Raw genomic sequence first — 72,089 nt, 5'->3', positions numbered from 1 at the left:
GAAACTGACAACTAACAGAATAAGAATTTAATTTGTCTACCCTTTCTCTCTCTTTTCTCATTTCATCTTCATTTTTCCTCATTTTACTCTCCTCTTTTTCTCCAGAGGGAAATATATATAATATATTACATATCAGGGCTGTCATATAATTAAAAATAAATAAATTAATATCACACTCATTGCATTGCTTGCTAATAGGAAAGAGTGATTGGTGGCTGATAACTAGCTGTACAGGATTCAATTCCATTTTTCACATCACCATTCACAGTGATAAATCTGAGTTGTTCCAGGCCTTTTACTGTATATACTGGTATATGTAAAGGTTTTATATTATGGCATTTCTCCCACACACACACATAAACTCTCTACAAACTCACATGAAAAGTGTTGTGTGTTGCCTCATGATCCAGCAAAACACAACAGCATCCACTTATCAGAAAATGATGCAGTATTTGTGTTGGTGTGAGTCAGTCACCTAATGTCATATGGGATCATATAATTCAATCTTTAGTCTTATTGCAGTTTTAACAACTGCCTTGGGCCATTTTTTATGGTCTCACAACAACCTGACCTCTGTACATTCACTTGCATGGCTCTCCCCCTTTGAAATACTGTGATGCTCATCAGTGCTTGATTTGTGGACATATCACCCAGCACTAATGGGTGATTATGTAATTGTTGCTACATGCCATGTATCATCATGCAATTAAAAGAAGTCTTATTAACTGACTGGAATTGGTAATTACTGAAATGGTGTAAGCCCAATTTTACTCTTCACCATTCAAAACATCAGGCATTTCATGTCTTCCCCTAGGCTCCAAACGGTCTATAATTAATTCTGAGTGAATAGGTAAATAGTATTAGACAGTACACTTAAGCCTGTCTGTTAGAGGCTTCTGATACTGCTCTGCTGTGTAGTGATATGTTTTAATGCTGTTTTGAAACAGTGTGCTGAGTTGTACACATATAACTTATCAGCACTCACTAATGTCTTCACACTTTCACAGATTGTGTGAATCACTGCTGCTGCACTTTTTGGACTGATACATCCCATTAGCACTTTCACTAACAGATACTGCTCTCTTTCCCTCTGGTTCAGTAGATGTATAAGCCTTTGTAGGAATGATGTGTAATCACACTGTGAAAAATATACGGGTTTCTGAATGGATTTCCATGAAACATGGAAAGGTAGAAATAAATAAGCATTGGAGTTGGACACGTAAGTTTCTGTTCCGACAACAACTTTTTCTTTCTTTTCTTATTCTCGTCATGCAGGAAGCATGTAAAAATGGGGATAAACATGAGTAAAAACAAAAAGCATGAAATGGGATGCTCTGGAGCAGCAAGGCATACATCTAATTACACTATGCCCAATGCCAAGTGTGGGTTAGAGGTGTTTGCAACCTGCAGATGTGAGTTTTAGTTACCAAAATTTGTTTTGAGGGCAGATAAAAAAAATATTGGTTATGTCTCTGAACCAAACAAATTGTAGTGGATGTGGGGCAGAACAGGCGAGACCAAAAAAAAAAAAAGATGAGAAAATTGGAGCAAACTTTGACAAAAGGTCAGCATTTGTTTCATTTTTATTTGTATTATTTGCTTTTAGTTAACAGCAATTTCGTAACATTTCACAGACAAATATAAATGATTAATTAGCCTTAAAAAATTAACATGTTAAATTTCCACATGCATTACAGCATTACAATTGACAGATTAAATATATACTCTCTTTCCCCACACTCTCCCTCCTCATCCTGCTGCTCTTAGGCCTCTGGCTGGTAGAGCGAGTGATAACTTTTAACAAGCAGTTTGGGAATCTATCGCCTTGGATGAATTAATGTTGATGTGCACCAATTGATCAAAGCAAGACCTGTTGGGTATTATATCTAAGTATCTTTCTCTCTCTCTCTCTCTGTCTCTCTCTCTCTCTCTCTCTCTCTCTCTCTCTCTGATATTCATTTTATTGCTAATAGGGAAGAGTGATTGGTGGCTGAGAAATAGCTGTACAGGATTCAATTCCATTTTTCACATCACCATTCATTTCCACAGTGATAAATCTGAGATGTTCCAGGTCCTTTACTGTATATAATGGTATAAGTCAAGGTTTTATATTATTGGCATTTCTCCCACACACACTCATAAACTCTATAAAGTCATATAAACCATGCAGTGTGTTGCCTCATTTGAGAGCTTAGCTAGCTGTAGCAAATGTAGCTAATTGTAATGACAATGAAATAATACATAAATGTTAACTGTTAGCTAGGTTTGCTACTTGGTTACATGCAATCCCATGCTAGGCACCCATATATTTGGGATTGAGTTATTTGAGTTTAGCCCATACCATATTACATAGTATGGGTCTTGTTTGGGGAGTGCTGCTTTTTATAAGGCTGCATAGAGAGAAATGTTGCTCTTGGATCAGGAGAATTCTGTTTTCTTGTAGAATATCATGTTTACTTAACCATTCTTTTAATGACCATTTTACTACTTAATGCTGCTCTTAAAGCATAAATGTACTGTGTAGTGTATGATTAGTGCTACTCTAAGGGCAGGGCAAATTAACTCTATTACTGCTTCAAGGGTAGGACAAATGTACTGTATTGTGTAGACCAGCCCTAAGGGCAGGAGGATTGTAGCTACTGTATAGTGTAGTACTGCTCTGAGGGTAGCTGTAATGTAGCTATATTTTAGTGTTGTACTGCTTTCAGGGCAGGTGAAATGTAGCTACACTCTAGTGTAGTACTGCTCTAAGGAAAGGAGAAGTTTTGCTAGAGTATAGTGTACTAATGCTCTTAAGATAGGAGGAATGTTTAGCTACTGAACAGTGTTGTTGTGCTCTGAGGGCAAGAAAAATTGAGTATATTAGTACATGTAGACTTCATGGAAAATATTTTGAGCTGTGGTTACACAGTGCATTCAGCTTATAGCTTATAAGCATAGGGGAGATAAAGGTGAGAATATGCACAGCCTGTCAGAGATATTCAAACACATATGTACTTCTCATTGCTGTCCACAAATCAAACCATAGATTCTCAATTCTATAACATGAAAATATTTTAGATAACATTTATTGGTTAGAATACATGGCATATAAATGTTTAAGGTTGCTGTCACAATGATACCTTTCATGCAAAACATACCTTTATTATATTAACATAGTTATTTGTACCAATAACCCGGAAGAATTCATCTTAAATTTGGATGCACACACTTTTTCCAGAGATTAATCTTTCTCATAGTAAACATGAAATAAGCAGTCTCAGTGTTCTCTGCTCCTTGATCCACACCGACTCATGGCAGAAAAGAAAGAAAAAAATCTGAAGTTGATGGGACAATATATTTTTCTCAATAGAGCTTGAAAAATAGTGGCATTGTTTTTCTTGTTGGCAGCATTCAAGTACATAAAATGTATCAATTAAATATATTCTCATTCAACCTAAATATACATTATCTATCACAAAGTTTCTAAGCTGTTAATAAAATACTACCCTGCTTGAAAAGCCATTAATGGCCCCAATTTTTCTTATATCCAGTAGGAAGAAAGCCAACTTTGTTTTCAGTACTACTCCATACATCATTTATCATCTACATTCTAAGAGTTTTTAAAAATACATTGAACTTGATGTGAAGTTCTACTATGTTAAAAAGCACATCTAGGTTTTTGAACCTGTATCACAACACAAGAGAATTGCAGTATAATATTTTAATTAATTTTAATTCCAAAATAATGCAGAATGTCTGGATTTTACTGATGTTGAATGAAATTGAATCAGACCCGAATGTAATAATACCATGCCAGAAAGGTGCACACACAAATAAATAACCAAGGACTGGTTTTATCACACACAACTGGTTTATTTAATGTAATATCAAATAATGCATATTGATTATATATATGATATAATCTGTTTTTGGACTGGTGTTTGGTGTTTAGCACCCGGAGGAAACCCACATGGACACAGGGAGAACACACCAAACTCCTCACAGGCAGTCATCCAGAGCAGGAATCGAACCCACAACCTCCAGGTCCCTGGAGCTGTGTGACTGTGACACTACATGCTACAAATTCAGAACATATCCTAAATAATTATTTGTATGATAAAATTACCCCAAACCATCATTATCCCCATGAAAATCAAGACTCTTAAATATTTCATAATTTGATCAATTAGGATACAGCTAACTGTCATGTTGTACGTATGACTGACCAAAGTCACAATTGCAATACTGCCACCTACATTTACATTTGCAAATGCCTTCTTAGACTTTTTTCCCCAAATCAAAAGAAAATAAGTTTGAATTATAATTTTAGATCTCCCTGCAAATGCAAATATTCATGTAGTCTCGCCTTTCCAGAATCTCTAGGGAGAGTCTAGTATCTTTCACTATTTAACATGGTCAAGAACCACCTACTACTTCAGGAAAAGGTATTTGATTGACATGCAAAAGGACCAATCACAAGTCTGTTCTTTTGGCATTACCTGTAGAAGGAGACAGTTTTTATGATTTACATCAGACCAGTAGCAGAGACAAAACAAAACAATACACAGAAGTGCATATACACCGATGTAAAGAGATCCGTTCATAATGCAACTGGCAGAATCCTGACAGTGAGTCTAGATTAGACTCTATATGTGGGCAGTGCGTCTGTAGTGGAGACTAACTTTGATGTAAAATATATGTATAACATCTCTTGAAAATGCCTAGCCTTGTTACTTATTAAATAATTATGATACATATAAATGAAATGGTAAAATGACCAAATAAAATATTTGCATAAATTGCATGCAAAATTATTTTTGAATTATTTAAAATATACATAAAATAAAAAATATTATATTTAAAACAGTTCTGCAGTTTTCTAAGATCTCAGTGACTCGGGAAATATTAATTTTACAATTTGATTGTTTTGAGACAGTTATCATAATATCTGTCATTTAATTTTATAACTTACAGGTTAGATTGACATTCTGCATGCTACATCAGAAAGTATTTATTCGATATACAACATTTTGACACAATGGGTCAACCCATTGGTTATGAGTTCCATCAGGAAAAATTGCTGCAGAAGCATGTGATCTATTTGTTCTGTTCTTGGGGATGTTGTATACAAAAGTCTTTCGTTTAGACAATTTAAAGACACTGATTGCAATATTGGCTATTGTGAACGCAGCATATTAACAATCAATCAATAAATCAAAATCAAAATTTATTTCTACAGTGCTTTTTACAACTGATGTCAGAAATCAGCTTTACAGAATTGGTATTAGAACATTGTTTTTTTTTTTTAAATACCATGCAACAATTATCATAAAATGACAAAACAGCAGGAGAAAGTTTGATTTTAGAGTTACAAATGATATATTACACAAAAAAGCTTTAAAAGATTTGGTATAATTATACATGTGTTCATTTACATTTAAGGTATCCAGTACCCTGGGGGTACCATAATAACATGTGTTCATTTACATTTAAGGTATTCAGTATCCTGGGGGTACCATAATAAAGAAATATATAAATCTTATTTATGTAGTTTAACATAGAAAGTGGCTTATAAATGGATTTTGTAATTTAATTTAGGACTTTTATTTTTTTCACAGCTTATCTCTAGTTATGGAGTCTTGTTCTACTCATCTACAGTTCTATCATAACTCTTACTTAGCAACCAACAATACAGCTGAGAAGCTCTATGGAACTATTTAAGTTTATACATCTTTCTTAGTTGGTTACGGGGGCATTACTCTTGCCCAGTTTCTGTTTCCCAAAACACAGAACGGCTTGTGTTACGCGCTTTCTATCAGTAAAAGACACATATATATACACATTTGTTTAAATTCTTAATGAGCCATCTAGACATAAACAATTTACCAGTTTCACCTTAAACCACTGTAAAAAATTTCTGACAGTTAGAGATTTCATTTTGATGTTAATGTTAACTTGAGTTACAACATCAACCAAAGTTAAAAACTTGGAAACTACGAACCACACGGGGGTGCGTGAAGATTGAGGAGTTGTTAATGGACTAACATCAACTGTTTTCTTGTAAGCACATGCGTGACTGTAGAAATGTGTGGGTCTAGTCACTTTGTTTCATTTTAACGAGAAACAAGATGTAGCATGCAAAAAAAAATTCATTCTAGCAATACAAACTCGCTGCTCATTCCACATTAAATAATACCATGCTCAGTTCCACCTTAATATTTCTATAATTTTGTTTAGTGCCCCCCCAAACCCAAACTTAAAATAGCACTTGCTTCTGTAATATGAATTTGGCAACGAGTCTGACAAGGTTGGTCTTCTTTCAGCCTTTGTTAAGGCCCCTGTTCAAATATAAAGCTGCTCCAATCATCAGCTTCACTGGCCTCCGATTCACTGTCAGAGTCTGGTTTATAAAGTTAGTTTTTACCAGCTTTGGGTTTGAGGTCAGTAACAAGAGCACAACAGATAACAATGATGGCTAATTACAGTTATCAAAGCAGCTAGTATCTGAGAATTAGTCAACACATATATATATATATATATATATACCATCCTTAGCAGTGTTACTACTACTGTGTAGTATGTAAAGCTCCGTAGTGTATTGTTCGGGATACAGCCTCATTTTATTAATGTTAATCAAATGATGTTCCACATTATTATAAATGCAACATTTTACTGCCTTATCCACATAGGAATCTACGACAGAGTTTTAGGGCCACTTCATTTAAAAAAATAGGACTCATTCATTAATTATCTGTAACCACTTATCCAGTTCAGGGTCGCGGTGGGTCCAGAGCCTACCTGGAATCATTGGGATCAAGGCAGGAATACACCCTGGAGGGGGCGCCAGTCATTCACAGGGCAACACAGAAACACATTCACACACCCTCACACCTATGGACACTTTTGAGTTGCCAATCCACCTACCATCGTGTGTTTTTGGACTGTGGGAGGACACGTGGAGAACACACCAACTCCTCACAGACAGTCACCCGGAGCAGGAATCAAACTCACAACCTCCAGGCCCCTGGAGCTGTGTGACTGCGACACTACCTGCTGCGCCACCATGCCGCCCCAAAATAGGAATCAGCTTATATCCATCCATCCATTATCTGTAACCGCTTATCCAATTTAGGGTCGCTGGGGGTCCAGAGCCTACCTGGAATCATCGGGCGCAAGGCGGGAATACACCCTAGAGGGGACGCCAGTCCTTCACAGGGCAACACAGACACACACACATTCACCAATCCACCTGCAACGTGTGTTTTTGGACTGTGGGAGGAAACCGGAGCACCCCGGAGGAAACCCACGCGGACACGGGGAGAACACACCAACTCCTCACAGACAGTCACCCGGAGCGGGAATCGAACCCACAACCTCCAGGCCCCTGGAGCTGTGTGACTGCGACACTACCTGCTGCGCCCGGAATCAGCTTATAGTTATCTAATATTTTGAGTATGGGGTGAGCTTTGACTCAGCAAAAATGTCTACCCCAATATCACCCCAATAGCACCTGCCTTTGCTCATTTTTGCACAGATTGAAAAGTGAGAAACTGAAGCACAGTTTAAGGACAATTTTCTGTATTTTTGAACATTGATGTTAATGTATCTGGTGTTATAATGTTAAGATATTTATTTAGAGATAGAATTTGATGTTACTTAAAAAAAATTAGAAAATTGTAAACTTGCATGTGTATTTTGATAAAGATGTTTGTAAAAAGTACGCATCACGTTCACAACATAAGCTGATATTAAAAGCTCTGTCACCAACTTTTTTTTTTTCCATATCACTGCATATACCGTATCACTGCATATACCATATCACTGCATATACCATGTGCCAGTGTAACTGACAAGTTAGGAGAGTGTACTGCATAATAACACAGAGGCAATGGAGAATTAACAGGGAAACAGTGCAACCAGGTGGCAGGAACCGCTCATCTTTGGCAAATGCAAATAATGGTGTTGCACAAACTCTTTTTGTTCCTATTGAACTATTCTGTCCAAAGACAATTCTATTCATTTGACCAACCAATTGATATGATTCAGTCATGGAAATAAGAAATACTTTTTCATTTGTTTTATTTATACTCCCATCAATTTACCTTGAACGTTCAACCTTAGAATAAGCTAAGCTTCATGCAAGGTCATGTGACTTCTTCAACAATTTTATAAACGTATAAACGGGAGACTTTGAATGGTAAACTTCGACCCCTTCACCTCTGTAAATCACAGATCAGATGTACAATTGTACAAACGACCTCAGCCCAAATGATTCACAAGCAGTAGATCACACTGAAATAAAAAAGAGCTGTATTTTAAATGACAAATGTAGTAGAGATAGCCATTACAACGATTAGGTTAATGAACTCAGAGCACTGGAGTATTGTCCCCAGGACGGTGAGAACAGCCCAGTCCACCCATTGCCTTGAAAAGTTCTGCTGCTAAAATTCTGAAGGGATTTTAATTGAAGCATAATAAAATTAGGAGAAAGGATTTTAAAGTGATTTACTATTTCAATCCCTTCTTCTCCCAGTGCTTGTATCAACCAAAACACTTTCCACAGTGCAAGGAACATGGCTGTTGTCTAAGGGCATTAAATTTAGGAGGAATATAAAAAAACGAAGCCTCTAAGTTTCTGGATATTAAACAGGCAAGCATTAACAAAGTACTCAATCATTATTTTGGGTAACATGGTGTGTATGAAGGTAATATAAGTAAACCACATGTCCACAATTTTTAACAAATACCTTTCTTCTGTTCTCCTTTAGGAAGGCTTTAGACAAAGTGTTGGAATGTTTCTGTAAATTCTGATGGCATTCAGGTATGAGAACATTGAGGTCAGGTAGCCATCTTAGATGACTATTTCTGGAAAACAAACTCGAGCCCAACTAATCCCAGTAGCACTGAATAGTGCTCCATTTCAAAGAAAGCAGTTTCACAGCCCAAACCTGAGCAGCTTTATACCCTTATTGGCACTGGACATGCTTCAAAGTATGCCATTTCATAGTTTTTTAAATACAAATTATATCAACATTTCAGGACACAAATGTGCACAATTGAAAATATGCATTCAGAATGAGTTCACCATTCCGTGACGTCTAGAAAAAGTAGAAAAGTTTATAACAAAGCTGTCTAAGAACGCAATAAAAAAATAAAAAAAGATCTAGCATTTTGGAGTCTGTACCTCACTCTTACCCACTTATCTGGAAATGTTACATATAAAAATGTGGCATCACATATGAATGAATGAACACATGAATTGTACCAAACAAGTGTTTTTCTTGCTGAAATCTGAAAAAAGAAAAATCCCACAATAGGTCATTATATAGGTTCCCTATAAGTCACAGTTATTTTGTGTATGATTATGGCCACATTCATATAAAAAAAAAAAACACACGACATAAAGGAATCCATAAGAAACCTATAAAATAATGTGCAAACCTTATATGTAACCTATATGTGATAACAAATGATTTTAATATGAAACATGTTTGTAGCTTGTTCCTAATTAAAACACTACACTGATTTTAGATCATTATTATAAAACATGTATATGATCTACAAACTGGATTCCAAAAAAGTTGGGACACTAAACAAATTGTGAATAAAAACTGAAGGCAATGATGTGGAGGTGCCAACATCTAATATTTTCAGAATAGAAGACAAAATTACAGATCAAAAGTTTAAACTGAGAACGTATCATTTTAAGGGAAAAATATGTTGTTTCAAAATTTCATGGCGTCAACAAATCCCAATAAAGTTGGGACAAGGCCATTTTTTACCACTGTGTGGCATCCCCCCTTCTTACAACACTCAGACATCTGAGGACAGAGGAGACCAGTTTCCCAAGTTTAGAAAAAGGAATGCTCTCCCATTCATGTCTAATACAGGCCTCTAACTGTTCAATCGTCTTGGGCCTTCTTTTTCACACCTTCCTCTTTATGATGCTCCAAATGTTCTCTGTAGGTGAAAAATCTGGACTGCAGGCTGCCATTTCAGTCCCCGGATCCTTCTCCTACGTAGCCATGATGTTGTGATTGCGGCAGAATGTGGTCTGGCATTATCTTGTTGAAAAATGCAGGGTCTTCCCTGAAAGAGATGACGTCTAGATGGGAGCATATGTTGTTCTAGAACCTGAACATAGTTCTCTGCATTAATGGTGGCTTTCCAGACATGCAAGCTGTCCATGCCACAAGCACTCATGCAACCCCATATCATCAGTGATGCAGGCTTCTGAACGGAGCGTCGATAACAACTTGGGTTATCCTTGTCCTCTCTGGTCCGGATGACATGGCGTCGCAGTGTTCCATAAAGAACTTCAAATCGTGACTCATCTGACCACAGAACAGTCTTCCATTTTGCCACACTCCATTTTAAAAGACCCCTGGCCCAGTGCAAACATCTGAGCTTGTGGAGCTTGCTTAGAAATGGCTTCCTCTTTGCACTGTAGAATTTCAGCTGGCAACGGCGGATGGCACGGTGGATTGGGTTCACTGACAATGCTTGCTGGAAGTATTCCTGAGCCCATTCTGTTATTTCCTTGACAGTGGCATTCCTGTTTGAGGTGCAGTGACGTTTAAGGGTCCGGAGATCACGAGCATCCAGTAGAGTTTTACGGTTTTGACCCTTACGCACAGCAATTGTTCCAGATTCTCTGAATCTTCTGATGATGTTATGCACAATTGATGATGATAACTTAAAAGTCTTTGCTATTTTACTGGGTAACACCATTCTGGTATTGCTGCACTATCTTTCTGCGCAACAATGGTGGAATTTGTGATCCTCTTACCATCTTGGCTTCAGGGAGACACTGATACTCTGAGAAACTCTTTTTATACCCAACCATGTTGTCAATTGACCTAATTAGTGTTAATTGGTCTTCCAGCTGTTCGTTATATGTTCAATTTCCTTTTTCCAGCCACTTATTGCTACTTGTCCCAACTTTTTTGGGATTTGTTGACACTGTGAAATGAATTGACACTGTGAAATGTTGACACTGTGAAATGTTTTGAATCAACATATTTTTCCTTTAAAATGTTACATTTACTCAGATTAAACTTTTGATCTGTCATCTATGTTCTATTACGAATAAAATATTGACATTTGCCATCTCCACATCATTGCATTCAGTTTTTATTCACAAATATTCACAAAAAAAGTTTAGTGTCCCAACTTTTTTGGAATCCGGTTTGTAATTTTCCATATGGGCTTAAAGATTCATGTTACATACAAGAAATGTGAAAAGCCATAGCAGATTCTTTTTGGGCAAACATGATTAAAGAAAATAAGCCACAATCACTGGGTTAACGATGAACAGTTTGACTTTGTCTTCCAAAGATCAACGAAAGCAATAGATGAGGTTTGGTTTACTATGGTGGATAGACAGTGCACATTGCATTAGGCTGCTTTGAGCTGTAATTTTCTCCAGGCCCTATGGATGAGAAGGCAGTGTTAATCCGCACTGCAGTGAAAAGACTGCTGCTGGGTGTCTCTTATGAAAAGTGAGAAACGTGTTTAGTGATCTGTCAGTCATGCTCTGTGCTAAGAAATCCTTGCTCAGAGTCATGACAACACAAACAGTACACACAAAAAGGATTGAAAATTTGATTTGGAAAAGTGAATATACTAAAGTAGTGTTATACAGACCTAAATAGGTAAGAAGACTAAAATGTACAGATAGTGAACACACTTTAATTGAGGAAACACAATAGTTCAAAAAGGTTTGTTTTTACACTAGTGTGCAAAATCCAGGGACCACCCTTCACTATTTAAAAAAAAAAAGTGGGTTAGGCAGAAGGTTATTGGAAAATATAAAAAAACAACAACCTAGTTGAGAAGTTTGATTTTTACACAATGGTGCTAAACTCTGGTTCACCTATACTTTCTCCTCTGATCAACTGAACTGTACTTTTGTTTGCATTTCTTTTTATTGTGTACAATAGTATTTTTTTGTGTGCATCAATATTTGCAATTGTTTGCATCTATTTTTGTATGCATCATTTTTTTGGTGTGCAACATAATTTTTTGTGTGCATCTCTTTTTTTTTGCACATTTCTTTTTTGTTTGCAACAGTGTTGTTTTGTGTGTGTGCATCTCTTTATGTGCGCATCAGTAATTCTTTGTGCACGTCTTTTTTATATTGTAGTGGATGTTGGTCATACACCCCGATACATATATATATAATTTTATAATTTGTTTTATAGCCTTGACCTTATTCAAACTCCTCCAACCTCTGATATTTGACTTAATGATATTAATTAAGATTTATAATTGGTTTAAGCAATTAAAACATTAATAATTAGTTTGAGAATGAATAATAATCATGCTAAATGAGTTCTTCAGGATTTTCAGAAATTCTAATGAATAAATTGCAAACACTGTGACTTCAAATAATGAGAGTTTTATTAATAAAAAGAAGATATTTAGTTAACATAGCACAACCTTGTAATCTCACGGTGTCCGGCAGGGGGAACTGATTCATGCTTAAAGGTGAGCTAGGCACTGCTGTCTTGTGATTAAATTGTTGCTAACTAAGGTTAATAAATGGTAAATTATAAAGAGGGTTTGTTTAGACATCAGCTACTGAAAAGGTGTTAAATACGCTAGCTTACTCGTTCGCCGTTTCACCGAGCCGTCGCGTCCTGTTGTTTAATCTCCGTGTCCCGGGGTGTTCTCGTCGTTCCCACGTGGTGAGAAGCAGGCCCGCTTATGGAGGATCTCTTTACAGTCGATTTGAAGACCCTCGATTCCGAGCTGAGCTGCGTCGATCGAGATTTCCCTTCTTCGGTTTTTCACAGGCGTGGCTGGTTTTCCACCGTAGTGGAAAGGCTTTTTCAGAGTATTAGCTAGTCTCGTTGTTCAGCTTTCCAGGATTGATGTCTTCAGGAATCAGCTTATAACGTTAATATATCTGTTATCGATTACTCAAACGGTTGATACCTTACTTTGGCCACAAATAAGTTTCACCCGCCTTGATCACTCGTGAGATCACACTTCGATAGGTAATAAACATAAACAAGATTAAAAGAAAAGAAAGATATTCAAATTACTCGACGTATTAGTAAAACTTCATACTCTTAGCTAATTTCGAGACGTCTCTCGTAAGCTTTTCTGAAGTCTCTGAGAGGGTTCCTTTGTTTCGTTGTCGGCGTGGAAGAGACAGCGTTTCTTTGTTGTTTAAGGTTTCTCGGATCTCCTCGTGGTCCTCTCCTTTTTTAGTGGTCCGTTACTTTGTAGAGTCCTCGCGACTCTTCAAACTTCGAACTCATTGTCTGTCTTGCTGTTTGGCCTTTTCAAGGCTGGCGCGGTCACGCCCTAATGGGAGGCGTCCTCTTTCTGATTGGACGCGAGTCCAGACTCACGTGACTCTCGTGAGGGAGAGAGAGAGAGTAGGAGGAGGGGGTTTTGACTCTGTGATTCATACATAAGGAATATGAGTTTCTCGTATCAAAATTCTTATACCTGTTATCAACCTATAACAATGAGTACATTGGACTATTAATATCAGACATTTACATAAGGTCCCATCTTGAGTACATTGTTCACGTCCAATTCGTGATGATACGCTGAAAAATAAAACATTAATCCATTTTCTCTCATTCAGAGACAAAACTGATCTTTGTAATAGAAACAATCGGCATTATACATCATTTCATTAGAAGGTAGGCATTCATCTGAGGGTACAGAAAGTGACATTCATACGTTCGTTTATACACAAATAACTCAGAGATCGACTATTTTCGCTATTGTCTTGCGGCGACTCCGAGCGAGGTGTAGTTCCGCCAGTGTCCATTTGGTGTCGTTGTTAATCCGTGTTTCGGTTGGTGATTCACGGGAGTTCACTCGAGGTCACTTTGGTTTGAACATCTGTTGATCCCCGTGAAAGATAAGGATTAGACATTTAGGTGCCATTGTCATAAAAACGGGCCGTAAAAGCTCTCTTCTTTGTTTGAGGTTCCTGTCTCTTTAAGTTAGTTATCTCGACAGTTCCTGTTAGTTAAAAGAGAGAAGGGGGGTGTTGGGGCCATGTGTTACTTAAAAGGGTTCTTTTGATGTCTTAGATTGGGTGTGTGTGTGGGGGCTGCTATGTTGCAGACGAAAAGTCTTCTGCAGACTGGAAAAGTTTTAATTCAAAACTTTTCATTTCTTGATTGTCCGATATTCATATTTGGCTCATACTCCACTACAATATGCATCACTTCTTTGTACGCATCAGTGTTTTTGTGCATTTCTGTTTGTTGTATCACCGCGACCCTGAATTGGATAAGTGGTTACAGATAATGAATGAATGAATGAATGTTTTTTTGTATGCATCCCTTTTTTGTGTGCCTCAGTGCAGTGGTCTCTGACTTTTGAATAGCAAAATATATCAAAGCCTACACAACTGCAGTGCACTAAGGGTGCATCTCAGGGCACTAACACATTTAAATGCACCTCAGCTGACCACTTCAACTCGCAGACAGGATTGTCTTTCACACAACAAGTACATAACAGGCTTAAGAGCTCAGAACTGCTTTAAAACTCTTGATTCCCTCATCTTATCCATGTGAGTCTCACGTCAGCCCATTCAGACACACACTGGCTTTCAACAATCCATCCAAGAGCCTCACACCAAATAGATGGTGATAACAAAGAGTGGAGATTTGAGTGAAACTGGCACATGAACCCTGACAATGAGCCACTGCCTTTCTTCTGTGTTCTGGCAGTTTTACCAATTTAATGCCTGTAGATACAGTTTGAATTCTTAATTGCCCACTGGTTGCCATGGCGATATACATAGAGAAGTCAATGGAAAGGCAAATACGACCAAAAGGTCCACATTTGTTTTTATTTTATTCAATTTTTTTTTAAATGGTCCAATACTTATAAAACAATAATTGATTCTTTAGTTACAATTATAATCTTACATTAAGTACTTTTGAAAATCTACTATTTTTTTAACCTATCAAATGCAAAGCTCAGTATTTTAGTTAGTCACTCAGTATCTCCCATAAAACTAATACACGGCACGGTGGCTTAGTGGTCATCTGGGTGGAGTTTCCATGTTCTCCCTGTGTCTGCGTGGGTGTCCTCCCACAGTCCAAAAACATGGAGTGTAGGTGAATTGGCTTCTGTCTAATAACTGTCCTGGTGTGTGAGTGAATGAATGTGAGCCCAGAAATGGATTGGCACTCTGTCCTGGGTGAAACCCTAGTGCCCGATGCAGTCCTCCAGGTGGACGGTCGTTCCTGGTCGAGAGTACGCTGTGCGCGTTTGGCTGCCGCTTCTCACCAGTGTGTGTGAGGATTGAGTGTTCTGAGCAGTGTGGATTGTAAAGCGTCCTTGGGTGTCTAGAAAGGCGCTATATAAGTGTAAAGATACATACATACACTCTCTACTGTACATTATGTAGTTCTGATACAATAGAATGAAAATTCCTTCAAGCTTAAACTACCAGTGTGAGATCTACTGCAGTGGAATATTAATGAGGAAAAGCCTTAACACAGTTCTCAGAAAAACTCTGGTGTCATAGAAATGAAAACTACAGGCTGCAAGTTCAGATCTGAATTGAATTTAACTGTTTGCATTAATACAACCTTAGCTGTATATGGATGGGGTTCAACATATGTTCCTTATTCAAATATATATATATATATATATATATATATATATATATATATATATATATATATATATATATATCTAGAGTAGTGTATGCTAACAGTATAGTACTTTACACAGTAAAAAAAGCAGGGGATATAAATCAGCTTATGATGCAATTTCATTATTTTTTTTTTTTACCATTTCTTATGTCACTTTATTTCTTATGTACTAAATAAATAACTAGAAGCAGATTATTGAATACATCAGTTCCTCAAGAAGCTGTAGTAAAACTAAAAACTGACAAAAATGGGGCTGATTTACACCTATCCTAAGATGGAGATTCATTCAGCCAATCTAGTATTCTGCATCAGATATGTTATGACCTTGTACAGGGAGTAAGGCACCGTCTAGGTTTTTTATCCGCTTGTGCTCATTTTTCAAAAGCTACATACTTTATACCCAGCTCCACCTTTCCTTTGTCTGCAGTCAGTGCTGGTGTTTTATTTCTTCAGTCCATACAGATAATTAACCGTCTTTGTCTTGTCAAAGTCCCTAGGAAAATGTGGTTTGGTGGCCCACTGTGTCATATTTTAATATTTACGAAGCAAACAGAAGTGGAAAAAACAGCTTTACAGAAGAATGCATCGCAAATACAAATGCAAGAACAGAACTCCAAAGTGAGAATATAAATGCTGCATTGGAAGAGCATGCATACCAGAGATGCTCTCGATCATTAAAGGCACTTTAGAATTTTAGCTGTTAACCTTACAAAAAAGCCACAAGCAGATAAAAAAGCAAACACTGTAGCTGAAAGATCAAGGCTACATTCCATTCCACAGGGTCCCTAAACAGGGCGGCATGGTGGCGTAGCAGGTCGTGTCGCAGTCACACAGCTCCAGGGGCCTGGAGGTTGTGGGTTCGATTCCCGCTCCGGGTGACTGTCTGTGAGGAGTGGGGTGTGTTCTCCCTGTGTCCGCGTGGGTTTCCTCTGGGTGCTCCGGTTTCCTCCCAGAGTCCAAAAAGGATGTGTGTCTGTGTTGCCCTGTGAAGGACTGGTGCCCCCTCCAGCGTGTATTCCTGCCTTGTGCCCAAATGGATTTGTGACTCAAAAGTGTGTGTGTGTCCTTGCCTTGCGCTCAATGATTCCAGGTAGGCTCTACACCCACCGCGACCCTGATCTGGATAAGCAGTTACAGATAATGAAAGAATCCCTAAGCAGTACTCTTGTATGTATGTATGTATGTATGTATCTTTACACTTATATAGCGCCTTTCTAGACACCCAAGGACGCTTTACAATCCACACTGCTCAGAACACTCAATCCACACACACACTGGTGAGAAGCGGCAGCCAAACGCGCACAGCGTACTCTCGACCAGGAACGACCGTCCACCTGGAGGACTGCTTCGGGCACTAGGGTTTCACCCAGGACAGAGTGCCAATCCATATCTGGGCTCACACTCATTCACTCACACACCAGGACAGTTATTAGACAGAAGCCAAGATCCCAGCGCTGGGAGGCGAACGTGCTTGTATTCACTGCAAACTAAATATGTATTATAGATGCAAAGTTTGTATTTTTAATTTGTGTTCTCAGGTTTGTATTTCTGTTCATGTTTATGTATTTGTGTTGCATTCTCCCTTAATGCAGTTGTGTTCTCTTCTTTTGTTTGCTTTGTAAATTTGCTGTGATATGACTCAGTGGGCCACCATAAAGTTGCCTAGGAAACTAGTTTTGAGATTAGCAGTGTGCAGCAACTCCATCAGCAGACAATCAATGCAGAACTTTTCTATCTATCTATCTATCTATCTATCTTTTCATCATTAAATATCAGTAATTAATTAAAACAGAATTTAACAGCCTAATCCTAACATTTTCTCCATATGATTGGCTAAGATGAACAAGTTGTTTGTGTTCTCTAGCCAGTCAGTGAAAACATTTTATTTTGAACAGTCTAAGAGCTGTATGTAGTTAATGCTAGTTAACTACATTAACTAGTTAGCTCTTGTTAAAAAGCATTTTTTTTGGTTATCTTTCATCCATGCAAAAAATACAAAAAAAATGGAGGAATGACACAATTTTGCATCACCTCTCAACTCAAGCATTGAGTAAGATGCACATTATCCATGTATTCAAGCATTATGACACAACTTTATCAACATGGCTAGGATTTAATTTAATTAGAACTGAGTTTGATCGGTGAGGGGCAGTCCATACATACAAGCCCAGGACTGCTGGTAGAAGACTCCGGAGTGTGTCAGACTCAAGGGAGAAAGGACTCAGGCTCCTCCAAAATGAGAACAGTGATTAAGGTCTGTACAAATGAAGTGTACCACACGGATCTACAGTTCTAATTCAGACCTGAATTTATACTTGACCATAGGATAAATTAAAATGAAAAACTCAGAAATCTGACGTACACATGCACTGTATCTTCTGGTAAGTCAGTTCAGTAAGCAGGATGAACACTTATTAGAACACCTATTTAGATTGACTATACTGGCCAAACCATTTGCTAAATTCATATGTTTTAATTAAATGTTTGCTATATTATTGTTTGCTAAATTATAGCAGCAATTTCAATAAATACAAATGTGCTATTTTGCTATTCATTAATTGTAATCATTTTTTAAACAAGAAATCAACTTAAAGACAAAAATACAAATTGTGAAAAAAAAAACAAATCCAATAAATAAAAAAAATTGGAAAAACTAACAGGAATGTTTTTTTGGTTTTTTTTTTGGACATATAAACATTGAATAACATTGAATAATATATTGTTATCCATATTCCCAGATCTTAATAAGGTCTGATATTAGATCAGTGTGGTACACTTCATACATGCACAGATCACTGGCAGAAAATTCAGGAGTGCTCTACACTCAAAAGGGAATGGGTTCCTTGGGACAGAAATCTGCTGGCACAGACACAGCCTTAGGCTCCAACCTGAGACCAGCTTCATTTCCTCTCTTCTGTCTCTTCAAGACAGACAGGAATCCCAAAGAGAGTAGCCTATGAGCAGACAACTGCTCCCAGAGGAGGCCTCAAAAGCACAGGGGCTCTCTTCCTTTTCTTCACTTTACTTGTCTTCATCAAAAAAGCCTCCCTCCACCCCCCCACTCACCACAATCCCACACTGACAAAGATGCCAGTGTCTGTACTTAGTGAGAGTTGGCAGGTGAGCTGAGATAAGATGGATGTTCTGAACTCCACCTTCCTCCATGATCTAAGCCCTACACTGGAGAGATGGATATCTTTAGGTAATTGTTATGGGCTCTGGGTTTTTTTTACTCTTATGTACAAAGCCTGATCACTAGAGAGAGGATAAATGAGATTTTCATTCTATTGTTCATTTAGTGCTCTAACCTCATTACATATACAGATTCAATATGTGGGGTTAACAATCAAGCAGTGGGTTAAGCAGACTAAAAAAAAACTACTGTGTTATTCATCAGTTGTCAGATATGGGAAGATGGATGGCTGCACTCTTAACATTTAAGAAGAGTTGTTCCTCAGCTGGCTTTAGCAACCTTTGTTAGAGCAGGGCAAAGACTGAAATGTCACAAAATGAAGGCAGTCAGGCAGGAAAATGGTGGTGAAATGACATCAGCATTGATCCGCAGATACCAGGAAAACAGACAAAAAAAAAGTTGGCTTAAGGCTAACAACAAACAAATAGAAATCTTCCCTGATACATGCAGAATATGTAGATTTTCAAGGCAAACAAAAGTACCATCCAAAGAACATCTTACAAAGAAATTAGCAGCTCAAAAAAATAAATAAATAAAATAAGCCGAGTAACTTACAGAAAAGCTTAGCATCTAGAGATACAGATGAAGTTTATAAAACACAAAAGTAATCATTAACCAATGGAGAGTAACATTAACTTGCTGCATGTTTAAAGTGCTTTCTCACAACCTGAACACAGGTAATATTAACATTAACTAACTCTCAGATCCTCCTGTGTTTCCCTAACAGTTATATTCAATCTGCTTTGATAACTGTAATTAGCCATCCTTGTTATCTTATGTGCTCTTGTTACTGACCTCAAGTCCAGAGCTGGTAAACACTAACTTTATATACCAGACTCTGATGGTAAAGCGAGGGCAGTGACTGATGGGTGTCTTAAAGAAGGCTGAAAGAAGACCCACGGTGTTTGACTCACTGCCAAAACACATTAATCTGCATTTTCTGGTCTCCTATCTAATGTCCTTTTAGTATGTAATAAATCCATTGTCCGTGGGAACTTATTGAGTAAGCTTTGTTGGCAAAACAGGAAGGCAATAATAAAGCATAAAAATGCAAATTTCTTTCAACTTCTTGCACCCGACCTACAATACCTACACAACCCACTAGTGGGGTGCACCCCACACTTTGAGAAACTGTCACATTGTGGGGTGTAGGGGAGTATCAGAGTGGTCAGAGATATAAAAGGGAACAGAGATAATTGCAAGAGACTTTTAATGAACACATCAAGGAAACTAAACAGAGAGGCTAGGGAACTAGGGCTAGGACTCTAAACAAGAACTAAACAGAACAAAGGGGCTAACACTAAACAAGAAGGATGAAGGCTAAACAAGGCTACACACTAAACAGAAGCAAAATACTGAAAAGAGAGGCTTAACAATGATCAGAGAAACTAAACAGAGAGACTAAACAGAGCAGGAACCAAAAACAAGAACAGAAAGTACAGACCACAAACATACCACAATCTCAATACACAGAAACTTCTATAATGACCCACAAACAGGAACCACAGGCATGTACTATAAGACAACCACTCAAACAAGAAACACCTGGGAACTCATAATGAGGGGGGGGGGGACCACAAAGGAGACACAATGAGAGGATGGAGCAAAGGCGGGTACAAGGAAGAAACAGGAACAAAACAAAACAAAGAGCCATGTGCTAATACATACTTGACAAACAGAAGAAACAATGAGACACAGACAGAAGGAAAACACTAGACAGGGCTATATATGACAGAAACGCTGGTGTAACTGAATAATAAACCAGGTAAATGAGGTGCTTCACATCTGTAAACAAAAATTAATATTTGTACGTGATGGTCACAAGATGTATTACATTTTTAAACATGTTACCTGAGTAAATGTGCTGTAACTAATTACCACCCACTCTACTCAAACACATTCAGAATAAACCTCAAAAGCTTAAATGTATTACAGGAATTTCCAATGATTCATTTTACTCATTGAAAACCATTAGAGCAGTGGTTCTGCTTCCTGGTCCTGGAGTACCCCTGTCCTGCTTATTTTAGATTTCCCCCTTGTTCCCAAAACACCCGATGCAACTCATAATAACAAGCTAATTTTAAAAAGTGTTAAGTGTTAAGTTGCAGTCATACTTGGTTTGTCGTCCTCATGGGAATGAAACAAAAATTAGGACACTCCAAGCATAATCTGAAATTATGTTAACATATTGTTTGGGAGGGAACATGATTTGGTTCACAGTTAATATTTGGTAGTTAAATAACGTTTTTTTATTATTACAAATGTGATTGACATTTATCATTATAGTAATTGTGGAGCTTGTACTCCATGTACTATGCTTTCAGAAATAAAAGAAAACAAAATTTAGAAAAAGTTTTTAACCACCAACTGATTTTTGAGTTTGGGTTTTTATTCAGAGTAAGGTCCTGCTGAGCTTGTGAACAACTGAGTAAAGTAACCAACATGCCTTGTGTCACCCAGCACCACAGAGGACTATATAATATGTTGAAAAAGACCGATTCAGCTCCATTGCATAATAATGTTTTATTGTTACATAAAACAAACATTTATTGATGTTTAAGCTCGACTAGACACCATCATGATTTTCACTGAAGAACCTACTGTTCTTTGGATCCAGCTGGGAGCTAACAATTCTGGTTCTGGAATCAATTTATGTTGGTGAAATGTGCTGAACAGTTCAAAATTAGGTTTGTGAAAGGAACCAAACTGGTTACATATTGCAGTCTTTGCTGTGGGGTAATAACAGACCAGGCTCATCTGGGCACACATTTGTAATGGATTTGTAATGTAATGGATTAGAGACTGTTTATTTTATTGTGTAAACAGGGAAGAAGAGGTAAAAACAAAATCTTTTACTTAAGATTAACTATTTTAAAATTAGAATATTAATATTTTATATACAAGAATATTCTTCAGTAGAGTCCTAAAGCTAACAAAAAATTGTCTCCAGTATTTTAAATTTAAATACAAACCAGAAAGACCAATTGATGGAACGGTACACAGACACACATTTTAAATTTTAAAACCCTCGTTATAGGCTACTGTAGACTTGTTTTGTCTGTTTTGCTCTGGTGCTCAGGGCTCACTTGGGGCTGGGACCCATAATTCTGCAAAACTGATTTGTGACAGCACCAGTTATAAAATGTTCTTTATTAACAAAATTAAGTTAAAAAAATGATCCCTGGTGAATAAAACCATTCCGTGCCAGATGTTTTGTCCAGTGTCTTATAGGCCACATATATATAGGATAGTATGCTGTTATATTTATTTATTTATTTTTTAGTCCTTCATAGAGTGTGAATGATACTTTGCATTTAGCAAACGTAAAATTTCAGTTTTTCATTCAGCACATGGAGGTTATGAATCTACAGGGAAAGGTGAAAATGGATTGTTCCAGTGCATATACTAACAAATCTAATAATGGTGAAAGGAGGAGTTGGAGGATAAATACTTTACTCTATTAGGTGTGCAAATAACATTGTCTATCAACTGAAAATTCAAATATTCTCTTGCTCTTTTTCTCAGTGTATGGTAACTATTGTGTTATATTAAAAATTATAACAATTACTTTATTCAGCAACTAACAGAATACCATAAAATCACATAGTTTGAAAATGGCAACCAAAGGGAATTTGCCATTGCATTTGTTATGAATTCCATCAAGGAAAAATGCACTTCAAATATATGTGTATCAATTTTCTGTTCTTGGGGATAATTTTCTATCCAAACATACTTATGAGATTTGGTTCAAGACAGTTTAAAGATGATGATTTTAATGTTAGTTATTGTGAGTAATGCTTATTAATATTTAATATTTAGGTTGTTTGTTTAGTTATTATTTATTTCTTATTTTTACTAATTATTCATTCATTATCTGTAGCCGCTCATCCTGTTCAGGGTCATGGTGGGTCCAGAGCCTACCTGGAATCATCTGGAGTAAGGCAGGAATAAACCCTGGAGGGGGCGCCAGTCCTTCACGGGGCATTTTTATTAATTAATTATTAATCTATTAATATTTCTTGGGGGGTGTAAGGGGGATGGCAATAGTCAATTTTAACATGAAGCAATAGTTACAATAAAATTACAAGAGAGGAATTTTGACAGTAATGTTACACAAAAAGGTTATTTGCACACCTATAAAATGTATTGAAAGTGTGTTGAATGCAGTGTAGTCTACTTCATACGCATACTAGGAGTACTTTACCTGATGCCATTGTTGGAAAAAACTGAATGAATGAATAATTAGTAAAAATAAGAAATAAATAATAACTAAACAAACAACCTAAATATTAAATATTAATAAGCATTACTCACAATAACTAACATTAAAATCATCATCTTTAAACTGTCTTGAACCAAATCTCATAAGTATGTTTGGATAGAAAATTATCCCCAAGAACAGAAAATTGATACACATATATTTGAAGTGCATTTTTCCTTGATGGAATTCATAACAAATGCAATGGCAAATTCCCTTTGGTTGCCATTTTCAAACTATGTGATTTTATGGTATTCTGTTAGTTGCTGAATAAAGTAATTGTTATAATTTTTAATATAACACAATAGTGACCATACACTGAGAAAAAGAGCAAGAGAATATTTGAATTTTCAGTTGATAGACAATGTTATTTGCACACCTAATAGAGTAAAGTATTTATCCTCCAACTCCTCCTTTCACCATTATTAGATTTGTTAGTATATGCACTGGAACAATCCATTTTCACCTTTCCCTGTAGATTCATAACCTCCATGTGCTGAATGAATTTCTCACAGTTGACTTCTGACTGGAAACAGATTATGAATTGTACAACCATGTACAACCATTTCATTCATTATCTGTAACCGCTTATCCAATTAAGGGTCGCGGTGGGTCCAGAGCCTACCTGGAATCATTGGGCGCAAGGCGGGAATACACCCTGGAGGGTGCGCCAGTCCTTCACAGGGCAACACAGGCACACACTCACACCTACGGACACTTTTGAGTTGCCAATCCACCTACCAACGTGTGTTTTTGGACTGTCGGAGGAAACCGGAGCACCCGGAGGAAACCCACGCGGACACGGGGAGAACACACCAACTCCTCACAGACAGTCACCCAGAGCGGGAATCAAACCTACAACCTCCAGGTCCCTGGAGCTGTGTGACTGCGACACTACCTGCTTGTGCGGCACGCCACCGTGCCGCACAACCATTTCAGAGAACGTCAAATAGCTCAACTCCAGATGAAAACATAAGCAGAGGCTTAGCTTACAGCACCCACCAGAAATATCGGCTCTCTTGATAAAGGTTGAGAAGGAGAAGCTTTAAAAGTGTCTGGGATGTTTATCAGTTTCACCTCATACTGAAAAAGAAAAAGGAAACATTTCAGCAAGTAACACATAATAATAAAAAACACGTGTTTTGTTTTTACTAGAACCGTCCTTATAACTGCCATTACTGTAAATTGTAGAAACACCAAATCAGGGGACAAGGTGAGGTATGTACAGCAATCAGATATATCAGAGTAGAACCAAAGACACTGTAGATTTTCAACCACATTTGCCACCTTATTATTTACTTATTTATTTTTGCTCTACTAAAAAGGTACACTCTTTAAAAAAGGGTTCTTCTAGGGTTCTTAAATTAAGATGATGGTTGTAGTAAAACCTATGTGTTCTATATAGAACAGTTTCCCAATCAGCTGTATTTATACAGAAATCTTGGTTCTAAGTAGAAACATTGCCTTTACTGAAGAACCCTTGAAGAATCCTCTTTAATAAAGACTGTGTCATATTAAACTGAGTAATTAATTGTGTCATGTTAAACCTTTAGAAATTAAAAACCCAAGCAAGAATGCAGCAGCAACTGATAGTGTAAATACTACATGCCCCATCCTCCCGTCAGAGTAGGCACAAACAGAGGGGGTGGCACTGTGGACAGGACCATGATAAGGCATCGTCTCCCATTGAGAGCAGCACTCCTAATACATCCACAAATCAATAGGAATGGCTGAGAACGCCTTGGCTGGGGAACAGGCTGAAGCTGGCTGTCTGGGGCCATCTTACTCAATTTCCTTGCCTTCTCCCCTGCACTTTACTCCCAGCTTGCCACAGCACAGCCCTCATCTGTTTAACACTGCTACCATCTAATCATTGGTTTGCAATTGTATTTGATGAAGACTTGACTTGACTTGGCTTCACCAAATGTTTACTGGTGAATGCAGTCACCTGTTCTGGCTGGATTTATATCTTATAGATCAGTGATTCTCAAACTTTTTAGTACCACCCATTATCAAACCAAAACTTCCAAGAATGATTTTTACCGCAGAAACATTTGCGCCCCTGGTTCCTCTTCTGTTCCGGGGATAAAAGGCAAAATCTTGATTTAATTTTTACATGTTTTTGTTGTTTTTTACTTACTTGAAATTAACACTTAATGTTTAACACTAAATTAGTTTAAAAATTACTAAAAATGATAGCAAGAATACAGGGGTGACACGGTGGTGCAGCAGGTAGGTGTCGCAGTCACACAGCTCCAGGGTGACTGTCTGTGAGGAGTGTGGTGTGTTCTCCCTGTGTCCCCGTGGGTTTTCTCCGGGTGCTCTGGTTTCCTCCCACAGTCCAAAAACACACATTGGTAGGTTGATTGGCGACTCAAAAGTATTCGTAGGTGTGAGTGTGTGTGTGAATGTGACTGGTGTCCCCTCCAGGGTGTATTCCTGCCTTGCGCCCAATGATTGCAGGTAGGCTCTGGACCCACCGTGACCCTGAACTGGATAAGGGCTACAGACAATGAATGAATGACAGCAAGAATACAAATAACTAGGTCTAATCTGATTGTTTTAAACACAATTATACATTTATGAGAACAAAAAAAAAATCATGGGCAATATTTTTGAATAATTTTCAGTAATTTTGAAAGAAATAAAAATGAGAAGAGGTCAACTTAATATCAGTTATGTGCTTTAATATGCTACAGGTGAAAACCATTCTGCGCTTGGGGCAGGACACAGTGGTTCTCTGTGCTTGTAGCAGTAGCTGAAGGAGGGGAGGCACTGTGTTAAACCTTGTTTTACGGCTGTAATTATGCAAAGAATGGCCATGTTTTCCTTCAGCCAAGTGTTTTCTTCTATATTGTCTTCACATGTACAGAATTCTCACTGAGTTTTTCTCAATTTTTGCCTCTGGATTTAGACTTTCTGGCCTTTGGAGTATTTTTCGGGCTTAGTCTTGGCTTGTTTTTCACATTTTTGCTTTGCCCTTTTTATAATAAAATCCAAATTGCTCACGTTTTTCTCGTTTGTTACGTCCAGTAAGCAACTGAAATTAGGCTTTTTTTTACACAGATTTCCCCCCTTCAGTGGAAGTCAGTGTAAAAAAGATTTTATTCCAAGTAATTTTGGAGCATTAATTTGGTGCATTCATCATGAAATTTTCATACAAAGACAGTTGAAAGACAGCGGTTTTCCAATTGTATTGTAAACTAAAAATTGACAAAAATAGAGATAGATGTTTCATTGGACAGTGATGACATATGTATTGTACCTAATAAGTGTCAAAATTTAGAAAAAATGAATTATTATATGAATACTCATTTATCAATAAACAATCTGCAGGCTGGAGACTCTCCTCAAGAGTACATTTGACATTGTATCGGATTGGACAATGCATAGCTATTGGCCATAGAAAACAACACTAAAAGACCCATCAATGCACATTTTACATTCATGTTTTTAGGTTTTGTAGTGTTTCAAATGACTGACTGTTTTGATAACAAGCACTGAGACTTATGTTTCCAGCACTGGAGATGCCCATTGGAGAGACTTGATAAATACATGCATTTTTTTTTTTTGTATGGAAGGTAGAAGTGATTGGATGGATATTAAGATACTGACATTACCAGCTCATATGTTTGTTGTGTTAGTCATCCTCTTTTCACCAGTACTGAAACTCTTGACTATGTATTTTTAGTTTGTGGTCTATTGTCCATATTCCAGCAGAGGCATATGTCTGTTTAAAAACCTTACTGTTGCTCAGAACCATTCAGTGCCAAACATGTTAGCTGTGCTTGAAATGACCACCACACGCTATTCCCAACATTATACTGTTAAGTACATTATTAATGGAAAGCGATTTCAGGAGTGTAGTGAATGATCTCAGAAATGGCCTCATTTGGGATTTCTCATTCATTGCCTATGGCAGATGCCCTTAAATTAACACTATAGAGTGATTTTCCAGACAGGGATTAATCCTAGACAAGGCTGGTGTTACTTATAGATTTTCCCTTCCATCATAAATGTCACTTAGGAGACTTTCTTATCTACAAAAGACAAACATTTTGTTCCACCTTATACGTGTGAGTTTACAAGACCTAATCTGCCAGCTTCTTGAATTCCCTGTTCCACCTTAAGAGCTGAAGCTAGCACTATAGCTTTTGAAAATTTTTGAAGCAACTGTTATTTCACTTCATTCATTTAAATCACACAAACCTATTGTATTATTCAAATAAATATTCACAATTTTCGTAGTCAAGCATTTAGTTCCACCTCAAATGGGTCTGTTTAAGAGTCTTATTTGCGTTATTGTCTGGCTTTTTATTGAATATTCATTTCCACTTTAAACAGCTATGTGAAGCTAAAGCTAGCACTAGGATTTATAAATTAATTTATCCATTTACAACACACGAGCAAGTGTGCATCATGTCACTTAAACATCTATTAGTGAAATGCTTATATTTGCCGTGTATGACCAAGCTTGATTTCTCTGTTCCACCATAAATAGGTGAATATGCGAAGGTTTTCAAACACAATTCTTACTACTTAAACTATTGTTTAAAACACACACATGGAGAACTCTGGACTGGGCACTTCTCAAGGAGAATATACTCCTTCAGCAATGCTGTGAGAGGTAGCAGTGTTTTAGATTTGACTATTTCCTTAATTTATGATCACACACCCTGGACATTTTATGACTAAGTTCAGTAAATATCCTACAGATTGCACCTTTAAACTGGCCATTTCTGCATCATTCCTTGAGGAAACTTGAATAACCCAATAGCCCATTAGCTGGGTAACTTGATATACACAAAGTTTTACCCTGTAAAAAACAATGGACAAAACTCTGCACATATGCTTTGAAAATCATTTTTATTTAATGGTACACAACAGCTATTTTCTGCAGTCCTCATTAGATAAACACAAACCTTTAAACGAAACAACTTGTATTATCCATATGTTTCGGCTATCCACAGTTGAACACTGCTGGCATTTCTGGAATGATACAGAAAATATGCCTATTCTGGGGCATTTGACCGTTGAAAAAAAACAAAGTTACTACACATGCAGAGTGACAGATTCCAGATTGTAATTGCTATGAAGTGTTATGGTAACTTAAACTGATGCATGCAGAATCAAGTAGGTCGTTTTAATGTTTTGGCTGACCTGTGTGACTGGAGCTATATGTTTAGAGACCTTTCAATCCTTGAGAACTCTACTTACATAAACAGCCGTTACTTGATGTTCAATTATGTATGCATAACCTTTCGCCATAATATTCATATCAATTCATAAAACATTTCAACATATAGAAACACCTGGATCCCATGGGCTTGTTTTACTCTTAGTTTGGCCCTTTTCCCCCTCCATTTATAATCTTAGAAGGTGACGCTGCCATCTTGTGGTCAATTGAAGCGTTGGCTGCAAGTATATAAACGAATGCAGGGTCAGCTTTCCTAGGTTTGATTCTCTAAAATCACTATTATCAACAGTTTGGGGGAAAATATTTAAGTCTATGGGAGTAATGTATCTACATTGCTGTTATTTCCAACATCCTGGCTTCATTTGAGAACTTCATTTTTAGCCTTTGTCGCAGAAGTGCACTATGGACTGCCATTAAAAATAGTCAAGGAATAATTAAAAAATATATAGTTCAACTCCCATTTAGAGCCAAGTTTTCTTACATGGGAGATATGAGGTTGTGTTCCAACAGCCATTATTCTGTGTAAAAATTCAATATGGATACCAACCTGGAGGCAAATAATTAAAATGTATTCCCTCTAAAGCATATGCAGAAATGCAAATGCAATGTTTAGAAGACACGCATAATTTATATGATGCTATATAATGCATTATTATAATTATTATTTCTATCATCATTATTTTAAAATACTACTACTACTACTACTACTACTACTAATAATAATAATAATAATAATAATAATAATCTGCAGATTCTAAGTGATTTTATTTGTAATCATCAGTCCAGATGGTAGGGGCAGCACAGTGGCACAGCAGGTAGCGTCACACAGCTCCAGTGACCTGGAGGTTGTGGGTTCGATTCCCGCTCCGGGTGACTGTCTGTGAAGAGTTGGTGTGTTCTCCCTGTGTCCGTGTGGGTTTCCTCCCACAGTCCAAAAACACACGTTGCAGGTGGATTGGCGACTCAAAAGTGTGTGTGTTGCCCTGTGAAGGACTGGCGCCCCCTCCAGGGTGTATTCCCGCCTTGCGCCCAATGATTCCAGGTAGGCTCTGAACCCTTAACATTTTGTCCTTAGTCTTTCGCCTTTGCTCTTTCGCCCTCAACTCTTCTCCCTCCTTCTTTGTGCTGGTTTGTGCCGTTAAAATAAACGTTCGTGCCAATTTAATTCTTGAGTTATTCAGCCATAAAGCTGAACAAGTGAATTTGCTCAGCCCCTCATCAACGTCAAAATCAAATGTGGTCTCTTTCGTTAGTGATTTCATCTTAATGAGGAATTAGTGACCAATAATGTACCTTTTTTCTTTAGTTATTTAATAAAGCAGTAATTTCACCATGAACCTGATTGTACCCCTTTCTGAGGAAAGGGAGGATGGTGTGTGTGTGTGTGTGTGTGTGTGTTGGTGGGGGGGGGCGATGTAGAGGAAATAAACTATTACAATCGATAATGTTCTTGATTTTCATGGGGATAATGATGGTTTGGGGTAATTTTATCATACAAATAATTATTTAGGATATGTTCTGAATTTGTAGCATGTAGTGTCACAGTCACACAGCTCCAGGGACCTGGAGGTTGTGGGTTCGATTCCTGCTCTGGGTGATTGTCTGTGAGGGGTTGGTGTGTTCTCCCTGTGTCTGCGTGGGTTTCCTCCGAGTGCTCTGGTTTCCTCCCACAGTAGGTGGATTGGCGACTCAAAAGTGAATGTGTGTCTGTGTTGCCCTGTGAAGGACTGGCGCCCCCTCCAGGGTGTATTCCTACCTTGCGCCCAGTGATTCCAGGTAGGATCTGGACCCACCGTGACCCTGTACTGGATAAGGGTTACAGACAATGAATGAATTTCCACAGGCTGAAATGAGTTTACAAAAAAGTCTGCTCTTTTAGCCTGGGTGAGTTTTATGCATTTAATTTTTTTTCACTGTATACCAAATCACCCATGTTTAAATAAGTATAATGAATGTTTTCCTGACAGATAAATGGGTTGTTTGTTGGGGAGAGGGTTGACAGTATCACAGGGCTACGGGATGGAGAGGTGCTGCTTAAACTTGTCTATAAACTGTGAGTACAAGTACACATTATCTTTTTTATAAATTTTTAATTTCTCTCACTCAAGGAATAGACAAGTGTCACGGTGGTGCTACAAAGTGCTGCCCCAGGGTCTCAGGGTCCAGGCCTTGATACTCTCTTGGAGTCTCCTTCTGTTGCATGTGTTTCCTCCGGTGCCCCAGTTACTTTACATATGATACATGGTGATATGTTTACACTGGGAAGGAAAATAGTGACGTAATATTAAATGTTGTGTCTGTGTTGCCCTGTGAAGGACTGGCACCCCCTCCAGGGTGTATTCCTGCCTTGCGCCCAATGATTCCAGGTAGGCTCTGGACCCACCGCGACCCTGAACTGGATATGCGGTTACAGACAATGAATGAATGAATGAATATTAAATGTTCTATGTTTTTTGTCTGATTTCACACTGGGTGTTAAACTTCTGACAGACAACCTCATTTTCTCAGTGTGTAATCTATCCACTTCTCTTGGTGGTGGCACCTCAGCACCAACATCCAGGAACCCTGTTGTACAGGCTGATGACACCATGTCAGAGCCAGAAAATCCTCCCCCCACTGAGGACGACCTGAGGGAACAGCAGACACTGGACATGAGTGGCAATGACCAATTCTATCAGCTGCCGGAGACACCAAAACACCAAGAGGAATCCTCCATGTCCTCTATTTCTCCCCCAACATCACCCCACCTGAACCTCCCAGCAGCCATGGAGAAGCTGGTATCGGCTGGGACAAGGCTGTCACTTTCCCTGTCAGCCAGCCCTCCGGTGCAAAGAAGAACCACCCCAGCTTCTACTCCACCCTCATCTACTGCCACTTCCCCACTGCAGTCCCTCAGACTGTCCCCTAAGAAAAATCACACTCCAACACCACCTAGAGCACCTCAACGGAAGAGACAAGCTCCTCGACCCCCGCAAAGACAGCTTCACTCACGGCCCCATCGCCAGCAGGAGCTCCACACAGCTTCGTCAGCTGATAAAGGGCGAGGAAAAGTGAGGTTTTTCAGGTCCTGGCTGCTGCAGTGATGATGACAGCAGTAACATGTTTTCAAAATAAGCTTGGACCTTTGGTTCCTGTAATCTCTCCCATTCCAGTACTTATCAGAGAGAGAAACAACAGGGAGTTCAGGTCAGATTCTACGAATGAAGCCAATCTACAGCATATGAAGTGTGAGATAGTAACTCGTGCACTTTGCCACAGAACCTCTAAGTTAGCTCTAAATATCAGATCTCTCACAAACAAATCACACTTTATTAATGATTGTATAAAATCAAGCACATGGGCTTGATTTTATACTTTTAACTGAGACTTGGCTAAATGAATGTAGTGCTGCAACAGTTTTATTGGAGTCGGCTCCTCCAGATTTTAATTTTTTAAATGCATCTCGTGCCAGTAGAAAAGGTGGAGGTCTAGCTGCTCTGTTCCATGGTTCTTTTCAGTGCAAGCAGTTTTCATTTGGTGACTTCACAACATTTGAGTACCTCTGTGTAGTTCTGAAAGGGACACCACAGATATCACTAGTAACTGTCTACAGGCCTCCGAAGTGCAGTGCTAATTTTATTGATGAATTTACAGAGACGCTGTCTTTTATTTCTACTGACCATTTTGTTATTGCTGGTGACTTTAACATATTGACAATCCCAAGGACTGTTTTGCCAATGAACTACATGCCATATTGTACTCTTCTGGCCTTTCACAGCATTTTACAGGGAGCACACATTGTCATGGTCACACAATGGATATTGTTATCTCAAAGAGTCTCAACATATCAGAGACTGTGAAGGACGTCACGTTGTCAGATCAATACTGTGTGTTCTTTGATGTGTGGGCCTCACCAGTCATCATGGGCAAAAGAGTTTGTGTTAAGAAAAGGATTATAAAGGACTGCACAGCTACATTTTTTATGAGTAAAATGTGCACTACACCATGTGAACAATCCAACTCTGTTGGTGTCCTGCTGAATAGTTTTAATTCAAAGATTGTCAGTGTTATGGATGAGATTGCAAGACAAAGGCTTTGTCTTGCAAACAGAAAGCACCATGGAGAAATGCTTAGATCATTCTTCATATTTCCACCTTTATTGTACGTCCTGATACATTCTGTCATCAGTCCTGATATGAACAGATTACTTCAGCCCAGAGAGTGGATCATTTTCGTGCCATTTTCTGTGGGTTCTGAGAGCTTGGTGGATCTGAGCTCAGCTCCTGCTCCAATGTCTGAGCAATGTGGAACACCATCCCGAGTTCGTAGGAAGAACTTCCTCAGCACGGCTCTGAGCGCTGGGATCAGGTCAAACTGCATGATCTCACACAGGAGAGGGTAAGTACCAAGTTGCATGAGCCTTGAACTGAGAACAGAGTTTACAGAAGCATAGGATTACACACAAGAACAGATTCCTTCTACATGCAGTTCATTTGTGCTCTCACACAGCTTGCAAAAATATCTATGTGGAACATCCTAAGCATAAAACCCCCAGATTTGGGCTTCAGAGAAGGGGAACTGCATACTAGAGCACCTTCAGGGTACTTTCAAGGACTAATCAATCAACACCTTCACTTTGCTGTTGTGGCTGAATGCAATCAAATATTCAGGGGGACCACTTGACAATAAAGAAAAAAGTAGGAAGCCTCCACCTGTGCTGGGTGATATGAGCACAAATCAATATCACGATTAATTGTACCTTTTACCACGATTAATGAACAATTATTTTGTTTTTGTATTTTTTGACCCTCAGAGTTCAGTGACGAGGCTTGTGCTGTAAATATACTTCAGTGTTTAATATGGGTTATTTTTCTTCTAATGATGCTGGGAGCTTATTCCTCTCATTTTTCCAAACCACAGACGCTGCTCAAGTCACTCGATCGGTCTCTGCATTTAGTTTGCTTCCATGTGGCAGATTGGGGCAGAATCACATGACTACAGCGTGGTAGCGTTGTTTTAAAGGGACAGTACATAAACACACAATGGGGCCACAACCGAATAAAAATAATCAATATAAGCAATATACACAATATTATCATTACATTTCTCATGATTCCTCCTAACTCTCAATTTGTCATCATGAGTTTGATTACACCCTCATCTCTGCTCTTAACATGACATCTACTAATCATTCTTATGAGTTCTTGCTGTAAATGTTGAGAAGACTCTATGGAAGAGGTAGACACTAACCACACTTAGATTACACAGATGCACCTGGAGGCAGGAGGAAATGATCTGGGCTCAGTGATGACTCACATGTTGCCCCAGGTGCTTTTTTTTTTGCCTTTGAACATGATTTATATTTTCTGATTTACGACTCTACTCAGAGTTCTAGGCTGAAACAATTTTTAAGTTCAGTGTGAAGAACTTGGCACTGTCACTTATCATCAAGATTGTGTCCTCACCCTATCGTTGCTGATCTTCAGCACATTGGTGAGGAAGAGGAGCAGCAGGTTGGTCCAGGCCTCACGGTGACTCTCTGATGTCAGAGTTAGGAAATATGCCACTGCATCACTACACACACTGCAGCAGAGCACAAAACACACACAGCATGAGTGCACATACTTCACAGTTACCCAGCACTTTTCATGTGTGAACATAACATACGTACTGGACATTACTTGGACTACCTGTTAGCCCAAGTATCCCATAGAAAGTCTCAGTATCCAGAACAGCATCTAACACATTCAGTGAACATCAAACAGCTGAATGTGCCACATTTGCCCTTTTTGCATTTGTGTAATCCCATGTGCCCTTGTGCCTCATGCTCAGTCCAATCTCTATGACCTAATCACTTCATTTTGGAAAAGTGTGTTTTGCTGTGTCTCAGCTTGAAAAGGAAGCACAAGAACATTTAGGCTCAGTCTCACATCCCAGTTCTTATTTGTGTGTTCTAGTGTCCCAATTTTCATTCAAAGAAGTGCTCGAGTTCCCTCAGTGAACCCAGCACCAACACAGATGCCACTCCTGTCCCACACTTCTACATTCAATATAATAAAGCAGCGAATACCGTATTGCCCCTCCCCAGATCACCACTTTAACATGGTGGAGGGGTTTGCGTGCCTGTGTGAGCCTGGGAGCTATGTTGTCGGGGGCAATAGCCTCTGGAAGGGTCTTCCAAGGCAAATTGGTCCTAGGTGATGGGAGAGACAAAGAGTGATCCATAAAGACAAGGATGAAGAGATTAAGAACAGGGACACAGCTTCCCTTGCCCAGAGTATGGTTACCGGGGCCTCACCCTAAAACCAGGCCTGGGGGAGGGGCTCCTTGGCGAGCACCTGGTGGCCGGACTTTCACTCATGGGGGCTCAGCCCGAAGGGGTAACATGGGTTCACTCTCCCATGGACCCACCACCTGTGGGAGAGGTATTTATCCGGGTCTGGTGCATTGTGGATCGGGTGGCAGTCGTGGTCGGGGGCCCTGGTGTTCTGATCCTCAGTTACTGAAACTGGCTTTTGGAACATGGAATGTAACCTCTCTGGTGGGAAAAGAGCCTGAGCTGGTTTGCGAGGTTGAGAGGTACCAGCTAGATATAGTTGGACTCACCTCGACACACAGTATGGGCTCTGGAACCAATCTCCTTGAGAGGGGCTGGATGCTCTTACACTCTGGAGTTGCCCAGGGTGAGAGGCGTAAGGCAGGAGTGGGCTTACTCATAGCCCCCCGGCTTAGCGCCTGTACGTTGGGGTTTACCCCAGTGGACGAGAGTGAATGGAGCTGTGGCTGCAAGGTTGTCAGTGCCTGTCGGGGTGGCAATCCCCGCACTTGGTGGTGGACGCCCCGGGTGAGGGAAGCTGTCAAGTTGAAGAAAGAGTCATATTGAGCCTGGCTGGCTCTGAGGACTCCGGAGGCAGCTGACAGGTACCAAGGAGCCAAGCGGCTCATGGCTTTGGCTGTCACTGAGGCAAAAACTTGGGTGTGGGAGGAGTTCAGTGAGAACATGGAAAAAGACTTTCGGTCGGCTTCGAGAAGTTTCTGGCAAACCATCTGGTGACTCAGGAGGGGAAAGCGGCTTTCCACCAACACTGTATATGGTGGGGGTGGGGAGTTGTTGACCTCGACTGGGGACGTCATTAGGAGGTGGAAGGAATACATCGAGGATCTTCTCAATCCCACCAGCATGTCTTCTGCAGAGGAAGTAGAGTTTGGGGACCCCGGTGGGTGGGGGTGGGTGGCTTGGCTATCATTGGGGCTGAGGTGGCCGAGGTGGTAGGAAAACTCCTTGGCGGTACGGCCTCGGGGGTGGATGAAGTTCGCCCCGGGTTCCTCAAGGTTCTGGATGTTGTGGGGGGTGTCCTGGCTGACACGTCTTTGCAACATTGGGCAGTTCCCAATTGCGGGGGTACTGGAGAAGAGAGTCAGTCGAACATCGGATGTAGGAGGAACAATGCAGATTCCGCCCCGGTCGTGGAACACAGGACCAGCTCTTTACCCTCGCTAGGATCCTGGAGGGTGCGTGAGAGTTTGCTCAACCAGTCTACATGTGTTTTGTGGATCTGGAGAAGGCATTCGACCGTGTGCCTTGGGATATTCTGTGGGGGGTGCTCAGGGAGTATGGGGTACTGGGCTCTTTGCTACGAGCCGTCCAGTCCCTGTATCAACAGAGCAGGAGTCTGGTTCGTATGGCTGGCAGTAAGTCCGACTGGTTTCCGGTCAGAGTTGGACTCCATCAGGGCTGTCTGTTGTCACCGGTTCTGTTCATAATTTTTATGGGTAGAATTTCTGTGTGGCGGAAGGTGTCCGGTTTGGTTGTCTCAGGATTCCATGTCTGCTTTTTGCAGATGATGTGGTCTTGTTGGCTTCATCGAGCCGGGACCTCTTGCTGGACCAGTTTGCAGCCAAGTGTGAAGCGGTAGGGATGAGGATCAGCACCTCCCAGTCCGAGTCCATGGTACTCAGTCGGAAAAGGGTGGTGTGTTCTCTCCAGGTTGGAAGTGAGATGGAAGTGTTGGAAGTGGAGGAGTTTAAATACCTCGGGGTCTTGTTCATGAGTGAGGGAAAGTCCAGCCGGGCATGTCCAACAGGGAGGAGGCCCCGGGGCAGACTAAGAACATGCTGGAGAGACTGCATGTCTCGACTGGCCTGGGAATGCCTCAGTATACCCCCGGAGGAGCTGGGGATCGTGGCTGGGGAAAGGGAGGTCTGGGTGTCTTTGCTCCGACTGCTTCCCGTGCGACCCGGACCCGGATAAGCGGTGGATAATGAATGGATGGATACTGCACTGAGCAACAACTTTCCATTTTCTGCATCTACCACTCACACTTTCTTTAAGAGGGAGTTTCTTAATGTGCTACTCATTAATTTCAACTCGAACCCCGCAATGAGTGGGGTAGAAACACACCTTATATAATCAGCTTTGTAAGTCTTGAATGTCTGAATGCTTCTGTGAGCTCCGTATACCGTTAGAAAGCGCAGATCCTACCGTTTCTAAAAACAGCGCTCTCATCGCGGTGCTGTGAAGCCTCTGGGAGTAATCCAGTGTGAAAAACCACCTAAAAATCAAGGCGCTCCTTCAAAATTTTTGTCTTATGTCCTTGTCATGAAAGACTGTAATGATAGGCGCTAAAATCAGAAAAAGCCGCTGCAAAGAGACAAGAAAGACACTGTTTACATTTTAAGTTTCGTTTTGACTCACATAACGTCAACCCACGCTGTCTCTGGGCAGAAAAATTTGAGTCATCAGCAAAAACGTATTCCTATTATTGATTTATAGTTTTTCAGGTTTTTTTTAGGTTTCACATCAAATAACACTGCATTAGATCAACAAATATAAACTAAAAAGCTTAAATAATTATTTATTGTGTGTTTTATAAATAAACAAGTATTATTTCATCATTTTTAAAAGGATTATAATAATAATAATTGTAAATATTATCAGCATCTGAGAAAACTGTACCAAAGTACCAAAATGTTTTTTTATTTGTTGGGATATTGTCCATATTTGCCCTGAACTAAATTCCTGAAAGTCTGGGCCTGCTGTGACTGTCAGAACTTTATCAGTCATACATCCCAGAGCTTAGAATATCAAGAAAAATATGTCCGTCTGATGCTACAAATTTATTTTGTCACAGTAATATGACATGTAATAAATTAGCATCAAAAATGCTTATGTTTTCAACTAAAAGACACCTCACACTAACAATCTGTGTCAAGATATCCGATGTGGGAATATGATTTCAAGGCTGTACATTGAGAAATATGAAAAAAAAAAAAAAAAGCAGGCGCTAGGTAAAATTTTTGGTCAAAACATGACAAATTTATAGAAAAATTGATTTATCGGTCAGCATGAAAACCTCAAGTGATTACATATTTGAGTAGCTAAGGTTCTTTAGAAAATAAAACAACATAGATTGTCACATATATGTCAATAATACAATATGTCACATAATTACTGTTTAAATGCAACTGAAAGAGGCACTGACAAAAAAACGGAATAGCAAAATAGCTATATATATAGGGTCCATGGGGTTAAAGCTAAACCTATTTGGAATAATAGGTTTTTTTTTTCTTAGTGTAGTCTGTCCTTTTCACAGAGACACTCAAACTCTCAATGTTAAGAGGTTACAGGTGAAACTGATATTGCACTACTAATCTTTAAGGGCTGAATAATCAAATTATGGCAATATATCATTAAAAATACTGAATTTTCTTACTGTAAAACACCATGATGTGTTACAAGAACCACACATGACTGATAATAAGCTCAGAATTTGTACACAGGTTATAGCAACCATTTAATGAGAAAACAGGCTTAGCTCGTGGTCAGTACACAGAGTCGACTCCTTGCCACACGATCAGGAACACAACCATGGGGCTGAGCCTGCTGGCTTGATTTTGATAAGTGTGGGATAATGAATAATACATTCATTCATTATCTGTAAGCGCTTATCCAGTCCAGGGTCGCAGTGGGTCCTGGAGTCATTGGGCGCAAGTCACGAATACACCCTGGAGGGGGCGCCAGTCCTTCACAGGGCAACACAGACACACACACATTCACTCACACCTACAGAAAATTTTTGAGTCGCCAATCCACCTACCAACGTGTGTTTTGGACCATGGGAGGAAACCGGAGCACCTGGAGGAAACCCACGTGGACACGGGGAGAACACACCAACTCCTCACAGACAGTCACCCGGAGTGGGAATTGAACCCACAACCTCCAGGCCCCTGGAGCTGTGTGACTGCGACACTACCTGTTGTGCCACTCTTGTCCTCTTCCTAGTGTTTTCAACCTCTTCTGGGATGTGATCAGTGCACTCTGATCAAAGAAAATAAAAAGTCAGATTAACCAATTGGTTACCATGGCAGGATAGACATTTCTGGGAATAGAATTTAAAAAATAAAAGAAATTAAAACAATGGGGCAGATCATCTTTATTCCAAGCACAGCACAAAAACAAGGATCATTTTCTCAAAGAATGGCTTGGAAGAACAAATCATAACATTCATTCATTATACAGCTTATCCAGTTCAGGGTCACGGGTGGGTCTAGAGCCTACCTGGAATCATTGGGCACAAGGCAGGAATATACCTCGGAGGGGGTGCCAGACCCTCACAGGGCAGCACACACATTCAGTCACACACTCACACCTACCTACACCACACTTCTGAGCCTCTAATCCACCTACCAACGTATGTTTTTGGAGTGTGCGAGGAAACCGGAGCACCCGGAGGAAACCCATGCAGACACAGAGAGAACACACCACACTCCTCACAGACAGTCACCCGGAGGAAACCCACACAGACACAGGGAGAACACACCACACTCCTCACAGACAGTCACCCGGAGGAAACCCACGCAGATACAGGGAGAACACACCACATTCCTCACAGACAGTCACCCGGAGGAAACCCACGCAGACACAGGGAGAACACACCACACTCCTCACAGACAGTCACCTGGAGCAGGACTTGAACCCACAAGCTCCAGGACCCTGGAGCTGTGACAGAGACACTACCTGCTGCTCCACCGAGACACCCCAAATCCTAACAGAACAAATAAAATATGGCTATAAGATACCTTGAGCCCTTCAAATAGCACTGTTCAAACTGTTCTGGGTCTTCTGCATCCCTAAAAGACAGGGAACTGCATTAATGGTGGAAAAAAATAAAATAAAATAAAGATAAACATTGAATGAGAAGGTGTACTGCACTGTGCTGTGTGTGTGTGTATATATATATATATATATATATATATATATATATATATATATACACTGGTCGGTCTTAGGGCACTGATAGCATCATCCACTGCCTCATTATCAGGTTCACTTTCATTGCTGTCTTCAGTTGCGTTGATCTCGTCTTAAACTCGTAACTCATATTCTACTTTACATTAGCTTTTAAAAGGACAAGTTACACAAGATATCACTGCTGCTGAATCAAAACCTTGTATTTCCAACTTATAATTCAAGTGTAACATGATTTTATTACAAGCAATTTAGGATGATTTATTTTAATCCACTTGTCAAGTTAAGGGCAACGGACGAGTGAAAAATTCATGATTTGACTCTATACCAATCAACTGCTCCTCATAGCAAAATAAATCAGCTTCTTTATACAAACATGCTTCTTTCCTGGGCTTTAGACACTGCCTTTGCATTCATATTTTGGAAAAAACTTTAAACCGCAAGATTTGGTGAACGGGACTCTGCTCATTGGCTCTTGTTTGCACATTCTAATGCAAGCTCAACTGAACTGTCTGATTCAATTCACTATCTAAGTCTGACTCTGGCACATATTCTTCATCTGATGTAGCCCACCACTTTATTCTAAACTGTTTAGACTGGTTTCACTCAATATTACAAACAATCATACTTTAAATTGGGGTACAAGACCAATTAAAAAATGTATTGTATATTATGTGGAAACAGTCCAAATACTTTAGATGGAGTAAGGTATATATGGTATATATTTTAACAAAATATAGAGTTAAAAATGTTTCCATCCATCAACTAACAATCAGTTTTTAAAAAATGACATATCAAACAGTTTACAGTTAACAGGCACATCTATAATGACATACTATTAATCATTTTCTGTCATAATATCTAAATAATAATTGTTACTGATCTTTACACTGGTCCAACACATTCCACACATTTGTTCATGCTTGAAACCGTTGCAAGGACTATTTCATGTTCACAGGTCTGGTGACAAAAGTGATATATCCTCATCAGAAAATATATTAAAATCTAGAGAATCATAGTTTAAATTTCTGCAGTCATTGTCCTGAGGATCACACAGTGTAAGCACATGTCCTAGAGCTTCAGAAACAGATGCCATCGAGATCACAATTTTGTCTCACACTATATACACAGGCTGCCATAAGTATGAACTAAGCCTCTGCAGAGTCCCTGTAAAACATTGTCCTAACAAAACAGGTCTTGGACTTACACATTAACACACACAAAATCCCAGTAAACACTGCAGTCCCAGTAAGTACTAAAGTTCATATACAGAAGATTTCTGTCACACACATTAACAGACAGATCTTCCATTAATCGATACAAAGAACTGAGACATTTTCTCACACATTTTTTCAGTACATTTGTATGTCCTTATTAAACATACTTTACCTGGACCTATACAGCTCAAATACACACACACACACACACACACACATTAGATCAATTCTATGAGAAATAACGGTATTATGTTCACACATCACTACTTACCTCACATGTTGCTTCAGGTATCTGTTTTTTCGGTTGCAGTTGGTCTCCCTCATTAGCTGTCTGTAGGCTGGTATTGATAACTGCAGGCTTCGGAAACAGATACAATGAATTAGAGCAACAAATTTAAGAGCAATATCCATCCATCCATTATCCACCGCTTATCCGGGTCCGGGTCGCGGGGGAAGCAGTCGGAGCAAAGAAACCCAGACCTCCCTCTCCCCAGCCACCGACGCCAGCTCCTCCGGGGGTATACCGAGGCGTTCCCAGGCCAGTCGAGACATATAGTCTCTCCAGCGTGTTCTTGGTCTGCCCCGGGGCCTCCTCCCCGTTGGACATGCCCGGAACACCTCTCCAGGAAGGCGTCCAGGAGGCATCCGAACCAGATGCCCGAACCACCTCAACTGGCTCCTCTCGACGTGGAGGAGCAGCGGCTCCACTCCTAGTCTCTCCCGGATGTCCGAGCTCCTAACCCTGTCTCTAAGGGAGAGTCCAGACATCCTGCGGAGAAAACTCATTTCAGCCGCTTGTACCCGCGATCTCGTTCTTTCGGTCACTACCCAAAGCTCGTGACCATAGGTGAGGGTTGGGAGGTAGATTGACCGGTAAATCGAGAGCTTTGCTTTTCTGCTCAGCTCTTTCTTCACCACAACGGACCGGTACAGACCCCGCATTACTGCTGACGCTGCACCGATCCGCCTGTCAATCTCACGCTCCATCTTTCCCTCACTCGTGAACAAGACCCCGAGGTATTTAAACTCCTCCACTTGAGGCAGGATCTCACTTCCAACCTGGAGAGAGCACTCCACCCTTTTCCGACTGAGTACCATGGACTCGGACTTGGAGGTACTGATCCTCATCCCTACCGCTTCACACTCGGCTGCAAACTGGCCCAGCAAGAGCTGGAGGTCCCGGCTCGATGAAGCCAACAAGACCACATCATCTGCAAAAAGCAGACATGGGATCCTGAGACCACCAAACCGGACACCCTCCGTCACTTGGCTACGCCGAGAAATTCTGTCCATAAAAATTGTGAACAGAACCGGTGACAACGGGCAGCCCTGACGGAGTCCAACTCCGACTGGAAACCAGTCGGACTTACTGCCAGCCATACGAACCAGACTCCTGCTCTGTTTGTACAGGGACTGGATAGCTCGTAACAAAGAGCCCAGTACCCCATACTCCCTGAGCACCCCCCACAGAATACCCCGAGGGACACGGTCGAATGCCTTCTCCAGATCCACAAAACACATGTAGACTGGTTGAGCAAACTCCCATGCACCCTCCAGGATCCTAGCGAGGGTAAAGAGCTGGTCCTGTGTTCCACGACCGGGGCGGAATCCGCATTGTTCCTCCTGGATCCGAGGTTCAACTATCGGTCGGTCTCCAGTACCCCCGCATAGACCTTACCGGGGAGGCTGAGGAGTGTGATCCCCCTATGGTTGGAACACACCCTCCGATCCCCCTTTTTAAAAAGGGGAACCACCACCCCAGTCTGCCAGTCCAGAGGCACTGCCCCCGATGTCCACGCGATGTTGCAAAGACGTGTCAACCAGGACAGCCCCACAACATCCAGAGCCTTGAGGAACCCGGGGTGAACCTCATCCACCCCCGGGGCCCTACCGCCAAGGAGTTTCCCTACCACCTTGGCCACTTCAGCCCCAGTGATAGACGAGCCCCCCCCCGGGGTCCCCAAGCTCTGCTTCCTCTGCGGAAGACGTGCTGGTGGGATTGAGAAGATCCTCGAAGTATTCCTTCCACCGTCTGGTGACGTCCCCAGTCGAGGTCAACAGTTCCCCACCCCCACCATATACAGTGTTGGTGGAAAACTGCTTTCCCCTCCTGAGTCGCCTGACGGTTTGCCAGAAACTTCTCGGAGCCGACCGAAAGTCGTTTTCCATGTTCTCACCGAACTCCTACCACACCCGAGTTTTTGCCTTAGCGACTGCCGAGGCTGCGAGCCGCTTGGCTCCTCGGTACCTGTCGGCTGCCTCCGGAGTCCCCTGAGCCAACCATGCTCGATAGGACTCTTTCTTCAGCTTGACAGCCTCCCTCACCCGGGGTGTCCACCACCGAGTGCGGGGATTGCCACCCCGACAGGCACCGACAACCTTGCAGCCACAGCTCCGTTCAGCCGCCTCAACAATGGAGGTCCGGAACATGGCCCACTCGGACTCAATGTCACCAGCCTCCCCCGGGATGCAGTCGAAGCTCTGCCGGATGTGGGAGTTGAAGATCTTTCTGACAGGTTCCTCTGCCAAACGTTCCCAGCAAACCCTCAACACACGTTTGGGCCTGCCAGGTCTGTCCGGCATCCTCCCCCGCCATCTGATCCAACACACCACAAGGTGGTGATCAGTTGACAGCTCAGCGTCTCTCTTCACCCGAGTGTCCAGAACATATGGCCGCAGGTCAGATGATACGACTATAAAATCGATCATCGAAATGCGGCCTAGGGTGTCCTGATGCCAGGTGTACTTGTGGACACCCTTATGTTCGAACATGGTGTTCGTAATGGACAAACTGTGACGAGCACAGAAATCCAATAACTGAACACCACTCGGGTTCAGATCAGCGGGGCCGTTCCTCCCAATCACGCCCCTCCAGGTCTCACTGTCATTACCCACGTGAGCGTTGAAGTCCCCCAGCAGAACAATGGAGTCCCCAGAATGAGTGTTCTCCAGCACTCCCTCTAGGGTCCCCAAGAAGGCATGGTACTCTGAACTGCTGTTCGGTGCATAAGCACAAACAACAGTCAGAGCTCTTTCCCCAACCCGAAGGCGCAGGGAAATTACCCTCTCGTTCACTGGGGTAAACCCCAACGTACAGGCGCTAAGCCGGGGGGCTATGAGTAAGCCCACACCTGCCTTACGCCTCTCACCCTGGGCAACTCCAGAGTGAAAGAGCATCCAGCCCCTCTCGAGGAGATTGGTTCCAGAGCCCATACTGTGTGTCGAGGTGAGCCCAACTATATCTAGTCGGTACCTCTCAACCTCGCGCACCAGCTCAGGCTCTTTTCCCACCAGAGAGGTTACGTTCCATGTTCCAAAAGCCAGTTTCAGTAACCGAGGATCAGAACGCCAGGGCCCCCGACCCCGACCACCACCCGATCCACAATGCACCAGACCCGGATTACTACCTCTCCCACAGGAGGTGGGCCCATGGGAGAGTGGACCCATGTATCCCCTTCGGGCTAAGCCCGGCCGGACTCCATAGGTGAAAATCCGGCCACCAGGCGCTCGCCAAGGAGCCCCTCCCCCAGGCCTGGCTCCAGGGTGAGGCCCCGGTAACCCTGCTCCGGGCAAGGGAGGCTATGTCCTCGTTGTCTTTTTTAAGAGCAATATATTACTGTTAAATTTGCATTTTTGTGCTTCTTATTTACAGTGAATGCTTTTCATTAAATACCTTGCATCTCCATGGCCATTCAGAGTCACCATAGTTGTACGTAATCTCTTCTGCGGGATTTGTTTCTTGTGGCAAAAATACCCAGATGGGGTATTCCTGCAATTGTGATTGTTTTCATTTTGCTATTTGGATTAACATGGTCATCGTTCACAAGTCTCCCAAGACAGCCATCTTCCTGAGACGCATCACCACTGAAAAATATTCATAAATCAGAACAAATACTAGAATAATACAAATTTAGACACTCAGCTTAATTAACCCCCTGAAACAACTGAGAAAACCTTAATCAGCACTCACCCAGTCATATTAAACCCCATTAACAACAGAGAATGACTAAAATAGCACTCACCCAGTCATATTAAACCCATAAACAACAGAGAATGACTAAAATAATTAATTAACCCCCTGAAACAACTGAGAAAACCTTAATCAGCACTCACCCAGTCATATTAAACCCCATTAACAACAGAGAATGACTAAAATAGCACTCACCCAGTCATATTAAACCCCATTAACAACAGAGAATGACTAAACTAGCACTCACCCAGTCATATTAAACCCCATAAACAAAGAGAATGACTAAACTAGCACTCACCCAGTCATATTAAACCCCTGAAACAACTGAGAATGACTAAACTAGCACACACCCAGTCATATTAAACCCCTGAAACAACTGAGAATGACTAAAATAGCACTCACCCAGTCATATTAAACCCCATAAACAAAGAGAATGACTAAACTAGCACTCACCCAGTCATATTAAACCCCATTAACAACAGAGAATGACTAAACTAGCACTCACCCAGTCATATTAAACCCCATAAACAAAGAGAATGACTAAACTAGCACTCATCCAGTCATATTAAACCCCATTAACAACAGAGATTGACTAAAATAGCACTCACCCAGTCATATTAAACCCCATAAACAAAGAGAATGACTAAACTAGCACTCACCCAGTCATATTAAACCCCATAAACAAAGAGAATGACTAAACTAGCACTCACCCAGTCATATTAAACCCCATAAACAAAGAGAATGACTAAACTAGCACTCACCCAGTCATATTAAACCCCATTAACAACAGAGAATGACTAAACTAGCACTCACCCAGTCATATTAAACCCCATTAACAACAGAGAATGACTAAACTAGCACTCACCCAGTCATATTAAACCCCATAAACAAAGAGAATGACTAAACTAGCACTCACCCAGTCATATTAAACCCCTGAAACAACTGAGAATGACTAAAATAGCACTCACCCAGTCATATTAAACCCCATAAACAAAGAGAATGACTAAACTAGCACTCACCCAGTCATATTAAACCCCATTAACAACAGAGAATGACTAAACTAGCACTCACCCAGTCATATTAAACCCCATAAACAAAGAGAATGACTAAAATAGCACTCACCCAGTCATATTAAACCCATAAACAACAGAGAATGACTAAAATAATTAATTAACCCCCTGAAACAACTGAGAAAACCTTAATCAGCACTCACCCAGTCATATTAAACCCCATTAACAACAGAGAATGACTAAAATAGCACTCACCCAGTCATATTAAACCCCATTAACAACAGAGAATGACTAAACTAGCACTCACCCAGTCATATTAAACCCCATAAACAAAGAGAATGACTAAACTAGCACTCACCCAGTCATATTAAACCCCTGAAACAACTGAGAATGACTAAAATAGCACTCACCCAGTCATATTAAACCCCATAAACAAAGAGAATGACTAAACTAGCACTCACCCAGTCATATTAAACCCCATAAACAAAGAGAATGACTAAACTAGCACTCACCCAGTCATATTAAACCCCATTAACAACAGAGAATGACTAAAATAGCACTCACCCAGTCATATTAAACCCATAAACAACAGAGAATGACTAAAATAATTAATTAACCCCCTGAAACAACTGAGAAAACCTTAATCAGCACTCACCCAGTCATATTAAACCCCATTAACAACAGAGAATGACTAAACTAGCACTCACCCAGTCATATTAAACCCCATTAACAACAGAGAATGACTAAACTAGCACTCACCCAGTCATATTAAACCCCATAAACAAAGAGAATGACTAAACTAGCACTCACCCAGTCATATTAAACCCCTGAAACAACTGAGAATGACTAAAATAGCACTCACCCAGTCATATTAAACCCCATAAACAAAGAGAATGACTAAACTAGCACTCACCCAGTCATATTAAACCCCATTAACAACAGAGAATGACTAAACTAGCACTCACCCAGTCATATTAAACCCCATAAACAAAGAGAATGACTAAACTAGCACTCATCCAGTCATATTAAACCCCATTAACAACAGAGATTGACTAAAATAGCACTCACCCAGTCATATTAAACCCCATAAACAAAGAGAATGACTAAACTAGCACTCACCCAGTCATATTAAACCCCATAAACAAAGAGAATGACTAAACTAGCACTCACCCAGTCATATTAAACCCCATAAACAAAGAGAATGACTAAACTAGCACTCACCCAGTCATATTAAACCCCATTAACAACAGAGAATGACTAAACTAGCACTCACCCAGTCATATTAAACCCCATTAACAACAGAGAATGACTAAACTAGCACTCACCCAGTCATATTAAACCCCATAAACAAAGAGAATGACTAAACTAGCACTCACCCAGTCATATTAAACCCCTGAAACAACTGAGAATGACTAAAATAGCACTCACCCAGTCATATTAAACCCCATAAACAAAGAGAATGACTAAACTAGCACTCACCCAGTCATATTAAACCCCATTAACAACAGAGAATGACTAAACTAGCACTCACCCAGTCATATTAAACCCCATAAACAAAGAGAATGACTAAACTAGCACTCATCCAGTCATATTAAACCCCATTAACAACAGAGATTGACTAAAATAGCACTCACCCAGTCATATTAAACCCCATAAACAAAGAGAATGACTAAACTAGCACTCACCCAGTCATATTAAACCCCATAAACAAAGAGAATGACTAAACTAGCACTCACCCAGTCATATTAAACCCCATAAACAAAGAGAATGACTAAACTAGCACTCACCCAGTCATATTAAACCCCATTAACAACAGAGAATGACTAAACTAGCACTCACCCAGTCATATTAAACCCCATAAACAAAGAGAATGACTAAACTAGCACTCACCCAGTCATATTAAACCCCATTAACAACAGAGAATGACTAAACTAGCACTCACCCAGTCATATTAAACCCCATAAACAAAGAGAATGACTAAACTAGCACTCACCCAGTCATATTAAACCCCTGAAACAACTGAGAATGACTAAAATAGCACTCACCCAGTCATATTAAACCCCATAAACAAAGAGAATGACTAAACTAGCACTCACCCAGTCATATTAAACCCCATTAACAACAGAGAATGACTAAACTAGCACTCACCCAGTCATATTAAACCCCATAAACAAAGAGAATGACTAAACTAGCACTCATCCAGTCATATTAAACCCCATTAACAACAGAGATTGACTAAAATAGCACTCACCCAGTCATATTAAACCCCATAAACAAAGAGAATGACTAAACTAGCACTCACCCAGTCAAATTAAACCCCATAAACAAAGAGAATGACTAAACTAGCACTCACCCAGTCATATTAAACCCCATAAACAAAGAGAATGACTAAACTAGCACTCACCCAGTCATATTAAACCCCATTAACAACAGAGAATGACTAAACTAGCACTCACCCAGTCATATTAAACCCCATAGACAACAGAGAATGACTAAACTAGCACACACCCAGTCATATTAAACCCTATAAACAACAGAGAATGACTAAACTAGCACTCACCCAGTCATATTAAACCCCATAAACAAAGAGAATGACTAAACTAGCACTCACCCAGTCATATTAAACCCCATTAACAACAGAGAATGACTAAACTAGCACTCACCCAGTCATATTAAACCCCATAAACAAAGAGAATGACTAAACTAGCACTCACCCAGTCATATTAAACCCCATTAACAACAGAGAATGACTAAAATAGCACTCACCCAGTCATATTAAACCCCATAAACAAAGAGAATGACTAAACTAGCACTCACCCAGTCATATTAAACCCCATTAACAACAGAGAATGACTAAACTAGCACTCACCCAGTCATATTAAACCCTATAAACAACAGAGAATGACTAAACTAGCACACACCCAGTCATATTAAACCCCATAAACAACAGAGAATGACTAAACTAGCACACACCCAGTCATATTAAACCCTATAAACAACAGAGAATGACTAAACTAGCACTCACCCAGTCATATTAAACCCATAAACAACAGAGAATGACTAAAATAGCACTCACCCAGTCATATTAAACCCTATAAACAACAGAGAATGACTAAACTAGCATCCAGTTACCTTGATGCTAATATAACACTGAAAATCACATTGAAATTCTAAGTGGGATTTATGAATGAAATGAACAGGGTAGGTCACTAGACAACCCTGCAATGGAAGTGACACGTATGTTCATTAGAAACTGCCCAAGCCAATTGATAAGTGGTCAGTGAATGAGGTACAGGAAGTGTTGAGTGAGTATCATGCTGAAACAAGCTTCACAACCTCTGCTCCTTTGTACACTGAGAAAAAAAAGCGGAATCACTGTGAACAAAGCAGAGGTGTGTCCTAGCCCCGTTGCTACTTCCAGCAGTCAAGTGGCGCAACTGCCGTCTAGCTCTGACCATAGTAGTTTAGCTCGTGTTGTGGAGATGCTAGAGAAAATATTGCTGCGTGATGCTGGAGCAGTACAGACTGGCTTTCGGAGGGGAACTTCTAATAAGCTGCCCAGAATTGAAGGCTTTGACAACACAACTTGCTTTATCTGCAATAACGTCGCTCATTCTGTTTTTCTCACTGCCGTGAGAAGAAACTGTGTTTTCAGTGCCATTCAGCTGGTCACATGCCACAACTGCACTGAGAGGACAAGTCTTTCCCCTGAGCACCAGGGAAACTAGCTAGTCTGCACTTTGGGGATGGCAGTGCAGACGAGCATGGTGAGCCTCCCAACGAGAAAATAGGAGTTGATGACATTCACGATAGTGAGTCCTATTATCCCAGGGCAAGCGACTTACGGCTTCGGCTGTCACTGAGGCAAAAACTCAGTGACAGGTGTGGGAGGAGTTTGGTGAGAACATGGAAAACAACTTTCGTCCGGACGTCATTTGGCGGTGGAAGGAATACTTTGAGGATCTTCTCAATCCCACCAGCATGTCTACCACAGAGGAAGTAGAGTTTAGGGACCCTGGGGGGAGTTTGCTCAACCAGTCTACATGTGTTTTGTGGATCTGGAGAAGGCATTCAACTGTGTCGACTGTGTGGGCTCTTTGCTATGAGCCATCCAGTCCCTGTATAAACAGAGCAGGAGTCTGTTCGTATGGCTGGCAGTAAGTCCAGTCGGAGTTGGACTCCGTCAGGGCTGCCCGTCGTCATCGGTTCTGTTCATAATTTTTATGGACAGAATTTCTCGGCGTAGCCTAGTGGTGGAAGGTGTCTGGTTTGGTGGTCTCAGGATTCCATGTCTGCTTTTTGCAGATGATGTTGTCTTGTTGGCTTCATCGAGCCGGGACCTCCAGCTCTTGCTGGACCATTTTGCAGCCAAGTGTGAAGCGGTAGGGATGAGGATCAGCACCTCCAAGTCCGAGTCCATGGTACTCAGTCAGAAAAGGGCGGAGTGCTCTCTCCAGGTTGGAAGTAAAATCCTGCCTTAAGTGAAGGAGTTTAAATACCTCGGGGTCTTGATCACAAGTGAGGGAAAGTTGGAGCGGGAGATTGACAGGCAGATCGGTGCAGCATCAGCAGTAATGCAGACTGGTCCGCTGAGGTGAAGAGCAGAAAAGCAAAGCTCTCGATTTACCGTTCAATCTATGTCCCAACCCTCACCTATGGTCACAAGCTTTGGGTAGTGACCGAAAGAACGAGATCACGGGTACAAGCGGCTGAAATTAGTTTTCTCCGCAGGGTGTCTGGACTCTCCCTTAGAGACAGGGTTAGGAGCTCGGACATCCGGGAGAGACCCAGAGTGGAGCCGCTGCTCCTACACGCCGAGAGGAGCCAGTTGAGGTGGTTCGGGCATCTTGTTTGGATGCCTCCTGGACGCCATCCTGGTGAGGTGTTCCGGGCATGTCCAACGGGGAGGAGGCCCCAGGGCAGACCAAGAACATGCTGGAGAGACTACATGTCTCGAACGCCTCGGTATACCCCCGGAGGAGCTGGAGGTGGGGGCTGGGGAGGGGGAGGTCTGGGCTTTCAGACTGCTTCCCCCACGACCCGGACCCGGATAAGCGGTAGATAATGGATGGACGGATGAACTAATTCATTTTCATTAGTAGGAAGTGAAATATGAAATATTTCAGCCAAGATACTCTCCAGCACAGAGGAGCTGTGTGAGATAAATAACTGTTTGATAAGTGTGATGCCACTTGTGAAAAAAGGAATAAATTAAACATAAAAAGAAGCAAATGTGTCTTTGGCAGGACAATTTGGGAGCAGAGGACCCGTGGAGAGAGAACTATGTCTCTGGCAGTTCTTTCCCTGGGAGCCGAGGAATCATGTATATAGGGAGAGCTGTGTCTCCCGCTGCTCTGTCTTTAGGAGCAGAGAAGCCTCAGAGGGAGCTGTGACTCCTGCTCACGGTCAGTCCCGGTGTTGTAAATAGTTGTGCTACTGTAGATAATCTAATATAAGAAGTAGCTTGTAAAAATGACGTCAAATTTACCACTGAATTAAATGGAAGGTGATGATTATATGAATGTTGGATAATAATCCATCCATCCATCCATTATCTGTAACCGCTTATCCAATTTTAGGGTCGCGGGGGGTCCAGAGCCTACCTGGAATCATTGGGCGCAAGGCGGGAATACACCCTGGAGGGGACGCCAGTCATTTGGATAATAATAATAATAATAATAATAATAATAATAATAATAATAATTGTTGTTATTTTAAATATGCAAATTATTCTATGAAAATAGTCTAAATGGTATTTGTAATACAATTATTAATAGTAAAAATAATAAAAATATTTAAGACCTTCCTGTTAATCACTGGCAGTAGATTAATAAATGCTCTCTGACATCACTTTATATTAATATCCCTGTTTATAAGAACACTGATCAGTAAAATCAGACGATACAATCCTAACTCGGCGCTGTAAAATGACACAACCTTATCCCAGATCAGCATTCTGATAAACATGAGCTACATTTATTTAATATTTCTGAACAGACATGTCAATCTCAGAACAGTTGCTTTACCACAAGGTGAGTGCAAAATAAACCCACAAGAGGACTGTAAATAAATGAGTTTAATTAAAGTATAGCGGAGGATGGGGAGGACAGGGATGTTACTCAGCTGGGGCGATCTTATTCGAGTGGCAGCGGCAGGTGAAGGACTTTTTCATTGCCTTCCACGCCCGCTTGAAGAACGCTCGAACCCTGTTCTTCCTCTTGGGCTTCCCTTTAGAGAAGAGAATAAGATTGTGTATGTAACATCTCCGCTCAGTGAAGGCAGCTCTTTAAAGCCAGTTGTGGAGAACTGAGTTGATGTTCTTAGCTGTTACTCACCAGCTGCCATCTCTCCTTCTGCTGCTGCTCCTGTTCCACTGGAAGAGTCCTCACTGGAACCAGGGGATGGGAGCTCTGGAGAGCTCACACCATCTAGCACATCTCCCTCGCCATTGACCGGACGAGGAGCGGAGGACAGACTGTGAAGACTCCAGCTCAGTCTCCTCCATCACTGACTTTACGGTAAGGATGGTGCAGGGGGTTGGAAACCCAGAGCTCGCACCACCACAGGGAGATGGTGCCTCCTCTTCCTGGACCTCAGCGACTTGCTCATCTGCCACTGTCCCCTATAAAAGGTATGGAAAGAGGAATATATATATATATATATATATATATATATATATATATATATTAACTGAACCTGGAACTATGTTAAGACCACCTTAAACAGCCATAACTCCATGCAGTTTACTTTCAAGATTGTGTGGTCTGATATGGTTTAGATATTTCACAAACTACATCAAAATGTGAAGATAAGAGAATCTGCGCAATATTAGCTTTTGAAACACATTACAAATACTTACATGCTTAACTGTGATTTGATCAGTCCAAACACAGACGAAGAGTATTAAATATCTGCAGTTATTATAATAATGAAGATTCTGATTCATCTTAATGGAATCAGTAAACTTCAGAGAGAGACTCGCTGTCCTCGGGCTCAGAGCCTCCACTCTCTTCATCAGATGAAGACAGGGCAAATCTGACAGGTGGCATTAGAATCTGCTCACACAAATAAACAACATGCCACAGGACATTCTTCATTTTACTTGGTTTCTCTGTAAGTTACTCATTTGATTGTTTCTTAATTATCATTACAATTAACAGGTCTCCATTTCTCACCACAAGAATTCTGATCCCGTCCACGTTTCATCTAACAGGACCCCCTGTGAAAGCACATAGAATAAGTACATTATAAAATAAAATATAACACATTAATACCTGAACCTGGAAATGGGTTCAGACTACATTTGTAAGACCCATACAATGTTTTTACAAATTACAGCTGAGATAAAAAACTGTTAAAACAATAGATTTGTTGCAATATGAGCTCTTTATATTTAATCCAGATCCAAGTCTAATAAAGCAAATTCAGGATGAAATGTATTTGAACACTTACACACTCTCCCAGTTTTATTTCAAGGAACTCTTCAGAACCTCCAGAAGTTGAGTTCTGGGCGTAGGACAAGCTGCGCTTACGGACTGATATTTTCGTCATCTGGAAAAAAGAGGAGATAACAACTATGTACAATATACAGTTGCTACACAATATACACTACTCTCATATCCCATTACTGTCCATGTGGAGTAAATGTTGACATTAAAGTTGATCAGAAATTGTCACCGCCGACAAATCACAGATATCAGATATATATCACAGATATAAAATTACATTTGTGATTTTAAAAATACAGGTCAATATGTAGTTAGAAATATCTTAGAGCTAAACATATTAGCAACAAGTTACAGATATCTAACCTTTCACTGTAAGGCCTACCTTACTCTTAAATATTATTATTATTGTTTTGTGTCAATTAGAAGAGCCCCAACTTTAGACACTTTTAAATCAAGACTTAAAACACTCCTGTTTGAGCAGCTACAGCTCGGTTTAAAATATTCTGCACTTTTCTGTAACGTCATTTTATTTATTTTCATTTATTTTAAATTGTTTTAATCATTTTACTTCCGTAGGTGTGAGTGTGTGAGTGAATGTGTGAGTGTGTGTGTGTCTGTGTTGCCCTGTGAAGGACTGGCGCCCCCTCCAGGGTGTATTCCCGCCTTGCGCCCGATGATTCCAGGTAGGCTCTGGACCCACCGCGACCCTGACTTGGATAAGCGGTTACAGATAATGAATGAATTAATTAATAATCATTTTACTCTTTTTATGTAATTGTCTTATTGGAAATGTATGATTTTATTCTGGCTTTTAATTTAATTGTTTCTTTATCTGTAAAGCACTTTGAATTGCTTCTATATGAAAGGTGCTCTATAAATAAACTTGCCTTGCCTAGAATGTATCTTGTGAAGGGTCCAGCTATTGACTTACAGCTTTTTTAAATTTTATTAAGCTGCTTTCTGTTTTTGTTCCTAAACAAAATATATATATTAAGAAAACAATAAGGACAGAGCACATGTAAGTTGTGCAGTGTAAATGTGTTCATGGCTATATCAGTTTGGTAATTTCTTATTTTTTAAAATAAGGTTGAGGCTATGATGTCTAGGGTTGCAATTTTCAATTGCAAAATTCTTTTGTTGCAGAAGAAAAATAAGCAAGTCTCATTAAACTATTTATTAAAATCTTTTATCCAAGCCCAAACATCACCTATCTTCTGATGTGATATTTATGCACCTCATGCAGTCCGTGTCCAATAGACATCTGCAGTGATGTTTAAGCTGCACTTCAAGCACTCACCTCCACTGTAAGCATCACATGCTCCACAGGAAACCACTTAAAAACAGTCACAGTCCTCAGCATCTTTCAGAGCCTGGGTTTTGGCTGAAGCTTTAGAAAATATACACAGAGTTTTAGGTTTACACAGGGGTCAGTGCTGAAGAAACAAATGGGCAATTGTGAGGTGGTGAGAACTGCAGATATAGATTTACTACTCCATAATGTTCTACGATTGTCAGGAAATATAGGGATTTACTCCACTGTATTCACCATTCCTATTCACTCATAAGCAGTAGGACATCAGGGACAGTGGGGACATGTCCCCTTCATTTTCTGGTGGATGGTGGGTAATGGTGGATTTGGTGCTATATTTTAAAAAGGCTCAGCAAACACAGACATAAAATGTTTCATGAACATTTCAGACCCAGCACTGACTTCTTTTCATTAATCACACCTGTCCGATGACTCTGAAAGCCAGCTCTCTATCAAATTATCTTCAAACTGCTTGCTATATTTATTCTACCATCTGAGATTTCCAAATTGATTTAAAATTAAAGAATATACGTACTACTTTAAACTACTAAATAACATAGACACAGACCGTAGAAGTTACCTCCAGGAGAAATTTTATTTCGTCTTTGAAACATATGCTGAATTACATTATTTATTACACAGCCTTAAATACTGCTCTGACTGTGGGTCTATTACTCATTATTTCGGTGTTGATGACGTCAAGACACGACTTGGAACGTGACGTCACTCTAGTACCGTTACTAAGAACAATTCCAAATTCAAACAAAGCGATTTTCTCTGAGCGAAACTGTGACTTTCTTGATCTTTCTCTAAAATACTGTTTAACACTTTTTACTTTTCTTCAGAGAGAAAATGAGGCGCCAGGAAGCAGCAGGTGAGTGAGAAGGCTCTCCAGCGCCTTCTGCTGGAGAATGACCACAACACATTTCCAAAATACAGCGCTGTACCGCCGTCGGAGGGCACTGTGTCCCCGCGCTAGCAGCTGAGACTGGAGAACTGTTCCTAACAGGAGCTGTTTTCCTACAGAAATATCTTCACAACGCTTGTGTCCCGCTGTAAAAACACAGTTTGCAAGAAGCTGCTTTCTGTACGAAATGAGCATCAGTTCTAGCGCTAGTAATCTGAATTTACACCAGTCCCACATTCGTGTTAATAGCTAGCTAATTTAGCTAGTGCTACCTGTTTACAAACTATCAGAATAAACACACTGGTTTGTTTTCATGCATTGTGGGGACACTACATAGACTATTAATTTCGCAGAAACTTAATTTTACTTGGTCCGTAAGTATTACCGTCTTAATCCTAATACTCACCTCAATATAACTTTTCTCTATCCTTAAAACACGTTTTTAACTTTAAATTTTGTCCTTGGAAAGTTACACACAGCAACAATCCGGTTGAGTCCAAGGCTGGACCGTTGTATTTTTCCGTTACTCTGAGGGTAGGCCTCAATCATTTTTCAGACGTTTGCTCTTGTTCTTTGATAAACTTACAGCGCTTATATCTACTTTATATTTTCACACATAATGTGTTCTGACCTTGTGTTTTAAAAAATATGTATAAAAACACATTTGCTTAAGTTCACAGAGTCGTTATAAACATTATATTGATACAGAACAATTCAGGCATTCAGATATATTTGAATCTGAAGTGAATAAACACACTGGAAATATATTACATTATTATGATATTAAAACAAATTAGTTTTGTATTTTGACATATTGTTGCATTATTTCCAAAATAAAAACCTTTCCAGAACAGGGCAGAAACATACTTAATATTTAATGCTTTTATTCCAACTGATTTTGGAGCATTGGTCCGTGTGCTGTGAAATGTTGACACTCGCACCTTTATACTTACTTCCTTCATTCTGTTTAGCCGTAGTCAGCACCGAGGGCAGTGTCCGAGTGAAGGAGGCGAGGAGGAAGTGGACACAGCCCAAGATCAGAGCCCAGTGTCAGGCTGCGACGAGATGCCACCTGAGCTCTGTACGCCAGGGACGTGACAGAGGTCAGCAGGGGCTGTGTGGCACATGTGCCCCCTCCGATGGACCCTCTCTTTCCCCTGGCACAGGCCACTTGCTTCATTGCCCAGAAGCGCAGACGTGTGGACAGCGTAAGGCACGAGTCGGACCAGCAGACCACCACTGACCAGTGCCAGGAGCAGAAGCTTCAGGACCATCCTGACCCCAGTGTCCCGTTTGGCTGGCCGACTAAACGGATTCACAAGTGTAAGAATGGGCTTTTTCTGTAAGAACAGTGTGGAGATGGTTTTAACTTTGTGACGGTGTTTGGGGCGGCCATGTTTCAGAACCATAGGTTTAATTTCTAGAGGAGGGGATTATTCTGATGCACTTTGGAGTGAGCACTGAGCCTAGATTTTATGTCCAGACACCTGCATCTCATATAAGAAGTAAGTTTAAGGTGAACCACACCACAATCTTCATAGAGAAGCATGAATAATAGAATGGGATGGACTATCTGCACATGAGGCTGAAGTCACCATCTTCACTGTCCTGTATTGGGGAGTGGGGAATGAAGCCCCTTATACATTTTGAGCACCATCCAATGTCTTATAGATGTTAGATGATAGAGCTAAAAAGATGTGTTTAAACCAGAACAAATCATCCAATGTGACCTCACTAGTGCTCTAGTGGCTGACGTATGGATTGTGTTTCAGCTCTTTTTGGGAGACTGTATAAGAAGTATCCTCTGTATCTCTGCTGGGCACTGGTGCGTTTGGCTCTGTCTACGCTGGAACACGCAGAGCAGATGGCAAACCAGTACGTCTGAACACCACACTACATTATTTACAGTAAATAGATGCATTTACAGATTATTATTGTTGACACTAAATCTTCTGTTCATGCCCTGCTTTTACACCAATTCATAAATTCAGTGGCTGTTTGTGTGTTTTCTTGGTGTTTCTCAGTGTTTGTATCTGTACTGTATATACATCCTGTGAGTCTGAGGAATGTTCCACTGTGTAAAAGTTATATTGAGAAATGACAGTAAAACAATGGCCTTGATTCAATGCTGCCTTTGATGTTACACTCGGACATCTCTCAGCGAAGGTGTAATGTTTCCTCAGGTCGCCATCAAGTACGTGTCCAAGGATGTAGCTGAGGAGGAACTGGATCTTGTTTTTTCAGGATTATTTTGTTTCTTTATATGTCTTTGCTTTTAAAACGAAAAGTTGTATCTCCATTTTGATTTTGGTGTAATTTTATAGTACTGAGTCAACATTACATGATTAGACCAAAGGTTTTGGTCCAACAGTGATTATACACAGCTCCTAGAAGGTAAATCCAGCCAGGATCCAATCCACTTTCTAGTATCAGACTTTTCTGATCCCCTTGATGATGTAGATAAGCTGTGGTAGATTGTGCTCAGTTAGAGAGGGACACCTTCCATTCTTCAAAACATCTGCTTCATTCTCTCACTGAGATGTAAACACATGCTGAGTGATCTGATGTGACACTTACACACTCAGATTTCTTTACAGTGGTGACAACACCAATATATATAATGATATTATATCCTTTTATTCCACTGCCAGCACCGTGGAGTCCTTCACTGGGACGTGAAGCCTGAGAATGTCCTGATTAACCCAGACTCCCTGGAGATCAGACTCACCGACTTTGGCTGCGGGGACCTGCTGCAGACGTCTGCCTACGAGTACTTTTCAGGTGACTGACCTCAGACTAACTTTACTTCAAACCCAATGTATCATTTTCTCAAGTTTAACCCTAAAAATTTGTTAGTACTAAGTCAGCCATCTCTGCCTGTTCAGACTGCACTCTTATTGTTGGTGATACCTCTGTCAGCCAGTCCTTTTCTACACGAAATCTCTGTGTCCTGTTTGACACCAAACCTTAGCTTTGTCCCACATATTAATCTCTGACTTATCTGCATAATTCCATCGACAAGGTTTTGCTATACGCCATCCTCTGCTTTCCTTGAGATCGTAGTGCATGCCTTCATTACATCACGGCTAGATTACTGTATTTCTCTATCCTATGACTTACATTTTAACACACTTTTCCCTCTTCAGTACATTCACAATTACACAGTCAGAGTCCTACTACACATCAAGAAATCTGCCCACGTCACTGGCTTCCAGTTACAAAAGAAATCTACCAAATCCAGCTGTTGACATTTAAGGCCTTGCTCCGACCCAGTTTTTTCCTCACTCCTATTTCCCTACACCCTTTTTCACAAACTAAGATCTTCAGGTTCTGGTCTTTTAGCTATTCCTAGTTTTAGACTTTCTTCTCTGGGTGGCGCTCCTTGGAACTCCTTAGCCCCCTTCTTCTGCACTCTCCATCTTCTCAAAGCCTGGCTAAAATCCTAACTTTTCTCAGAATATTTTCATTCTCTTTGATAGTTATTCATTCATGTTTTTATTAACAGTTTTTATTCACAATAAAGTGTAAAGAGTCCTTGGCTACGTGAAAGCCTTTATGTAAAGTGTAACATTCATTGATTCATTGTCTGTAACTGCTTATCAGGGTCGCGGTGGGTTCGGAGCGTACCCGGAATCACTGGTCGCAAGGTGGGAATACATCCTGGAGGAGGCACCAGTCCTTCACAGGGCGACACATACTCACACATTCACTCACACACTCATACCTACGGACACGTTTGAGTCGCCAATCCATCTACCGATGTGTGGCTTTGGACTGTGGGAGGAAACCGGAGCACCCGGAAGAAACGTGGACACGGGAGAACACACCTCACAGACTGTCACGGGGGTGTGAAGAGTGGAATTACGGGAGGCGGACACACTCGCTATAACACAGACAGTTTTAATAAAGAGATAACAAAACAAACGAACTTGAAGTTAAACACGAAATAACATGACTTATAAACATAGGAAAGAGAAGGAAACAACACTAGAGGACTCGGGCAGGAAACAGACAAGAGAGACGGGTAAGAGCGAGGACGAAAACACAACAAACGACAACGAAAACAAACACAAACAAAATGACCGATCCCAGGAAGTGAGGGAAGAGGGCTTAAATAAACGAACTTAACAAGAGACACCTGACACAGATAACAAAGACAATGACAAGGAGGCGGAAACAAAGGAATAACAACAAAGACAGAGCCACATGGAAGGGGAAAATAAACAAGAGAGTGCCAGGGTGTGACAGACGCCCCCCCCCCAAGACGCGCAACTCCCGGAGCGCGAAAAACGAGACTCTTCAGGAGCTGGCGCAGGAGGGGGCCAGAAGAACCAAAACAAAGTGTGAAACCACAATACTCAGAACAAGACAGAAAATGGAGATGGTAACAAGGGACTAGACTTAAACGGACACTGGACAAAACTAGAAAGAAGAGACGGGGAACGAGAGAAAACAGGGTGCTGCAATTTAGACTGGAAACTGAACGGGGACTGAGACAGAACAGGAGCAGAGATAGGAGACTGGACTTGGGACAAGACGGGAGCAGAAACAGGGTACTGAAACATAGACTGGACAGGGGGTCTAACTGGTGACTGGAGAGGACTAACAGGGAACTGGACACGAGACTGGACAGAACTAACAGGGGACTGGACTTGAGGCAAGGGAACTGGGACAGGACTAGGCAGGGGAACAGGGACCATAACCTTAACAGGGACTGACACGAGTACAGTGACAGGGACTGGGACAGAAACAAAAACAGACACAGGTACAGGGACAAGAACAGAGACAGGAACCAAGACAGGAACAGACACTGGAACAAAGACAATAGGTGGGTGGTACCCAGGACTGGCATGTGTCTGTGGAGAAGTCCGAGAAGCCAGCCTGGGCACAGTTCTGGGGATCGGCCCCGAAGTCCTTGGGGCCGTCCTACGGGTTAGACCGGGAGCGGCCGTAGCCACAGTCTCGGGGGCAGAAACGGCCGTAGCCACAGTCTCAGGCTCAAAAGCGGCCGAAGCCAAAGTCACAGGAGTAGGAGTGGCTTAGGGAGCCACACTCATGGAGACAGGAGGTCCTGCGGCAACGTCCACGGAGACAGGAGGACCTGCGGCGACGTCCACGGAGACATGGAGCCCTGCGACGACATCCACGGAGACAGGGAGCCCTGCGACGACGTCCACGGAGACAGGGAGCCCTGCGACGACGTCCACGGAGACAGGGAGCCCTGCAGTGACGTCCACGGAGACAGGGGAACCTGCAGTGACGTCCACGGAGACAGGGGAACCTGCAGTGACGTCCACGGAGACAGGGGAACCTGCAGTGACGTCCACGGAGACAGGGGAACCTGCAGTGACGTCCACGGAGGCAGAGGGATCTGCGACGACGTCCACGGAGGCAGAGGGATCTGCGACGACGTCCACGGAGGCAGAGGGATCTGCGACGACGTCCACGGAGGCAGAAGGATGTGGGACAACGTCCACGGAGGCAGAAGAATCTGCGACGTCGTCCACGGAGGCAGAAGGATCTGCGACGACATCCACGGAGGCAGAAGGATCTGCGACGTCGTCCACGGAGGCAGAAGGACCTGCAACGTCGTCCACGGAGGCAGAAGGATCTGCGACGTCGTCCACGGAGGCAGAAGGATCTGCGACGTCGTCCACGGAGGCAGAAGGATCTGCGACGTCGTCCACGGAGGCAGAAGGATCTGCGACGTCGTCCACGGAGGCAGAAGGATCTGCGACGCCGTCCACGGAGGCAGAAGGATCTGCGACGTCGTCCACGGAGGCAGAAGAAGCTGCGACGTCGTTCACGGAGGCAGAAGAAGCTGCGATGATGTTCACGGAGGCAGAAGAGGCGGGCGTCGCTCTTACGAAGACAGGAGAGGCGGACGCCGCCTTCAAGGAGAGCTCCAGGCGTGCCATGAGGCCTGTAAGCTTCTCCTGGGGGTCAGGAGTGAGCGCGGAGCGGTGCCTAGCGACGACGTCCATGGAAACAGGAGGCCCTGCAGCGACGTCGTCCACGAAGACAGGTGCGGCCAGAGGCGCCGCGCGCACGAAGACAGGCGCGGCCGGAGACACCGCGCTCACGCAGACAGGCGCGGCCGGAGGTGCCGCGCGCACGAAGACAGGCGCGGCCGGAGGTGCCGCGGGGCACGAAGAGAGGCGTGGCCGGAGGTGCCGCTCTTCCAGGAACAGGAGCGGCCGAAGGCGCCGCTCTTACGGAAACAGGAGTTGAGACGTCCAGCGAGGCAGGTGCTCGTGCTGCTCGCCGGGCACGAGTTGTGGATTTATTGGGTTTAGGGGGTCTGATGGGCGCACTCTTGAGGGATTCCCCCAGAGGTGCGCCCCTGTTAGCCTCACCTCCGTTGTCCTGATTTAGGAGGCTAACAGCCCCTACCCATAACCCCCCCCCAAGAATTTCCCCGGACCTGAGGGGATAATCCTCCAACGAGAGGGAGACTCCAGCCCGCTTTCTCCTCCGGATCCGTCGATTCCCGCTGGAGCAATTACTCGACTCCTGAATCGAGTCCGTATGACGAAGATAATTATCCGCGCCGGGCATGTTCTGGAGCCGTTGACTCCATTCAGAGGCCGCTCTTAAAGCCTCCTCTACGGGATCTCTGGGGCCTGTGATAAACGGAGTCGGGCGAATCACACATGTCCTTATTGTGATCGGTCATTCTGTCACGGGGGTGTGAAGAGTGGAATTACGGAAGGCGGACACACTCGCTATAACACAGACAGTTTTAATAAAGAGATAACAAAACAAACTAACTTGAAGTTAAACACGAAATAACATGACTTATAAACATAGGAAAGAGAAGGAAACAACACTAGAGGACTCGGGCAGGAAACAGGCAAGAGAGACGGGTAAGAGCGAGGACGAAAACACAACACACGACAACAAACAACAACGAAAACAAACACAAACAAAATGACCGATCCCAGGAAGTGAGGGAAGAGGGCTTAAATAAACGAACTTAACAAGAGACACCTGACACAGATAACGAAGACAATGACAAGGAGGCGGAAACAAAGGAATAACAACAAAGACGGAGCCACATGGAAGGGGAAAATAAACAAGAGAGTGCCTGGGTGTGACACAGACAGTCACTGGCATCGGGACTTGAACCCACAACGCCGGGACCCCGGAGCTGTGTAACAGTGACACTACCTGCTGCACCATGCCGCCCTAAGTGTACTATTATTATTATTATTATTATTATTATTAATATTATGATTATTATTATTATTACAGTATGTTTCTTTCTGGAGTTTTGTTATTTTTTATGTGTACACAGTTGTTTCAATTGAAGTTACTCTCTCAGTTGTACACACACAGCTTGTGATCACCATAGAATAACAATTACAGTAAAACTTAATATTCTTGAGCAGCTGCACACGAGCCTAAGCACCTCCTGCCCAAAGCCAATCGCTGACTAGAGGAGTATAAATTGATCCTAAATCCACAAAGCAGCAGTTTTCATTTTGTTCTGTCTGATATGTAACTCTTTAAAAGCTGTAAAGCCCTTAGCCAGATGGCTCACTATTGGAACACATCAGCGTTTAAAAACTGAACTGTGGTCAGTAGCCAGACTGCTCATTTTATTCTTTAATCACTATAGTGGGCGCTCAGATTTGGGCTAAATTTACAGCTGTTTTTTACCCTTCCTCCTCAGCATTCTGACAAGCATTCCTGCTAAGAGATATGAAGGGAATAGTACAGTTGTGTATTTTGTGTCTTTGTGTCTCCAGGCACGCTGCAGTACGCTCCTCCTGAGTGGTTTCGGCGCAGGCGCTATCTGACAGAACCCGCCACTTTCTGGTCTGTGGGAGTCCTGTTGTTCCAGATGCTGTGTGGCTACCTGCCTTTCAGGGAAATTCAGGGCATTTTACCATGTCAACTGCGCTTCTCTGAAGGACTATCCACAGGCAAGACCCTCCACACACACACACACACACACACAGATACACACATCCCCCTACACACACTTCAAGAACTAAATATAATCATTTAATTGGTTAGTTCTCATTGTTCTCATTGGCTGTTGTGTAACAGAGTGCCGTCACCTGATCCAGTGGTGTCTGAGCGTTGAGGCAGCTCTGGACCAGATCTTGTTCCACCCCTGGTTCCAGTGATCAGGTCAGTGCAGATCTCCCAGTGAGTTTCATCTTTAAAACAGTTTTAAAATGTGAAAATGTTTAGGAAAATACAAATCCATTCATATTTCACTGACGTTTATGTACTGGAGTAAAGGTAACTAGTTACTAAAAGGACTGAGTGAGGTGTTATTACATCATGTCGTCACTGATCTAATGTTCAACTGGTTTTCTTTGTTTAGGAACAGCGGAGCACTCAGTGCCACAGCAGACAACATCATCTGCTTGAGGGAACACCTCACCCCTTCACCCTCCTCCATTCCCTTTGGACACAGCCCCATTATCCTTCCACATTTTGTACATTGCACACTGTAATATACTCTAAATAGTAGTTCATGTAAATAATAGGTTTTGTAAATAATAGTTTAGGTCAATTTACTCATACCCTGTGAAAATAGACTGATCAGTCAAAAGATTATTGTGACCTCTTTATTTCTAAATTCGTGGTCCACTGTATCAGCTCCACTGACTAAATTAGTGCACTTTATAGTTCTAGAGTTACAGTTTTTAGCTCTGCACACTTTTAATATTTAGCTTTGTTTTCCCTCTGTTCTTCAATGGTCAGGACCCCCAGAAAGCAGGTATGTGGGCAGTGACATTGACATGACAGTGGTGTAAGGCCGATTTATATTTCTGCATTGAATTGTCCCAGAGCCTACGGCGTGGGCTTCGTAAGCGCCGTACACATTTATACTTACGCGTTGGTGTCTGCGTCTATCTGCAGTTACACTGAGACTGCAAACCAAATCCAAACACTGGAACCCCCCCCCACAACCCCACCCCCCATGCCGTAGGTTCAATGCTGAAATATACATTGGGCTTGTGTTTTAGTTTGGATCAGACACAGCGGTGCTGTTGGAGTTTTTAAACGCTTCTATGACAATGCTGGACCAGAAATACCACAAACTGTGCAGCAGAAGAAGAGCTACTGTCTCTGACTTTATATCTACAAGGTGGGTATGTTTAATAGAGACGAGTGTTTGAAAACTCCAGCACACACTAACCCACAGCCACCATATCAGTGTCACTGCAGTGCTGTGGACAATCAGCCATCCAAATACTACCTGCTCTGTAGTGGTCCTCACCACTGGTGAAAAGGGTCAAAGGAGGCTAAAAACGAAGAAGAGCAACTGATTTGCTAGTCTTTAATTACATAACCACAACGTTTATCTTAATGATGAGTTGAGCTGATAAGATGGACAATGAATGCAGAAACAAGGTCATTGTGACTTGGCTGATCAAGGTAAGTAGTCATAAAAACTATTAAACATTTAGGCGGCACGGTGGCGCAGCAGGTAGTGTCGCAGTCACACAGCTCCAGGGGCCTGGAGGTTGTGGGTTCGATTCCCGCTCCGGGTGACTGTCTGTGAGGAGTTGGTGTGTTCTCCCCGTGTCCGCGTGGGTTTCCTCCGGGTGCTCCGGTTTCCTCCCACAGTCCAAAAACACACGTTGCAGGTGGATTGGCGACTCGAAAGTGTCCGTAGGTGTGAGTGAATGTGTGTGTGTCTGTGTTGCCCTGTGAAGGACTGGCGTCCCCTCCAGGGTGTATTCCCGCCTTGCGCCCAATGATTCCAGGTAGGCTCTGGACACCCCGCGACCCTAAATTGGATAAGCGGTTACAGATAATGGATATTAAACATTTACTAAACTATTAATTAAACTTATTCACTAAACTATGTTAAATTACTAAATTATTTATTAATCCAGTTTATTCAACTATAAACATGTTCTATTTATTACATTTATTTACTAAACTATGAAATTAAAATATGCATTATTTAAACATACTAATGTATTAAACCTATTAAACACATTTAATTAAATATTACAGTACTAAATATATTTATTAAACAATTAAGCATTTTAAGCATTAAGCATTCATTAACTATATATTAAACATAATTACTAATTTTAGTTCTATTTATTCAACTATTAAATGAAACATTCATTAACTATTAATTAAAATTATGTATTAAACTAGTTATGTTTACTGAAATATATATTAAATCTATTTATTAAACACGTTTTGTAAATGTTTAAAGAAGAGTTAAAAAAGTACGAACTGGATTCCAAAAAAGTTGGGACACTAAACAAATTGTGAATAAAAACTGAATGCAATGATGTGGAGGTGCCAACATCTAATATTTTTTTCAGAATAGAACACAAATCACAGATCAAAAGTTTAAACTGAGAGAATGTATCATTTTAAGGGAAAAATATGTTGTTTCAAAATTTCATGGCATCAACAAATCCCAAAAAAGTTGGGACAAGGCCATTTTTTTTCCATTGTGTGAGTGTTCTTACAACACTCAACAGACGTCTGGGGACAGAGGAAACCAGTTTCTCAAGTTTAGAAATAGGAATGCTCTCCCATTCATGTCTAATACAGGCCTCTAACTGTTCAATCGTCTTGGGCCTTCTTTGTCGCACGTTCCTCTTTATGATGAGCCAAATGTTCTCTATAGGTGAAAGATCTGGACTGCAGGCTGCCATTTCAGTACCCGGATCCTTCTCCTACGTAGCCATGATGTTGTGATTGCTGCAGAATGTGGTCTGGCATTATCTTGTTGAAAAGTGCAGGGTCTTCCCTGAAAGAGATGATGTCTAGATGGGAGCATATGTTGTTCTAGAACCTGAACATAGTTCTCTGCATTAATGGTGCCTTTCCAGACATGCAAGCTGCCCATGCCACAAGTACTCATGCAGCCCCATACCATCAGTGATGCAGGCTTCTGAACGGAGCGTTGATAACAACTTGGGTTATCCTTGTCCTCTCTGGTCCGGATGACAGTGGCATTCCTGTTTGAGGTGCAGTGACGTTTAAGGGCCCGGAGATCACGAGCATCCAGTAGAGTTTTACGGCCTTGACCCTTACTCACAGCAATTGTTCCAGATTCTCTGAATCTTTTGATGATGTTATGCACAGTTGATGATGATAACTTAGAAGTCTTTGCTATTTTACTGAGTAACACCATTCTGGTATTGCTGCACTATCTTTCTGTGCAACAATGGTGGAATTGGTGATCCTCTTACCATCTTGGCTTCAGAGAGACACTGAAACTCTGAGAAGCTCTTTTTATACCCAATCATGTTGTCAATTGACCTAATTAGTGTTAATTGGTCTTCCAGCTGTTCGTTATATGCTCAATTTCCTTTTTCCAGCCACTTATTGCTACTTGTCCCAACTTTTTTGGGATTTGGTGACACTTTAAAATTTTTAATCAACATATTTTTCCTTTAAAATATTCCATTTACTCAAATTAAACTTTGATCTGTCATTTATGTTCTATTACAAATAAAATATTGACATTTGCCATCTCCACATCATTGCATTCAGTTTTTATTCACAATTTGTTTAGTGTCCCAACTTTTTGGGAATTTGGTTTGTAATTAAATGTATTACACGACTAAACTTACTGATTATACTGTTAATTCAGCCTATTAATCATTAACTGAACTATTAAATATATTTATACAAATTTTATTAATCTCATTTACTAAACTCTGCATTAAACTTATTTAGCCAGCTATTAAACATATTTTCAAAACTCATGTTTATTGAAATATTGAATGTTTATTAAGCTATTTATTACATTTTAAACATATTTATCAAACTATTAATTAATATTTCAGAATTCCAGTGCAAATTTTAACATGAAATTTAGACAAGACATTGGCTTTAACTACAGAGTAAATTAAAATCATACCAGAACACTGGTGAATACTTTATTTCCCTTCATGTAAATATTTGTAAACTGTGTTTCAGATTTTTTTAAGTTAATATTTAAAACTATAGACTCATTTTAATGTTTTACATTGTCAATAAAAATAATTTTATTTCCACATAGCCAATAAGTTTATTTCATTTTAATGCAAGTCAGTTTTAGATAAGAAAACCCCTGAAGGACAAAGCAGTAACAGCGGTTTGATGATGATGATGATGGTGGTGGTAGATGGCCATAAAACAGGCAGAGTTTAAATCATGGCCTGGTTTTCCTTGTTCTTTCTTTAATGTCAAAGATTATCAGAAATATTATGTACTACCTGTATGAAAGCAAAGCTCTTTCACCAGATTTTGAAATATTTCCACCTATGAATTTTTTCACACTGAAATTATGCATCTGAATTTTGTTGCTATTGAATTAAAGTCTTCAGATTTCCACCTCTGAACATTTTTCTTGGAAATTATGCATCTGAATATAATTGCTCTTGAATTGAACTCGTGAATTTTCAAGAACACTTTTTCACTGTTATTATTTAAGGTTAATAAATTCAGATAAATAAAACTCAAGCTTAAAAAAATCCAGTCAATATATTTTGAAGTTGCTCAAATTCGATACACCAAATTCTGATGCCAAAATACGAGTGAAAAAATTCACTGTACATATCCGGGATACAAAGGATAAGCAATTGATTTTGTCTCCAATCGAACCAACATCCAACCATGACGCTGAAGTTTGCTACTTATTCGCCAGTTTTATATTCTGATTTTCTGTTTCACCTTAAATGGTGCACTAGTTGCATTTTGTCTCTGCTAGATGGCAAAATACGAACACAACTTCCATACCGTGGAAAAACTACACGTTTAGCTACCTTCTGCGGATATTATCTCTTTATTTTCAAAGTGTCTCAAAAATCTGAAAGTCTCACTAAAGACACAATACAACAGACTATTGATATCCTGAAGATGAAGAATTTTTACTGTGAAATTTTTTTGTAATGGTGCTGTGAATATAGCATGTGATATGACTTTGTGGAATATTTGGAAACATGAACTGTGGGTATACAGTGAACATGTGAAACGTGTGAAAATTAGGACACCCCATGAAAGCTTTTGTCATTTTGAACATATTTAAACATATGGACATTTGACTTTCATTTGAACAGCACTTAGAAATGGAGCTTATACAAATAAAACTGAAACTGATTTTTTGTGCGGAAAAAGTTAAGTCACCCCCACATTTATTACTATTTAAAATGTCTATGTTTAGAATCAGGTGCACCACATCAGCTGCAAATGATTATCGTTAAAGAGGACATTGTAAGAGGCTGTTATTTAAACCTCAGACATTAGTTTCATTTGCTGAAACTACGGATACTGGAAGCCTGTGCTAGCATTTCTCCTGCAGTGTTGCTATCAGTGTGAGGAGAGGGTTGCATTGACAATCCATTTGGATTTTTGAGAATGTGTTGCATAATAAGTATTTTATATACAAAGCGATTGAGGTATATTTAAACATAAGGCCTTAAGCGCAGTATTAAGAAATGTTCACTGTTTTATATGTTTAGACTCATGCTCTGTGTCTGTGCTCCACAGAGAGAAATGTTTAGGATAAGCTGTCAGTGAGGGTAGGAGACTATACATTTTACCCCTCCCTTAAACATGCAAATGTAAACCAACCTCTACGTTCACCATATTTGGAAAGGAGAAAGAACCATATAGATTGGGGTCTTAGCCGAGGAGAGGGAGAGAGAAAATAGACATGGGAGGAGAGAGAATTTGAGCACTGAATTGAACACTCCTCTCACGGGATCCTTAAGAACCCGTAAGACACTGTTTCTGTAAATAACGATGTATTTACCCCTTTAACCGTGTCTGCAGAGATTCTTTTCCATCACCTGTCTTCACAACACAGCAAAGTTAACAACAAAGATGGCGACGAGGATGGGATGCTGAGTTGTGGCCTTCCTGCTTCAGACGGCTCCTGCATTCGAACTCCCGCTTAAAGCCGGCAAATAGAAGGTGAGATTTTCACAAATTTGAGCGCTGGTTGGGTGTTTGGGCTGTCTGATGCAGAAAGAGTTGCACCGAGATAGACTCATTAGTGTATGCAGTGATGTGTTGATGATGGTGTTGGATAAAGTTTCTCCATTCTAAATTTTTAACTACAGTAATAGAAAAATAGAAATGAAGGAAATAAAAGGGAGCAATGAAGTAAAAGTAAAAAGGAACAGATGTAATGGAAAAAGAAAAGGAAAGGAGAAGTGGAAGTATAAGTGTAGAATAGCTTAATTAGTAACGATAGGGTGAGCTGCTGATGACATGCAAGTTTGGGTAAACAGGGCCCTATTTTTGCTTAAAACTGTAAGACATGAATCACAGCCATTGCGTGAAAGTAAGCTTTGTGTAATTGTGGAATTGGATTATATTGAAATAGTGAGAAGCCCTGGGCCCAGTGGCATTTGGTTAAAATTTATTTAAGTATATATTTAAGAATATAAGGGAAATAGAAAAGAAAAAGAGAAATAATAACAGAGGAAAATGTAATAAAAGGAAAATAGATAATAGTGAGTTAAATAAAGAGAGGATGCCGCAGATTTGCATTAAGCTTTCTGGTTGAGGCGAGATTAGCCCGGTCGTAAACCCTGAAAAATTCACTAGGTGATTTTTTGGGTCAGTTTAATTATATCTGTGATATATATCTGATATGTGATTTGTCGGCGGTGACAATATCTGTTCAACTTAAAAGTCAACATTTACTCCACATGGACAGTAATGGGATATGAGAGTAGTGTATATTGTGTAGCAACTGTATATTGTACATAGTTGTTATTTCCTCTTTTTTCCAGATGACTAAAATATCAGTCCGTAAGCGCAGCTTGCCCTACGCCCAGAACTCAACTTCTGGAGGTTCTGAGGAGTTCCTTGAAGTATCACTGGGAGAGTGTGTAAGTGTCCAAATACATTTCATCCTGAATTTGCTGTAGTGGAGTATGGATCGAATAAAGAAATGAAAAGTTCTGAATGAAAGACTCTCCACTCTGAATAAGGATTTCTTGGAACAAAACCCCACATTCCACAAAATTGCGTGTGTGCGTAAAGACTCTGCACCCCTCCCCACACACACACACAAACTCACACACATCAAAGACTGAGCAGGACACTTTCCAGTGACCCCCTCCGTCGTCTTCAGAAATGGAAAGATAACAGACCCAGTTTATGCCGCTTTTAAGCCAGAAGGAGACCAAACAAAGTGGTGAAGACTAGGATTAGTTGTCGGAGGTTGAAGGTTGTCGTTTCAGGAACTCATGGACATGGGGAATCAGGGTAAACGCGGATGATGTGCTCACAATTTCTCTTGTTTGGAGCTGAAGGATGTCCTTGCCTGAGCTCCTTCTGGTTTCCCTCCTCCCAGTCTGTTACAGTCAGATCCGTCACATGCTCTTTTTCTCTGCTGCACTCAACTAAACTAATTGCTTCCCTTTACTGTTTTCTGAGAAAATGGTGGCCCACTGATGGAAGATTGTTTACTGGATTCTCCTGCGGCCCAGACCAGACCAAACCAGCTGCTCACCTCCATCTACTGCTGCCAGCCTCTGACCACTCACCATGATCAACTACACTGAAGTAGAAATGGACTCTGACTGAAAAGCAACACTGACTGAACCCAGTTTTATTACGAGCGGCGTCAAGATAGCGACTGATTATCTTCTGCAAATCACACAGATGGCCCACAGATTTGACCTTGCGGTGAACTCCCATAGCCCGGCTCAAACCAAACAAATAGCATGGACCAACAGTGCCCCCAAGTGGACGTTTGCGAAATCATCTTTCGCCCTACTGTCTTCTAAATGCATAACAAACACGAGTGTTTATAAACATGTTTATGCAATATGTATGAATGTTACTCTCTGTTATTCTCAAGTGAATGTCTACTAACTAATGAAGTGATGTGTATTACTGTTTCAATCATGAAGGAAAATTTCTGTCTCTGATTAGGAAAATTAATTAGTTTCTAACTTCTAGCATAAGATTGTAGTGGGATGTAATCGTAAAATACCCGAGATATATATAGATATTTGATATTAATAATCCAGGACACTCATTGTGCTATACCACATGTATGTATAAGTATTTTTTACTGTATTCAGTTTTCTGTGTATACGTGACTCTCCTCCCTCTCTGAAACGTGAAACAAGTCACGTGAGCCTCAGACCCAGGATCCAATCAAAGAAAGGAGACCTCCCAAATGGGCGTGACCGCGCCACATCTGAAAAAGGAGTGCCCAGCTCTAAGCCTGCGTTGTTCTACTTTTTTTTTCGCTACGCTTTCTTTTGCTTCACATTCTCTTACGCTCTTCACGTCGCTCTCTCTTCACTCTTCTTCTTCATTACGCCGACAAGACTCTTCAACAAACTTTATAGAGGACCTCACTCAACGCCCAAGGGACGCCTTGTGCTAGTTAGCAGTGCGATACAGAAAATACAGAGTAACATTGAGAAATGTTCAGTAATCTTTTCTTTGTTTATTTGTGTTCATGTTTGTCACCCAATCAAAGTTTTAAATTTACGACCGATCAAAGCAGGTGAGTGAAACTTATTCGTGGCCAGAATAAAAGACACCACTGGGACAGAGGAAAATCGGAAAATAAGTTTAAGCTAATTAATTCGAAAATTAGTTCTGAAGATCGGAGGAAAACAGCAAACTTTTATCTTGACGCCCCTTCCATCGGCAAGGAGAAATCCAGCCAAGCCAGCAGCTCTCTGTTAAGGGAATCCTTGACTGACGTTACACCGTATAAAGTACATCGAAAAGTGGCTGACTCATCCTGGAGGGACTTCCCCCACTAATCA

General features: G+C 41.0%; 1 protein-coding gene across 1 annotated transcript; it reads left to right on the top strand.

Annotated features, from left to right (window-relative positions):
- The first annotated feature begins 55,304 nt into the window (after nt 1-55,304).
- On the top strand, nt 55,305-65,282 carry LOC136664498 (serine/threonine-protein kinase pim-1-like). The gene is made up of 8 exons (XM_066641675.1): nt 55,305-55,326; nt 56,331-56,440; nt 56,526-56,682; nt 57,158-57,234; nt 58,011-58,140; nt 63,111-63,287; nt 63,415-63,498; nt 63,698-65,282. The coding sequence occupies exons 1-7, from the start codon at nt 55,305-55,307 to the stop codon at nt 63,492-63,494; spliced, it is 753 nt and encodes a 250-aa protein (XP_066497772.1). The 3' UTR covers nt 63,495-63,498; nt 63,698-65,282.
- Nucleotides 65,283-72,089: the final 6,807 nt, after the last annotated feature.

Source organism: Hoplias malabaricus, chromosome 13, assembly GCF_029633855.1.
Source record: "Hoplias malabaricus isolate fHopMal1 chromosome 13, fHopMal1.hap1, whole genome shotgun sequence".
Classification (NCBI taxonomy): domain Eukaryota; kingdom Metazoa; phylum Chordata; class Actinopteri; order Characiformes; family Erythrinidae; genus Hoplias; species Hoplias malabaricus.
This window is presented reverse-complemented; position numbering and strand designations above follow the sequence as displayed.

What these genes read in the sequence shown, in the direction of transcription:
- LOC136664498 (XM_066641675.1), top strand. Translation starts at nt 55,305, where the DNA reads ATGAGGCGCCAGGAAGCAGCAG. An exon ending in GAGGCGCCAGGAAGCAGCAG is followed by an intron (nt 55,327 to 56,330) that starts GTGAGTGAGAAG and finishes CATTCTGTTTAG; the next exon opens with CCGTAGTCAGCACCGAGGGC. An exon ending in CTCTGAAGGACTATCCACAG is followed by an intron (nt 63,288 to 63,414) that starts GCAAGACCCTCC and finishes GTTGTGTAACAG; the next exon opens with AGTGCCGTCACCTGATCCAG.